The 70,926-nt window shown below is 36.3% G+C and overlaps 1 long non-coding RNA gene across 1 annotated transcript; it reads right to left on the bottom strand.

Moving 5' to 3' along the window:
* Positions 1-32,716: 32,716 nt before the first annotated feature.
* On the bottom strand, positions 32,717-40,610 carry LOC147841385 (uncharacterized). The gene is made up of 3 exons (XR_015504080.1): positions 40,467-40,610; positions 40,005-40,100; positions 32,717-33,350 (listed from the first exon to the last, which is right to left on the bottom strand). It is a non-coding gene; the product is annotated as an uncharacterized LOC147841385 (long non-coding RNA).
* Between the last annotated feature and the right edge of the window lie 30,316 nt (positions 40,611-70,926).

Below are 70,926 nucleotides of genomic sequence, written 5' to 3'. Positions count from 1 at the left end.
GTGTTTTGAGTACAGCGTCAAAATTTGAAAATATTTGTAATTAAAAACTCCCCACATTTGTTTGGCTTTTCTCTGCGTGCTCTGATTTCTCCCACAGTCCAAGGACATGCAGTACAAGTGAAGTGGGTAGACTAAATGGTCCATGTATTAGTCCATGTATGAGTGTGTATGGATGTTTCCCAGAGATAAGATGCAGTTGGAAGGGCATCCACCGCGTAAAATATGTGCTGGATAAGTTGTCCGTTTATCCCGCTGTGGCAACCCTGGATTAAGAAAGGGACTAAGATAAAAAATGAATGAATGAATGAATGAATGAATGAATGAATGAATGAATGAATGAATGAATATAATTAAAAAACAATTATACTATTGTAAAAATGTCATTTCTGAAACCAAATGTTATTTGGATCATTTCACGACCCTGATCAATAAAGAGACAAAACCGAGTTATTTTTTCACACATATCATTGTATGGCTATATGATTTAAATATAGGATTAGCCTATAATTCATGTTATTGTAAGCAGTTTTATGTTCCTTTTACAATATGGAATATTCTCAAAAACATTTCTATAGGAAAGGAAATATTGGATAAAAATAAAATATGATAATGTTGTAACAATGGTAATTATTGTATATGAATAATTACATATTGTTATTATTGTATATGTCACTCCATTTTCCATAACCCCATGTCTGGAGCTGATTAGACAGCACCTGAACGCTTTCACCACCCACATTAAAAAATGCTTCTCTCCCTGTATTCATTGCAAAGTCTTGTTTTGCCCTACGGATACTACTGAGTGGTTTTTTTTATGAATTTTTCTATTATATGTTTATTTATTTATTTTTGTTAAATTTGCCTTTGACTATCTATTGCAAACTTTGACTGTTTTCTTCATTTACCTGTTTGCTGCCTGCCGTTGGACCTTGCCTCAACCTGACCACAATTGTTTTCTTCCTGCCCATGACCACAGCCTATCTCTTCACTACTGCTACCAGCCATCTACCCATGACCTTGTTCTGTATTGACATTTCTGTATTTCTGAGGAAAATACTGATGATAGTTTGATGAATAAATTTATCTCACTTTGTGGGCCTGGGTTTTCATGTTGTGTGACTTCGTCAGCTACATACTAATGTGTTACCTGGTTTAAATTACAAGTCTGATGAACCCTCATTACAGTATATCATTAATAATTATTGTACAAGTGTATTGCATATCAATAATTACATATTATTAGTGGATATTATTGTATTTTTATCCAACATTTACTGTCTTATAATTTTGCTTGTTGATTTATTCAATACATACCGTATTTATATTAAATAAAAAAATTATGGAAAGTTCATAAATAAAGCATCTGTTGGATTTTCTCTAGAGAAGTTACTTCACCTTGTGGGGCGTCATTATGGAAGTTTTGCTATTAAGATCAGACTATAGCTCTCTGACATAGTTTGGGAAACCCTTGTCACTGTCACTTATTTCTTGAACGATACATAGTACTATGGTAGTTGAGCTGTAAGGTATGTCATTGTTTGGGGAATTCACCCTTTATTGAGATACCCTAAAACCACATCACACATATATTGTGCAGTTTAGTTTGGGTGGCATGGTGGCTCAGTGGTTAGCAAGTCACAGCAAGAAGGTCGCTGGTTCAAATCCCAGCTGGGCCATGTTCTCCTTGGGTTAACATGAGTTTCCTCCGGGTGCTCCGGTTTCCCCCACAGTCCAAAGACATGCTCTATAGGTAAATTACAGTAGGTAAACAAAATTGGCTGTTGGCTGTGATTTAAATAAGGAATTGAGCAGAAGGAAAATGACGACTGAAAGTTTGTTTCATTACAGTAATCTTTGATAAAGAAAAAGTCTGAAAAACATTTAAAAAGTGTGTCATACATTGATATTGACTCTCTCGCATCAGTTTATTCCAAAAGTAATCACAACTCTCACAGCATAAATTGATTTTTACTATAGCTTAGGCAAAGAATGGAAGTCAGCTGGAATTGAAAGTGAAGGGTGGTCCCTATTATCTAAAGCAACAATGCTGAAGTGTCATAAAGCTTGATTTAATCTTTATTTCCACTACAAAACAACAGTTCCTGGAAACTCTGAAGCATTCTCTCACAATGGTCTGCCATTCGTTCTGTGTGCTGAGACATACAGAAACAATCCTTAGTTCATCTTATCACATTGTGGTTATTGATGGCAGAGAATGATGTAAGCACTCACAGTACCCAGTGTGCCCAACGCAAGAGTTTTTTAAACCCTTTGAAATTCGTATCAAAGAGGCAATCTTAAAAAAACTCCAGTGTTGTGAAAAACTTTCATGTTTGCTTGACTTTGATCTCTCTGTTCATGTGACACAAGTACTGCACCTCTCATGTCTCAACCTCATAAAACCAGCAGTTTGTGAAGTGAGCACTTATTACAGGATGAGTCCAAAACACAATCACAAGACTGTGACTGAGATTTCCTGTGTAAGGAACTTTTTGTGATTTTTTTGTTTATTTGTTTGCAGAGCCATGTTCAGTAAGTCACATCTAGGTACACAACTTGGAAAGCATAAACCACGTAGTTTATTAGGTTAGGGCAATATTAGAGCCACACTGTTAAAATAATGTTAATTAACTTTTTGTAACTTGATCTTATCTTCGACAACTTTTGATGTTGATGTTGAAGATTGAAAAAGTTACTTTTATTGACATTTTATCAGTTTGCTTTGGTTAAATTACAGTGCAATAATCAATATATTATGTATCATAGTATATATTGTTTCAAACTACTAAAATACCAATAAAAGTTACTGTTAAACCGCAGTGTTGAAAATTTAAAGGGCACTTATGATGAAAATAATCGTTTGTAAGCTGTTTAGACAGAACTGTGTGTAGGAGTGATATTAAGATAATGTCTCTTTTTTAACTTCTGACATTAAAATAGAATCCAAATTTCTGGCATTTTGAGGCACACTGCAACATGATGTAGAAGTGCGGTTTCACCTGTCCACCGAATTGATGGAAAGCTGCATATTAACATCTTCATAGTAACATGAATAATCATATCAACAAGACAGGACATGCTCAAAGCAACTGGAAGTAAAAGATCTGTTCAGCTGTCTGTGATCATCAATTATCATCAAATGTGATCAAGAATGAGTTTTACAAGTTTAAAACATTTTTAAAACAGTGCATGTTATAATGAATTAAAGCAATTTTAGTGTCTTTACTTTATATACACAGTCTTGTGTGAGTACAATGATAAAAGAAGACATTTCAAACCTGGTTCATGGATGTTATATCAGGTTTATTTTGTACAATAACATAACAGATATCCATACAGCAATCTATATTAACGTGTATCCTGTTGCATTTGTAGCAAAACAGTTAAACAGCAGTAAACCGCATATGCTGTGTGTGTACACTTGTGTGAACTTTTTAACAACAATGTAGTGGGTTGCAACACCACAACAAATACATCAAATAATCATTGGGAAAGTTCTTACTGTTGTATTTCTCACAAACGTTATGTGAAATCTGCCTCCTTCATGTCTGTCACTGTGCTGTTTATCTGATGCAGCCAGAAATGAGGACACTCTGACAGGCACGTGGAAACGGTGGGTGGGTAGAACTAGCATTAAAGGCACAGGCCACAAAAACAGCTACATATTGCTCATTGCAGAAAATTCCTAATCTGATGGGTGTTTTGAGAGAAGAGATCAATGGCCGATAATGCAGTTCATAATAGTATATAAACTGAAAAACCTGTAAAACCCAAATACAGAATGAGTGAAAAAGAAATACAGAAACTGTTAATTACCAGATATGTTCTACAGTGTAGAGGTGTAGTGTAAAAAGTGAAGTTAGTAAACCTCTTGCCTTATAATTAAGTAAATGAACTTCATATTCTATGTCCATGACTATAAAATTAAGGTCAATTTAGCAGTTCCAAATTACAATGTGTGGTTTATTACCCTGTCATACATCAAGAATATTATGTCTAAGGACAGTGCATTATGTCTCTACTCTGTCACAATGAAACATTCATTAAGCACAGTTTTTTTTAAATCATATAAAATTTAGTAGGGTGGCATGGTGGCTCAGTGGTTAGCACTGTCACATCATACTGGTTCAAGTCCCAGCTGGGCCAACTGGCATTTCTGTGTGGAGTTTGCATGTTCTCCCTGTGTTGGCATGGGTTTCCACCAAAGTCCAAAAACATGCGGTATAGGTGAACTGAATAAAACTAAATTGGCTGTAATGTATGAGTGCATGTGTGAATGCAAGAGTGTATGAATGGTTGCAACAATGGCTCATTCTGAAAACGTAGTCCTATATATATTTTTGAAGAATGCAAATTATGTAGCCAGAAGTACGTATGGCTGCATTTTGTCTTTAAAATAAATGCTACGAGGCAGTATGATGGTGTTCCTTTTCACCCTAGCAGCTAACCACTGACCACTTACCACCATATGGAAGGCTTTCCCGCTGTTGCCAGTTTGTCCAGTGGCTCAGAACATAGAAATAGAGGAGTTGACTGTAATGACATGGTTTGAGTCTGATGAAGAATTGTTTCAGAAAGAAGGTAAAGGTGGCTTTTCTTTTTCTGGATTGGTTTACAAAATCATGTTGGTTGGGTTTAGGGAAGTGGGTAGGCGCTAGTCAACCAATGCTTTTTAAAACACTATTGGTTGGGTTTAGGAAAGAGGGTTGGTGGGGGGGGGTGGGTCAGTCGGTTGGTCAGTCAGTCAGTTGACAGCGGCTTCTGGTGGATATACGAGAGAGGAGCAGACATGAATGGCATTCACAAGAGATATTTGAGATCCCAAAAAGCGTACACAGCATCCTCTGGTGGATTCCCGAAAATAGATACTACAATAAAAGATACCTCATGGGATGTATTTGGAGTTCTCCAGAAATGTATTTTGGGCTACATTTTCATGAACCTTAGTTGGGTGTTTCCTAGTACTGGGTTGCAGCTGGAAGGGCATCCCCTACAAAAAACATATGCTGGAATAGTTGGCAGTTAATTTTGCTGTGGCGACCCCTGATGAATAAAGCACTAAGCCAAAGGAAAATGAAGGAATTAATACGATTTTGTAAATGTTAAAGACCACAAACCTGAGGACAAAAAAAATCCAAGATGTCACCACTTTGCTCTTATGGTCCCCAAACACCAACAGATTTTGAAACACAGCTCTAAATGTGAACACAAAAAATCTCGCAAAATCCCTTAAGACTTGACAATAACCTTGGTGGATAAATAAATAAATAAATATTATGCTCTAAATCGACACGCTGATCCTTCATCTCTCCTGTTCAAATTGATTCACTTTGTGCTGTGCCATGACTGTGTTTGTTATGCTTCTGTCTTGTGTCAACTTGTTTTTTGATTGGATTCTGTTACATTTTACATCATAATCTTCCACATACACATTTGTCCTCTGGGTTTCTTCCATATATCAGGATTTCATGTTGTATATTTACCATTCGATTGGAGTGAATCGAATTCATTATCCTGTGCTGTATATACCTCAATAGCACAATCGACACAGCATACTCTTAAACAACAGTCTATGGGTATTTCAGGAGGTTATATTTAGTACAGGTTATCATAGATCAAAACAAATAATGATAACAATATTTAAAACTTGAAAATTTAAGGTCTACTTACACTGGACATTCTGGTGTTGGCCTCATTGCTATTTATATCTCTGCTAATGCACTCATATAGCAGCCTGGTTAACCAGATTTGGGTGAGTAATGGCAAAGCACACATGACATTGTACCTAAAGTGTCCTGAAGATGGCATTGCTTCTTCTGTGGAAGAAACTAAATGCAGAATTGTTTTTTCATAAATTGCATTGTTGTATTTGACACAGAGACAATAACAATTAAAAAAAGAATAGTGAATGGCATAAGATTTCAATTTAACTGAACACATTGTTTTGTAAATGTACTCCTAGTCTGCCACCACAAGTAGAAGGTCCACAGCAAACATTTTTTTGCTTTTAAAGATGTCTAATAAATGTCTAATAGACATTAAAACATAGTCGTCTTGGCTAGAACAAGGCTAAATTTGGGCTGTCAGAGAAAATCTAATAGACATCTAAAAATAGGCTAAAACTAGACTAGTCATCAAGTAAACAGAAATGAATGACTACACATATAAAGTCAGTCTAATCTCTCTATTTGGCGACTAGTCTGATTTTGGCCTAGATTTAGAGATTTGGATTTAGATTTGGCTTAGATTTTCACTGACAGCCCAAGTTTAGCCTTGTTTTAGCCAAGCCAAGTCTAGATTTAGATGTCTATCAGACATCTATTAAACACAAAATGGTTTGCTGGATCAGATAGTGGGATCAGTGTTTGGGCTGTATTGTTAGGTCTATATTTTAAAATTGCATTTTAGCCTTAATGTTTATGAGAGAAGTTGGTGCAGTTTTTAGGAAATTTTCTTCCCTATTTTCTTTCCGAATAACTTTTTGGAACATTTTAATTGCAAATTTAGTATTTTCTGTTTAAATAACATCACCCTGGATGCCAGAATTGCTGTTTCCATGTTTCATAGTCTGTATTTTAGATGTTTACTTAATTATTATCTTTATTTTAAGTATTTAATTCATATTTAGAGCAATGAGTTAAGGGAGATGGTAATTCTGCTTCCATTATTTCACTATACCTTGAACATATGAATTGTCTGCGTGTACCATAAACGCAATTCAATGTGCTTTGGATAACAGTGTCTGCTATAAATAAAAATGTAATTTATAGTATAGTACAGAGTGTGCTTGTTTGTGGATTTCCTTTATTTTTCTTCCTCTGCACCATATTGCCTGGAGGAGACTTGTTTGTAAAAGAGTTGAATTCTTATTACAAAGGCTTCATTGAAATAGATGATTAAGACAGCGTGTGTTTCTATAGCTCAGTCCATCCCCTGCAGTAAGCCCACGAATGCCTCATTATCACTCCTTCTTTATTGATCTTCTTTCTCTTTCCTGCATGTACCCTCAGGTCTTGTACGTATATGTGTGCGTGTGTGTGTGTGTCTGTGTCTGTGTTTGCATACACATTTAATTATAATGTCATGGCAATGCACCCATACATCTGTAATTCTCAAGACTCAAAATGTGTTTTGGAAAGTTTTTTTACTGCCTGTGGCTTATGTACACAGCTGGACTGAAATATGTAATCCATGCATCCTAATAGGACTACTGTTTGACCCACATAAATGACGCTCAATCCCCCCTGAAGGATGTCAAAACAAGATGTGTGTGTATGCAAGTGGGTTGGGGAATGGGGTCCTGCCCTTTAAATACTGAAAAATGGTTCACACTGATCTGCATCTTAAATAATAATAGCCCATTAACGGTAAAAATAAAATGAATGATATAAAATAATAATATAAAAATATATTTGACTCATAATGGTACATAACATGGTACATGCATGATTGCACCAATAGGCAGAAAAATATTCAGTTGGCAATCTGAATTTTAGCAGATCCATTTATTAATAGACTCCGTAAATGTCTGTAAAGCCTAAAAGTAACACATGCTCATTCTGAAATGTACCCCTACTGTATATACATTTCTGGAGAATTATGTAGCCAGAGCTGTGTATGACTGTATTTCATCTTTTAAACAAATATAGGGTCAATCAGTGTTTTTAAAACACTATTGGTTGGGTTAGGGGAGGGTGGGGGTATCAGTCGGTTGTTCAATCAGTCAGTCAGTCAGTCGACAGCAGCCTCTGGTGGATTTACGTGAGAACAGCAGGTGCAAATGGCACTGGCGAGAGAAATTTGAGATCTGAAAAAGTGGACACAGTGACCTTTGGTGGATTCGTAAAAAACAAAACTGCAAAAAAACATGCCTTCTGAGGCATATTTTGCGCTCTCCAGAAATGTATAGGGGTATATAATCAAAATTACACCCAGCAAGTGTACTTTACTTAGTAGTTAAAAAAAAAAACTTTGTTTTTACTTGAGTATATTTAGATCAGTACTTTTTTCAGCACCATGTTTCTTTCTTTTTTCTTGTCTATGGTAGTTGACTAGTGGAACAATTTGTCCTGTGATTCCTGTACTATCCAATCAAGCACAGAAAAATCGATTTTGATAGACCAATCTCAAGACACAGACACAATATGAATCAAGCAATCAAGCAATGGCGGGCGTCCAGAGAAGACCAAACATCCTTCAACAATATCTAAATTCACTACAGAATGTTACGTTTTCAAACTGCATGAGCTGCATTGTTTTGCAGCATCAACTGCTGTAGCTTGTTAGTCAGGGTTCGAAATGCACAACCTAAGCGTTAGCATGTTGTCACGGCTAGGTTTTTGTCCCTATATTTTCTCATGTTAAATGAATCTCACATTTTACAATTATAATCCATGAATGGCAAATAATTCAAATATAATATAATATAATATAATATAATATAATATAATATAATATAATATAATATAATATAATATAATATAATATATATTTGCATGCTCTCCCCATGTTCATGTAGGTTTTCTCCAGGTGCTCCAGTTTCAAAATTGCCTGTATATGAGTGTGTGAATGTGAGAGTATATGGGTGTTTCCCAATACTGGGTTGTTGCTGAAAGAAAATCAGACGCGTAAAACATAAGCCGGAATAGTTGGCAGTTCATTCCGCTATGATTCCAGATAAGAGACTAAGTTAAAGAACATTGAATAATATAATATAATATAATATAATATAATATAATATAATATAATATAATATAATATAATATAATATAATATAATATAATATAATATAATATAATTTAACATAATATGATATAATGTATTCTAATCTAATGTCATATAATATAATATAATAATTAAACCTCATAATATGGATTCAGTATTCCATGTATGTACCGATATGTTTTGCAGTTGTGCAGTCATAGGGATTTTAGTTTTGGAGTAAGAGTTTTATCTTTAGACAATAAAGATATCTTTGCTTTCAGACTGAAGACATCTCTCAGTTCCTGTATGATGGCTTTTAGCCTCCCAACAACAACAATCTTCATCCCACTTGATATATTTCAAGGATCGACCAGTCAAACCCTGCAAGTATTGCTTTCAATCCTTTTTCCACAGTGCAATATATGTGAATATTTCAAGCAAGCTGCTGTCAGGCTGTGTGCTATCAGCATATCAATGTACAGTAGATGTCACTCATTAGTTTTATTATTATTATTTTGTAGTAATTGATGCTTTGTAAAAAACAGTGATTATGTTGATGTTGATGTTTGATTGGTTGACTGGGTTAATCCCCCACTTGCTCTGCTTTCATGTTACCTCTCTGTTTTTTATGTGTGACATTTGGTTGAATCTGCAGTCTCCCCCGGGTGTCTGTGTTCATCTGCAGACATGAGCAACAGCCGCACGTGCCCTCGCTCTACCTCCCCCCTCCTTCCCTTTTAGAGTCTTTTCAAGTCAGACTTCTTCTGTGCTTCGTGCCTTCCACCAACTTCGTGTCCTCCTTTCTGCGTCTCAATTTCCGATTCTCTTTTTCCTCTAGATCCAAACTACTTTTTCTTTTCAGTTTTCTTTATTCTTTAGTCCTCACTGCTGTCTGTATTTCTCATTCTCTTTCTTTTTTCTTTTCCGTTTACTTCACTTATTTTTATTTATTTCATTTTATTTATTTATTTATCTTTTAAGATTTAAGAGGTTTAGTGTGTTTAACCCATAAGAACCCACTGTGACGCGGGTGTCACAAACAATTGTGATCATCTGAAAAGGTCTTTTAAAAGCATTATTCCTCATTTTTAACTCGGGAAGTCTCAAAGTGACGTATAAGTAACATCCAGGTTCAGTCACGTGAGAATGTGTGCATTTTTGTTGTCATGGCAACATGTCCAAAATAGTGGACTGTGTAGGGGGCACATGTTGCAGTGTCAGCAATTTTTTAAGATATCTGTTTTTATTAATAAAGGTATGTTTTGACCCATTTAACTATTCTAAAGTTTTAATAACACATCCTAGATGTGTTAACAAACTGCTCAATTAATTTAGCTGATTAAATTATTTTAGTGTTCAATATTTTCTACTGCTCATTGCAAAGCATATGTTAACAAAAAATTAATAATGTCACATTAATTATATCGTTAATGAAATTTATTTTGAAACTATTTTATAACTATAAGCTGTAACAAGATATTTATATCATATGTTGGTCTTATTTTAAGGTTGTAAAATTGAAGTGAGAATAACATGATTAGATTCCGGGAACAATTTGATGTTTAGAATGCACTAAAGTTTATCCACAGAGATGACAGTGAGTATGAGGTATGTGACAGTGACTCGAATAAAGACATTGATGATCCTGATTACACTTTAAGTAAAAAAGACATGGAGGATGGTGAATCAAGTGGATCTGATTTAGACATTAGCAGATCAAGTGATCTAGATTCAGAAGCTGCACAGCCAAACATAAACTCTGGAATTGGAATTATTGGAATTATTTTGGTGATAACTAAATTTTCTCTTGTAGAAAGTTGAAACCCCCGAGTGCACATTCAAATGACTAAGTGCCAAAACTCTAGACTATCTTCACACACCACTGGAGTATTTCAGAAAGTTAATAACAGTAGAAATGTTCGCGTTGCTGAAGGAACAAACGCATTTGTACAGTGTGCAACAATCTGGAACTCAAAAAATTGTTAACTCCACTGTTAAAGAATCGTAAATACTGGTTGGGAGCTATCTGCGTATTGGTCTAAGACAAAATGCCAGGAAATCGTGCATACTGAGAAAATGACACAAGGTGTTCCATGGTGGCTGACAACATGTGCAGGTTTAACATGTTAACCTTCAGTTTGAGGTGGTTCATTCATTCATTCATTTTATTTTGGCTTAGTCCCTTTATTAATCAAGGGTTACCACAGTGGAATGAACCGCTAACTTATCCAGCATATGTTTTACTTAGCTGATGACCTTCCAGCCACAACCCAGCTCTGGGAAACACCCATACACACTTGCATTCATACACTCATACACTAAGGCCAATTTAGCTTATTCAATTCACCTTTCCCACATGTCTTTGGACTGTGGGGGAAACCGGAGCACCTGGAAGAAACCACTGCGAACATGGGTAGAACATGCAAACTCCCCACAGAAATGTCAACTGACTCAGCCAGGACTCAAACCGGTGACCTTCTTGCTGTGAGGCAAACTGTGTCGCTGTGAGGTAGTTATTTATTTTTATTTAGTTCATACATTTTCAAGTTGTGAAAAAACAATACACAAAAAAACATATATACCAAAAAAGGTCGAATTTTGATGTTTCGAAAGAATTGTATTGGTCACAGTTATGGGGCTTTAAAACATGTTAGGGAAAAGCAAATAAACTGAAAAAAAATGTTATGTAGCAGATAAAACTGACAAAATGTATTTTTTCAATTGTGAAATAAATGCCCAATGTGACATATATGTAACATGAAAAATGTATTATAAACGCCCAATGTGACATATATGTAACATTGCAGATCTTTCACAAAGAGGGGTTGCATTTCAAAAACAACTGCAGAAACATGTTATTAGTGGTCCATTTGGTCTGTATTATATGCCCCATAATTTTCCTATAAGGAAAAATCGGTCCGGGGTCTTATGAACTTGGATCTTACACTGAATAAATGAAGCAGATGACTGATTTTTATTTGGGGAAAAAGAAAATTGATATTTAAAGTGTTTTCTCGCATCCTCTTACCACAGGTTTTAAGACAGATAAATGATAAAAGAATAGACATATTTGTTTTTGTTGTTTCGTATGTTTTGTTATGTGGGTAAAAGATGAAAGAAGTGTTTTAAGCATCAAAAGAAGTGTAATACAGGATTAATTGTATTTTTAATATTTGTCCATTTTCCTTTATTTTTTGAGCCAAAAATATTAAAGAGCCCCTATTATACAATAAAAAGGGTCATATTTTTGTTTTAAGGGTCTCCAACAACAGGCTAGTATGCATGCAAGGTCAAAAAACACTTTCATTGTCTCATAATATGCATTTTAATTTTACCTAATTATCCCGATTCGTTTGTCCCTCCTTCCCCCTGGTCCTCAGCATTTTGGTAGGGTCTTTAAAACCTATGGGTTGCCAACAATGGGATTCGAATGTAGCGGCCACCTGAAACACGCTTCATAATAGTTAACTTACTAATACTACAGTACACAGTACCCGGTTGCTCCATTCCTAACAATGACACACATTCAGTATTAATTCACACAGTGGCAAAAGCTGAACTATTTTGAAACTTGACCGCCACACGTATGTAGGAACAGCCGACGTTGGCCAAAGCAACGACAAACGGCAGTGGAACGCGAGTTCACAAACGCATTTAAATCCATAAACAAAGCAGCACGCGTCAAGTTTTCAACGTGGCATTAGATGCGATATGAGAATATAAAGAGGTTACCAGATACAGTACAAGCCACATGGAGTGGTTACACGTAACAAAACACAATTAAATACATAATTTGCAAGCTAGAGAAAACAAAGAGGGAAACATTTTAATCCCACTTACTTACACTTATGAAATGGAAGAAGAAATTAACTGCAGACTAATAAAGTTCCTGTCAAGCTCTGACAAAGTCCCACACATCAATAGTCTTTTGTGATCCTTTCTTTAACAAATGGCCGACGAATCCCCTGTTGTAAGCTTGTAGATTCCAAAAGCAATCGTCAGAAAAATGACGGAAACACCACAAGGCTGGGCTACGAAGCTGAGGTATTTTTGTAAAAATAAACCCCAACCACTGACTCTTTACATTTTCTCTTTACATTCCCTTCACTCTTCCAATAATATCTAAGAATGGCTGACATAAAACTGACGTTTCCACACAGTGTCGAGATCCCGAAGCGCGAGTGTTTCCAAACACTGCACCAAAGCATGATCCGAAACACCCAAGTCACGTGACTAAAGAGTTTCGAAACACCTGGTCACGTGACTAAAGGGATTTAAAGCATCGATCAGTTAAGAAGCATTTCGAGACCTAACAAATCTGGATCTAACTGTCAGGGTCAGTAGTAACTCCTGTTTCATATGGCCCAGTGGACTGTGTGTGTACATGCTGTTATAATGCTTCCAATGACTTTTGGGTTCGAATCCCGACTTGTACAAATACTCCAAAATCATTGTTTTATGTATTTTAATCATGTTTCTGTTTTATGGTGTAGCCTAAATAGGATACAGCTGCGGATACGCCATCAATATAGCATCATTTTTATAACACTGTAAAACAATAATAAATATTTTTACAGTACTGTGATGGTTGGGTTTGGGTAGACGTTAATGAAATACAATAAATGGGAAATATAATGAATAATATAAATAGTTCTTGATAACTTCTGGCCACAACTGTGTCTGATCTAACAACAACCCTGTTTTAAGACCAAAAAGAAGACATATTTATTCACAAAGTGTTTATTTGGATGTCAGACCAATGTTGTAACAAAACGATACAAGAACAAAGCATTACCAACTGGTATTAAAGAGCCCATATTATACATGAAATAGGGTCATATCTTGGTTGTAAGGGTCTCCAACAACAGTTTAATATGCATGCAAGGTCAAAAAACACTTTCGTGGTCTTATAATCTGCATTTATTTTTACCTAATTATCCCAGCGACTCCTGTATGAATCGTCCAGTGATTCATCTGTTCCCAAACCCCTCCTTAGCGCGAAGCTAATCTGCGCTGATTGGACCAATGACAGTCTGTTGCGATTGGTCGACTGCCTTCAGTCAGAGAGTGAAATGCCAAACAGCTAATCAGCAATATAAAAGTAATCACAGTTCATACACGCTCGATAGTGTAGGCGTGGATTTTAGCTGCCAGTGGGTCAATGTAAATACAGACTATGGACTTGAAAATACAGACAACTAACTATTTTGTTGAGCAAAAACTCCAAAAACAGTTGAGGAGATCTCCTAGCTTCTCACTCTGCTCTTTTCACAAACACACACACACGCATATTGCGCACACACACACACGCACTTAACCCTGCTCCGGACGACAACGCGCGCGCGCACACACACACACAAACACACACACCTCCGGACGACAGCGCGCGCACACGCACACGCACACACAGGCACGCACACTATTCCTCGTCCACGGAGCTCCGTTAACAAAGCAGCACGCGTTGTGTTTTTAACGTGACTTTGCACGCGATAAGAGAATATAGCCAGTTAACCTGATACAGTACACGCGGTTACAAGTAACAAATCACAACTAAATACATTTGCAAGCTAGAGTCAACGAGGCAACTTTAATCGCACGTACTTACACTTGAGAAATGGAGGAAGAAAAATCCATCCTGACGTCCAGCATTAAGTTACTCTTTACTGATCCATCCTTTAACAAACGCTGATGAAGTATTCTTTGTAGCATGTAGTTTCCAGAAGTTTCCAGTAGTTTCCAACTGCTTGGCTATAATGCTGAGATTTCATCTTTGGGTAGAGACTCAATATATCCATCTGCAGTGTGACTTCAATCGACCGGCATGTTTGTGTGTGTGTGTGTGTGTGTCTGGGTTTCTGCGTCAGAGGGCGGGGCCTCAGGTTTGAAATCTCCCGGGTTTGCGCGTGCACGTGAATAACTTGGTTTTGTTCGTACGTCATGGCGAAACACCTAATGACTCAGTATCAAGGCGACTCGTTTGAAGCACTATTAGTCGACTCTTTAGATGAATCAACAGTTTTAAACACTGTACACTAACAGATTTAAGCCTTAGCTGGATACTTCACTTCACTTAGAGCTGTGTTACACACTACATGGAGGGGAATTTTCAAAAACCCATAATATGGGCTCTTTAAGGCATTTCAGAACAGTTGTATCAGCCTGGATTTGAACCCACTAACCCCGCATGGAAGTCAGAAACCTTAACCGCTCCACTAAATCTCTTGAAGGTGCATATTTACAAAGTGGGTTTTAATACCTCAATTTGCTAAAATGTTCTTGCTGAATCTGTTTCAGTGCAATACATAAAAAACGAACACTAGGTGTCTCAGTGTTTCATGAAGTCTCGTTTTTCCCACCACCAATAATATCCAGCTGAGCACAGCATCTACATGTCTTGATTCAGCTGGGATCTGCTATGGTGTTTGTGGGCAGGGCTGCATGTTTCAATTTTGCTAGGTTTGCACACGCAACAATTGAGCGGGCTTAAGTTTTGTATCGACGTCACGCAGAATCAGCTAAAGACTTGTTGTCAAGACAATTAATTTGAAGCACTATAAGTCAACTCTTTTATAAATCAATCAATAGTTTTAAACACTGTGCACTTTAAGATTTAAATCGTGTTAGACACTACATGGCAGGTCATTTTCAAAAAGTCATAATAGGGTCTCTTTCAATATTATCTTTTCCTCTATGATTTACAGAAGACACTTACTAAAATATCATTCAGTGTCACAGTTGTTTATATGAAAAACTTTTCAGTCATTTTTATTTCAATAATAATTTGGTAACATGTTAAAGATAATCAACAAACATTAATCTTGCATATTCACTGATGTAGTGAATTTCTGCATAATTAATTACAAAAATGCAATAATATTGTGTTTTTGTTTTTTTGTTTTGTGTAAGCATTGTGCATCAATGATCAATGCATTTGAATAAAAAAAAAAAAAAAAAAAATATATATATATATATATATATATATATATATATATATATATATATATATATATATATATATATATATATATATATATATATATAAATATAAATATATATTCATAAAGACTATATTTATAAATTTTCTAAACCTTTGTTAAATACATGATTGAGCCACGTTTACATGATAGCTTTTATTTTCGACCAAGTTTAATTCAGTTTTAACATATATACAAATTTTCATTCATTTCAATTCAAACTTTTTTGTTTTCTTTTAAGATTTCTTAATTTCTTAATGGATGTTTACAAAATGTTTATGGCAGGAACTTGGATCTTACACTGATGAAATGTAGTATGACTGATTTTCATCCGGCAGAACAAGACATTTAATATTTAAAGTGTTTTCTCGCATTTTCTTACCACAGTTTTTTCAAAACACATTAATTACAAAAGAATACTCATATTATGTTTTTGTTGTTTTGTTTGTTTTGGTATGTCTGTAAAAGATTTCAAAAATGTTTTTAAGCATTAAAAGAATATAAGTGTAATACAGGTTTAACTGTATTTTTAAAAACTGTCCATTTTCATCTTTTCCCCCATAAATAAAAAAAGACCCTTACTAAACTATCATTCAATATCACAGATGTTTATATATAAAAAGCTTTTCAGCCATTTTTGGCACAAAAATAATTTGGTAACATATTAATCACAAAAATATCACAGTGTTGTCCCAAAATACCAATTGTTCTTCACCAATGACTTTCAAATGAGTAGTTTTTTCCCCATTTTTCCGGAATTTATTATTTTTAAAATATATAATAAGATTTAGTAGAAAAGAGTGGCAGTACGTTCTACTGTGGCACCCCCTGATAAATCAAGGATTAAGCCAAAAGAAATGATGAAACAGAGCCATTATTTGTTTTTTTACAATTTTTCTGTTACACTTAATGATGTTGAAATAATGAACATTTTGTTTTGACATTTTTTGAATACATTCTTTATTTGTGCTTATTATGCTTTTTATGCATGAAAAATTGCTATTTGCACAGATTATTTGAGGAGCTTGAAGTGCCACATTTGTCCAGTTGGCTGTAGACTTTAAGATCTTGGTTGCTGACCCTTGCAGTACAATCCTATTTGTGTGACACAAGCAGCCTCTTTGAGCTCTCTTCATGTCCAGTGTTTGTTTATACCCAAAGGAGAAAGAGCGACTGGACCATGTCTCATTTTGAAATCTCAAAACTGGAGTTCTCCAGAGAAGTGGAGAGTCTACAGTTCAGCATCAGTGGAGCTTTTATTACTGATGTGAGCTCTTTTCGCCTGTAGGGAGAGACCAGCGACACCTGACGTCTGAAATGTGACACCTGACCTGAAATGTGACTATGCCTCAGATGTAAACTGCGTGTGAACAAAACACTGCAAACTATGAGGATAGTTAATATAGTTGCTTTATATGTTGTGCAACTAACAATAGTAAAACCCTACTTGAAGCAGTCTTGAATAATAGTTAAACTTAGATTTTTTTTTTTTTAAATTTAACAGTAATCAAAAAGGTTGGCCAACAGGGGCTTGTACAAAAAAAATTGGCCTAGTTTTCATTCATTTATTCATTTTCTTTTCAGCTTGGTCCCTTTATTATTCTGGGGTCGCCACCGCAGAATGAACCACCCAGCCTACTATGAGTTTCTCATAATAATCTTGCATATTCACTTATGTATTTAATGTCTGCACAATTACATAAAAATGCAATAATAATGTGTTCTTGTTTTGTACAGCATCTAAATGACTTCTTGGTCTGCCAGTGATAACAATAACTAGTGTACCAGTAATTATAGTAAATAAGTATAATATTAGTAATTTAGTGACAAAAAAAATAAATAAATAATATTTATTTATTTGTTTATTTATTTAATTATTAGTTAATTATTTTATGTATTTATTTATTTATTTATTCATTTATTTATTTATTTTTTTTTAGTTAATTATTTTATGTATTTATTTATTTATTTATTTATATATACATTCATTAGTACTTAATAATAATTAAATTCTTTAAACCTTTGTTAAATACATGATTGAGCGCCATGCTTACATGACAGCTGTTATTTTTGACCATGTTGAATACAGTTTTAACATAGATACAAATGTTCATAGTTTCCAACAAATATATTTATGTTTAAACAAATATTTTATAAATAAAGACAGACACACACACATATTTAAAAGTAATTCAAGTGTGATGAGCCACTGCATTTGACTTGGCTACTGGGTGACCCCAAAAATGGCCAAACATGTACTACAAATAGGCCTCACAGCACGAAGGTCTCTGGTTCAAGTCCCGGCTGGGTCAGTTGGCCTTTCAGTGTGGAGTTTGCATGTTCATGTGGGTTTCCTCCAGGTGCTCTGGTTTCCCCCACAGTCCAAAGACATGCGCTAGGTGAATTGTACAAACTAAATTGGCCAGAGTGTATGTGTGTGAATGAGAGTGTATGTTTTCCAGTACTGGGTTGCAGCTGGAAGGGCATCCGCTGTGTAAAACATGTGCTAGATAAGTTGGCAGTTCATTCCACTGTGATGTATAAAGAGACTAAGCCTAAATGAATGAATGATAAATAAAATGAATGAATGATTTACAAAAAGAAAAACTACCTTTTTGACAACATCAATAATAAGAGGAAAGTGGTAATGTTCTACGCTGTAAAAAGTGATTTATTTTGCTTAAAAAAGTAAATTACTGTGTTGCCTTAAAAGTTAGCTTTACGTACAGTAAAAGGAATAATGTTAAGCTTAATTTTAATATCTATCCACATAGTTCACTCACTCAATAACTTTCCTTTGGCTTATTCCCTGCTTTATCAGGGATCACAACAGTGGAATGAACTGCCAATTTCTCTTGAAATTGTTTTACAGATACCCTTCCGTCCATAACCCAGCAGTGAGAGTTCCCAGACACTATAACTCATTCACACACTATGGCAAAATTTAGTTAATCCAATTTATCTATGTATAGCGCATGTCTTTGGACTGTGGGGGAAACTGGAGCACCTTAAGGAAACACAAACACAGGGAAAAGCCAGGACTGAAACCAGCAACCTTCTTGCTTTGAGGCAACCATGCTAACCACATAGCCACCATTCTGCTATGCACATAGTTCATTTGTTTAATAATTAAATCGGAAGCTATGATGACAATGATCGTTTGTAAGCTGTTTGGACAGAACTGTGTGTAGGTATAGTGTGTCCACAGTCATATTCTGATGATATAAAGACAATATGTTTCTTTTTTATTTAATTTCCTGACGTTAGGATCCAAATTCCTACATTTTTAAAGCCCACCACCCACCAAATTGATCGACAGCCACATATTAACATGTCTCCGTAGTAACAAGTATAATCATCCACAAGACAGGACATGTGCAAAGCAACTGGAATAAAAGGAGCAAAAAATTCCAACATTCTGAAAAATATAATAAATAATCTGATGGCTGTTTTGAGCTGAAACTTTACATATTCTGGAGACACCAAAGACTTCTCTTAAATTTTGAAAAAAATGTAAAATAGGTGCCCTTTAAGGCAACACGTTTACTCACTTATTTTAAGTAAACTTAACTAATTGCTTTTAACAGTGTAAAAAACATTAGAAAATATGGTGAAGAGCTGAAGTTTAAAAATAGACCAAAGAAAGATGTCAGCATAAACTTCTAGAGATACAGAGCAAGAAGGAATACTATTCTCATCTATGTACTGATCTGTACTTCCATATTAAGAGCTTGAGACCATCATCTGGAAATATATGAACCAAGAGATAACCCTCACCTTGTTTTATCTCATGATCAGCTGTTAAAAGCACAACACTCGTTTTGAAGAGAATTCAGCAGAGTAAATGTTTCTTTTCACTAAGTATACAGTAGGTTGGGGAAAGCCTGAAACAAGAGGTGAGACCTTTTTCCATTTTGTAAATTCCATGAGGAGCTTCTCTTCTTCACAACACACTCATATATAAGCACATGTCTTTCATCACACACACAGACATAAACATGAGCATAGATAGAGAGGCGTTTACTCAAAGTGATGAATTCACAGACTGTGCTGTCACTTGCATGCTTTAATACAAGCACATATGAACACTGAACAGAGAAGCTTCATACTGTACTTACACGTGCTGTTATTTTTACTTGGAGGACCACATAAAACTTTATTCTTTTGTACAATATATTGGTCTTGGCTTTTTTACCCAGCAGCTTTATTACAAAGCAATCCAATTTTTTTGTTTCACAAAATGTCACACGCAGTTTCATATTCACTACACTCTGTTACTTAAACAGAAATAAAAAATGTGCTTGAGCATATGTTGCTTGAAAATTCTGGGTAAAAAGAATGTTACAATGTTGCCCTTCTAACATTTGCAAATTATTGACAAATAAAGGGTTGGCTTAATGTGGTTCTTTGTGCAGAACCCAAATAAATAAAACAAAAGAAACTTAAACTCATCTATGTTTCATAATCTAATTCGCCTTGATCGCTCATTTCAAAATGGACAGCTTTTTCAGAGCAGTCAGTTTGCTCAGTAGCTCTCCTTGTATGATGTTGACCAGCAAAGGATGTTCCAGAAACCATTAAAAACAGCGTTGTGAAATTGTGGTAAAGAACATGCAGCCACAATGTGCATTTCTCTTCTTGTTTGCTTTTGAAAACGTTAACAGTTAGGTTTATTGAAAGGTGTGAGTCATTCAATTGCATGGCCAAATGTGCACAACAAGTCAGCTGGCTTCTCACGGACGTGCACAAGAAGGACGAGTAAATGGCACAAACAGGTATGAAGAAATGTAGCCCAGTAATGCATTTTAGAGTCACAATAATGTAGACAGAGGCTTCTGGTGGATTTTACAACACAAGCTCCAAAGAAACATCACCTAAACAACGTATATCGCCCTGGGCACATATTGCAAATGAGCATACACTACCTGACAAAAGTCTTGTCATCGATCCCAGTTGTAAGAGTAACAAATATTGATGACTTCTAGTTGATTATTTAGAAAAGTGGCAGAAGGTAGATTTTTTATGATTAACCATCTGTCGAACTGCATCACAATCATCACAAATACTGGGGAAGATCTATGATTTTTTACTGAAATCATTCAGGTTTGGTGAAAAAAAGAATGATGGTTTGGGGTTACATTCAGTATGAGGCCATGCGAGAGATCTGCAGAGTGGATGGCAATATCAACAGCCTGAGGTATCAAGACATTTGTGCTGCCCATTACATTACAAACCACAAGAGAGGGCAAATTCTTCAGCAGGATAGCGCTCCTCATACTTCAGCCTCCACATTATAGTTCTTGAAAGCAAAGAAGGTCAAGGTGCTCCAGGATTGGCCAGCCCAGTCACCAGACATAAAACCCATTGAGCATGTCTGGAGTAAGATGAAGGAGGAGGTCCTGCAAAAAGGCTTTCTTTGCTATTTTAGATAACTTTATTAATAAGTTTTTGGAGTTACTGCAGATTTGTATGGATGGAATCGTCCAAGCTCATAGGAGTCATACACAATATTAATTTTTTTTTTCCACTGCAACGTGACTTTATATTCTATACTGAACATTAATTCTGTTTAGTGACAAGACTCTTGTCTCAGCAAGGTCAGACCTTACTGCCCTATTTAAATAAATGAAAATCAAGCCATGATCGTAGTTTATTTTGGTAAAATAAACATAATCTAGAGGTCTTTGCCTTTTACATCAGCCACTTCTGATATCAATTGATCAACTAGAAGACAAGTTATTTATATGTCATCATATTGATTGACAGCTTTTTAAAAGCCCGAACCCATTTACTGCATGCAAACTTTCCCACACCTCAGACTTTGCTATAATTGCCGATGCAACCAAAACATAATCGCCATCACATAATCCTTTCCATCCATTTTTGCATCTTACTCACTCTAAAGGCTCGTACACACCGGGACGCTTTTTGTTTGTGTTTATCGTCAGCATTTCAAGAGTTCACACTTAGCTGATGATTAATTATAAGCTTGTTTGGCATGCTGTCCCGGGAGAGAGCCCTGAGCTCATGAGATCCTCGAGCCCAGGACTCCCCCCCGTTGCAAAGCGGGAGGGGAGTTTGAGCTCAGGTAGATCTCGGGAACTCCCCTGCTGTAGCAAGTGAATGCTCTTGAAACTAATTACTAACTAGGAGCGTGTCTATGTTGACAATTTGGCTTGTTCAATTGGCTTAATTGCATGTTTTTGGGTGGTGGGAGGAAACCGGGGAACCCGGGGGAAACCCACGTGAGCACGGGGAGAAGTGCAAAACTCCGCACAGAAATGTCTGCTAGTTTTGGTAGAGCCAGGAACCAGAGACATTCTTGCTGTGAGGCGACAGTGCTAGGCACTGGGCCACCGTGTCACCCGTCTAAGAAGGAGGCGTAGGGGAGGAAGGGGGGACTCTTCAAAACGAAGATAGCAATGGAATAAACCCCAGGGTATTTATAGTAGTTTAGGAGTCATCTGATTGGATAGTAGTGAATTGGATAATGCGGGTCAGCTGCTAGCAATCATAAGCACGTGATCCTCTCGAAATTTGTTTATACATAAACTTCACTTCAAGAGTTCACACTTAGCTGATGATTAATTATAAGCTTGTTTGGCATGCTGTCCCGGGAGAGAGCCCTGAGCTCATGAGATCCTCGAGCCCAGGACTCCCTCCCGTTGCAAAGCGGGAGGGGAGTTTGAGCTCAGGTAGATCTCGGGAACTCCCCAAAAATGCCTTTGAATAGCTCGGGACAGCAGCCGCGTATTGAAGAGCCCCCCAAAAAGCAGGTGTAACAAGCCATATCCGGCTGCTGGATATAGCGTTGATAGCTTAGGAAGAGAAGCTTCTAAGGGAGCAGAGCAAAGTAGGCTGCTAGAGCTTAGGCGGGGTGGGGGCAGGGCTGGATAGACTCCGCGGGAGTCAAGGCTCAAATATATACACCCCTGCGGGGGTGGGAGCTGGGGTTAGTTTGCTCAAGCAAGAGTCGGGAAGATTTGGGCGGTGGAGACTCTTGCATGAGAGGGTGGGAGGTGGCCAGGGCCTGAACTCCGGCGGGAGTTGAAGCTCGTTTTAGTCGCCCCTGCGGGGGCTAGAGCTGAGGATTGAGGGCCTATGCGTAAGGAAGAACATAGCGAAAGAGTGACGCTGAAAGAAAGACAGTTAGCGGAGGACTCAACGCTGAAAAAAAGAATTGAGGAAATAGGAGGGTAAGGAGATAAGGGGGAAGATCAGAGAAGGGTAAAAGTAGCGGAAGCACTCACGCTGTAAGGAAGAAAGAAGGGGCAAATAATTGCCAGGCGGAGAATCTCAACGCCAGAAAGAAGAAAAGGAGAATATAGAAGTATATATGCATATATGAACATATATGGTTATTACATGGTAAGGGCCGGGCGTGGGTGGTGATTGACTCTTGCGAGAGTCGAAGCTCGGAGCGACCCCTGCGGGGGTCAGAGCTGCTGTGGGCATTTTCCCCTGCTGAAGTCTGGGAAAGGGAGGGGGTGGTGGAGACTGCAGCAGGGGGTGGCCGGGGCGGGACTCTTGCGAGAGTCGAAGCTCGTTTTAGTCACTCCTGCGGGAGTTAGAGCTGAGGATTGATGGCCTATGAGAAAGGAAGAAAAGAGAGGGCGGAGGAACTCGACGCCAAAGGAAGAAAAGGAGAGAGGGGATAACCTGCGTGCGTGAGCATGCACGTGCGTCTATTCCTGTTTCGGCATGTGCATGCACACGCATCGGAACAGGTATACATCGGATGTATGCGTATAACATGCGCATACATACCATTTCTAATGGCCTGGGTGGGGCGCAAATGGTGACTCTTGCGAGAGTCGAAGCTCAGCGCGACCCCTGCGGGGGTCAGAGCTATGGGGGGGGGGGGGGGGGGGGGGGGGCAGTAAGAGTCGGGAAGAGGGAGGGGGTAGTGCAGGCTCTTACTGGGGGTGGTAGTGAAGGGGTGGCCGGGGATGGGCTAGGGGTGACTCGCGAGAGTCGAATTCGGATTGGACCCCTGCGGGGGTCAGAGCATGGTGAGGGAAGGAGCATAGTAGGTTTGAAAGGAAAGTTAAGAGCATACATGCAACCTGCACAACATGTAGTGCCCCTAGGCTCACATACTCATTGCTTGCACGTACATATGTATACTTAGACGTACGCCTGTACCCATATACATATCTGCGTGCAACATGCATGTATACGTGTGCAAACGCACGCTGTCTTTGCGCGAGCAATCACACACATTCCATGCGCACCCATACGCAAGCACACACACACACGTACTCCAGCCTACTTAGGGTCGAGCTCGTACCCCTAGTTGGAGTTTGGAATTTAGCTGATTAGGGCTAGCTGGGCTGTCTTGAGGTGGAATCGGCTGAGGCGAATGTAAGCTTTGAAGGCATCGGAGGACCAGCGGCCTAGGGTCTGGATTTGGTGTGGGGATAGACCTTTGTGAGCTGCTGTGGTGGCTGCGCCAATTCTAAATGAATGGCTGGAATACAATTCGGGGGAAAAGCCCGAAAGGCGAAGGACTTCTTTCAGATGTTTTTTAAAACCAAAAACGGGTTACTGGACGGTTAGCGTCATCAGTAAAAAGTGGGGCATGTGGGTCGGACTCTTTTGCTCTCCTTGAATGGAGAAAGCTAGGAGAGTTTGGAATGGCTGAGTGGGGGAAAATATGTTAAATATGTAAACAAAATGCCCTTTGCTTATCTGATCTGTTTTGCTTTGCTTAATGAAAAAGGCGAGTGTTTCAGCATTCAGCAGTGTTAGATCAGATATAGTGGGGTGTATTGCGGGATTGAAATTGGATGTGATAGCCATTTCTGAATATAACTCAAGGGTCCTTGCGACAGCGTAAAGGATCAGAGATATGGAAGTTTTATGGCAATATCATTTGTGAATAGAGTGGAACAGGTGTTGGATGCTGGTCTGCTTCCGGTACCAAGAGCCGAAATTTCTGGAAAAGAAAGTGAGAGAGAGAATCAGCAATTTGATTTTTGCAAACTGGAACATGTCTAGCAGTCATAATGAATTGCTTTTGGCTGCCGTCCAAAGGAGGCGTCTTAGTAAGGGCATAATTGGAAGTGCGTGCGAGCGTCCTTTATTAATGCAATAAACGGTGGCTTTGTTGTCGCAATGAACGAGAATGCTAGAGGCGGACCATTCATCTCCCCATAAAAGCGCTGCTGCGACTATGGGGTAGAGTTCGAAAGCGCAGATGATTGCTGATTTCTGGGTAGACGGAGCATCTGCGGGCCACGTTGAAGTAAACCAGTGACCTTGGTAAAAGCCGCCGAACCCGACTGAGGGGGCAGGGTCAGTGAATAAATTAATATCCACCGGGCAAGAAATTAGGTCGCTATAGAAAAGGAACAGCTGTTCCATTGCTTAAGGAAGGAGATCCATAAGCTGAGTTCATTGCGACTGGGTTTAGAAAGATATATGGTATCTTCTAAACCGGGGACCGAGGTGGAGAGCTGAAGGAGGTGAGTAATAAACGGGCGGCCTTGGGGAATTATGCGCATCGCAAAATTGAAGTGCGCGAGAATAGATAGCAGTTCGCGTTTGGTGCATGATGGTTTCTCGAGGAAAATTTGAGATAAAGAGATTATACGGTCAATCTTTTCTTTGGGAAGGGATGCTTGAAATTTATTCAAATCTAAGTTGATGCCCAGAAATTCTATGGAAGTGCTGGGACCGGCTGTTTCTCCTCTGCGAGGGGGATGCCTAGATTTTCGAAAACCTTTGGGTGATCGATAGGTGTTTAGCTGGGGGTGAGAAGGTAGGGAAATAAGGAGAAAATCATTGAGGAGATGGATGATATGCGGGATTTCGTAGTTATTAGATAAAATCCAGCATAATGCTTCTTAAGCATATCGAAAATTTTAGGACTACTTTTGCAGCCGAAAGTTTATCGGACTGCAAAGTAAAATTGTGAGCGCCAATGAATGCCAAAAAGGTGCCAGAAGTCTGGGTGATTTGGCATGATTTTAAAGGCGGATGAAATGTCGATTTTTTGCAAGCCAAGCATTGCGGCCGGCTAAACTGATGAGCGAAATTGCTTGGTCTATATCACGATAATTCAGCGAGTATTCGTCTGATGGAATGGTGCTGTTAATGCTAGGAATATAGAATTGTGAGGAGCGGAGACCAATAATCAAGGGTTTTTGCTAGAGAATTCTCAAGTCGCAAAGTCAATAGGACTAATACACGAACGCTGAACAGTGGGGCAAGAATAGTACTATCATGAGTTTATTATCGATTCTTTTTGATTAACGAATTCACTGTTGCAGGTTCGGTAGTCGCAGATTGTAGATTGGAGCAGAATAAGGTTAAGGAAGGGAGAGCTGGAACGCCCGGGTTAGATCCTTGGGTTAGATCTGAAATCAGAAATCAGAAGTTAGTATCAGGGTGACAATGCAATTCAAGCAATTTGAGAAATATGGCATCGTGGATGTGAGCTATGTGAGTGTAAATGCATCCTTTATGTAGAGTGTGATTGTATTTGAAGAGCATATAAAATGTAATGGGTTGGATGAGGGTCAGGTTCTGCAGCCAAATGTCATGGTCTTTTTATTAATGCATGGTCTGATAGCTTGATGTCGCTACGTGCAAGGATGGTAGAGGTGAGCATTCATCCCCCCACAGAATGGCAACTGGATGGAGAGCTGAGGATATGGGGTATAGTTTGTCTGGTGGTCCTGGAAGTGTTTATTGAAGATCCGTTGTCAGAAATGTCCTCCTATTCATAGCAGCCAATCAGGAAGTTGTTTGTTGCTGTTTCACATCCAACTGACTTGCCATTATAAGCTTACATAAGACACTAGTGTATGAATAAATGAGTCACTGGTGTAAGGTCCACCCAGTTGGCCCAATGCCGGTGTCCACTGGTGGATGAAGGTTCACTGCATGTTCGGTCTTTCCAGTGCACAATGTTGATTTATATTAAACTTAACTCATATCTGACTCCAATTTTAATATGAGATGGTTTAGAATATTAATATATTTATCCTCGTTTTATCTGACTCCAATCATAAAACATTAAGAAGATTATATCAATATGCAATTTAGATAAATGTTTGAACCTTTTGTCTTCACTAGTAACTATTACATCCGTTCATTCGGGTGCTCATGTCGCTCAGAGAAATCGCCTCGGCCGAAGGCGTCCCTCACGGTCACACTCCGGTCAGTCTTGAATATTAAACAGAGGTAAATTGACTAATACTTTAGATGGCCGCTACCAGCGCGCTCGTTCTAAAATACTTTAGTTAGTCCCGCTTAGATGTACACCTTTGAGTTAAGACAATCATCATTTCTAATTAGAGGTTAGGGCATTAATATAAATGTACCCGACTACTGGACTCTATAGTAACTTTGGTTTTCACCAAGCCCATGGTTTCCCATATGAACTTAATTTAGAATAATATTACCTTCAAACAAAGGTCGGGTACCCAATCTAGGTTAGTCGTGCAACACCTTGTTGACCTAGACGGAAGTTATCGCCCTTTCCACCTAAGTACACATGAATCAATATCAAGAGTCAGCCGGATCGCTAAAACACAATTAGTGTGCCAATGCTCCATCTCAATTGGATTTTAGTCCGTCTACTGACCTGACGCAAGACGTGCGGAAACAAGGATACAGCGTAATCTACTTGAATTAATAATTACAGAGTGAGCAAAATATGGTCAAACATTACAATTTATTAGTCAGGTAAATGTATTATGCCAATTCAATCAGTCAATTCATAAATGATCAATACAAAACATCAAATTATCAAAGATAAATCCAAGATGAAAAAGATGCATTCCTGACTTTGAAATATACATAACATGGGGCAGACCCCATGTTATGGGCTGATCTGGTTAGGCAGAATCGCCCTGAGCTTTTCTTAGTCCTTACCTTAAATAATCCAAGAATTTCCTCAAGGAAGGGGGTGTGAATGTATAACAAAAGGCATTCACACTTAGTGTCACACCCCTCACAGTGGATCAAAAGATGCCTGAAGTTATATATTTATTGTTCTGATTATGTCTATTTCTGAGAGAATGAGACCATTGTACCAATCGCACTGAGACATTTCAAATGATATCAAACATGATAGTTAAAGTCAGTTTGGTTAATTCTAGAACATTCAAACATTGAAATGACCATATGTGTGAGTTAGGGGGATGAAGCAGACTCAGATGCAAATGCAGCAGGAACTGGTTTTTCCCGCATTCCCCTTGCTGAGTTGTGAAGTTACCAGTCTCTGTTTTCAGCTCATGTTTTGAATTGTCAAAGATATCAGAATATTTGCAATATTTCAATTCTTACAGATAACCCCCATTTGATCCCGTGGGTCAGATATAAATGTGTCCATGGGGTCACTATGTATCCTTGTTGAGGTCGTTTAGGGGCAATTCAAGACAGTCTCTGCAGCATTTTCAGTTGTTAGTCGTGTTCAGCAGGTGGCTAAACAGGTCCAGGCTCGTTTTCACCTCTTTTGAGGAGCCTGATTCGAATGCACAGTTCATTCAGTCCATACAGGCCTTCATAGCCTCCACTGTGTCCTTCCCCTGGCAAAAGTGTCCACGTCGTGTGGGCTTCTCATAGTCTGCTTCTTCTGATGAATCTGGTCACCTCCAGACATGCAGACATCGGCATGTGGGGGTCTACAGTGTGTATACACTGCCTTCTCCCGGACACCTAAATAGCAACTTGATGGCTCAGCGATTGAACAATTATGAACTTGTGTCATTCTGCATTGGAGAAAGTCATGAGGTTAAGCATAAAATATATGATCAAAACATAAAAGTCAGCAAGTGCGAGTTGTACAACTGGTCTCAGGTCTCTTTCAATCTGTTTAAATGGTCCAATCAAAAACAGATAAGTCTTTGTCACCACTGAGATAGGGTATAATGATAGGGAGAATATTAAATATTCTTGGTTTGAATTACTCAAGGTAAAGCTATCAAAAGGTCAGTGCAACTTATTAAAACAGTATAACAGGCAGTATGCATCATAAAACATATCATCATGACAATACATTCAAATAAATGACATTCATTTTCAAAATGAAAAAACGTGAAGATATTTGTCATACATGATAGTAATCACATTATTTAACCATAATTATGAAGGTATATCTATAATAGTGTGTGTGTGTGTGTGTGTGTGTGTGTGTGTGTGTGTGTGTGTGTGTGTGTGTGTGTGTATGTGTGTGTGTGTGTGTTTGTGTGTGTGCGTGTGTGTGTGTTTATGTGTGTGTGGGGGGCTTGAACACAATTGATGGTATTTGTCAAATTTAAAATGTCCTAGTGATTATTAGAAGTGTCCTCACTTCGGTTTAATTTAAATCACTTTAGCACTTATACCTGTTATTGGTGATAGATTGGAAAACCAGGGGCCCTCTGGTTTGTCAACCATCCCCACAACAGTCAGTGTATCTATGGCAAGTTCGCCTCTATTGAAGTTTTATACCATCAATTTGTTGTCAAAGCCATGCAAATGTGTAATTTCTTTTCAGCTGACAGAGGGTGTCAGAGGGTGTTTGTTGTCTCGTCTGTCATCAGATTAATTATTCTGTTCTATGTGTGTGAGGCTAATGTGTTTTGTTTGTATAAACATGGACAAACGATAGATTTGACTCCTGGGTCTTTGAAGACTGAGGTGTTATCTATGTGCCTGGGTTTACCTGTGGCTATGTGTCAGTGTAATGCTCCGAACAATGGTAATCAACTTTTATAATTGTGTTGCAAAATTTTAGTCCTGTTTAACAGGGAGCCAGCATAAGAATGTGAGCATGAGGTGTGTTCCGGCTCAAATTGATTCCATATAATATCTTTTACGGAGCATGTTAAGGTGCAATGTTCAAAGCTGGATCCTGTAAAAAATGCATTTTCATGGTTAATTTAATTATCACACTCTATACTCCTGTTTGTAGTTCAAACTGCAGCTATACAGGGGATAGCAGAGTTTTCTACTTTTGGAGATCAAAGAAACAGATATCATGAATTTCAACATAGTTAATTCCATTTTCATACAGGACATGTGGTTTAACATGTGTATAGTATAAAAACAAATTTAAAAATGCCACCAGGATTCGTGACAATAGAGTCTGTTGCTATTGGTCTTTGCAGGAACAATGCAGTAAAGTTCTTTATCGCCTCTAGGTAACCAGGCTTTTAGTCCCATTGCTATTAAACAATTTGGGAAGATTTTAACTATGAGATCTTTTTGTGTCTCTGTTTCATTTAACATGTAAATTTACATCTTTGTTGAAGAAAGATGTTTTGTGAAATCACATAGCCTCCTAGAATGCTGAATCCATTGATAAGATCAGCTGTGGATAATTGTTATTCTGATGACTGATCAAAGACTTTTTCAGAAGACTCACTGCAGGAGGTGAGGGATTTGCCTCACAGGGGTTCTTGCTTTGAGATGCAAGATGGGAGACTTTTGGCCTCTCAGGTTATGGCCTAACCTTTTGTCGCCCTCATTTGTATTTGTTTGATGTGGACTGGATCTTGAGTGTTCTTTGTTATTTGTCCGCCTAAGGTGAGAACAAAAGCAGAGAAGAACCATAGTTATTTTAGAATTTTCATCAGTTTCAAATTCAATCATGTGGAATTAATGTTAATGCATCATTTTGCAATATTAATTCTGCAAGCCACATGATGTTGCTGGTCAGATGTGAATTGCTGTTGTTGATTTCAGCATATTGTGAGTGTGTAACACCTGTTTACACAGTCTGCTGTATTCTGAGCATTATCTCCCAGTTCCGCTGGGGACATTTTCTGAATCAATCAATGATTTTTCATTAATTTCAGTTCACAATCTAATGGGCCGATACCCATAGTTCATCTTTTGCTCTCATTAACAGTCAGATCTGTTGGCAGAAATCATTTCACCCTTTTGGTGTTCTCTGCTTAACGGTTGTCATTTTATGGTGTGACTCACAGATTCTTAGATCTTTTGACCCATAAAAACTTTGGTAACTCTGAATGTTATCATATCCATCCCCCTTTCATTATTTTTCTGGTGAGTTTAACTCTCTGATCAAATTTTAATTGTAGGTGGTGTTTTTTCAGCGAGGATTATATTGGTTTACAATCAGTTATTCTATAGTAGTTCTGTCAGTGTTTTCATTAAGCATAAAGAAAGCAAACCTCCTCAAAGTGAATGTTTCATCTCTAGTCTTTAGTGCCATGATTGGCGATTATAATATAATGTACATTATTGTTTATTCCTAATGTAATTATATTATATTAAAATAGTATGTATTAAATATAATTATATCTGGTCTCTGGAGAGTGTTTTAGAACACAGTGCATTATGCAATTACAGCAAACACATTCTGAGCATCTTATTATCACTGAGGTGAGACTTCTTTGCTCTCTGTCAGGCCATTTGAATATGAAAAGGTTTGAGCAATCAGGAGGTCTAAGGGCTTATTTAAAGCTAAAATCTTTTATATTTAGTCTGTTTCGAGATTAAATTAAAGTATAGTGGATATTTTAATTGATCAGCATCATATTTGAATTTATCCCCATTAAATTTAAATGGCAAATTTCTCATTTGTAAAAGCAGAGTTTTCATTAGAGCTTATTTGTCTTTTTTGCAATCAAATCATTCTGTTCTGCTCACCTTTATTTTTCACATGCAAATGCCTTAAACAGACTGTTGTTATTAATCCAATTTAAAAGTTTACAATTGTTTTTAAATCTTAAACCATTTTTTCCTGTTTTCCTTTTTTCCATTTTTCTCTTTTTTATAAAACAGTAGATTTAAAAACAATGGATATTTTTGATTCAAACTTTTAGGATCTAATTTATGACTCTCCACTGAGTTCCAGAATATAATTTGGATGATGTTATTCCAATTTTAAGCTTCAACTCTTGCTGCCTAGCAGACAAAGAGATTTCAGAGCAAGGGATGGCATTTATCTATACTGCTGCTATCATGTCCCTGATAATCAAAGTGGTTTTGTCTAATTCTCAACCCCACCGGATAACGCATTCCGGTCTAACATTTTTGAGCATTTCCGACTCATTCTATCAATGTGTTTATATAGGGTGCGTCCAGCTTTCCCTCAACATTTCTAATAGGCAAAGAAGAATTGACTTACCACAGCAGCTGAAGATAGAATAGAAGATCCAAACCTCTTGGTTGATATAAATCCATTTTGTGCTGGAAAGACGTAACTCGCCTGAGTTGGGAGATCACGGAGATGGGTCACCATTTTGTAAGGTCCACCCAGTTGGCCCAATGCCGGTGTCCACTGGTGGATGAAGGTTCACTGCATGTTCGGTCTTTCCAGTGCACAATGTTGATTTATATTAAACTTAACTCATATCTGACTCCAATTTTAATATGAGATGGTTTAGAATATTAATATATTTATCCTCGTTTTATCTGACTCCAATCATAAAACATTAAGAAGATTATATCAATATGCAATTTAGATAAATGTTTGAACCTTTTGTCTTCACTAGTAACTATTACATCCGTTCATTCGGGTGCTCATGTCGCTCAGAGAAATCGCCTCGGCCGAAGGCGTCCCTCACGGTCACACTCCGGTCAGTCTTGAATATTAAACAGAGGTAAATTGACTAATACTTTAGATGGCCGCTACCAGCGCGCTCGTTCTAAAATACTTTAGTTAGTCCCGCTTAGATGTACACCTTTGAGTTAAGACAATCATCATTTCTAATTAGAGGTTAGGGCATTAATATAAATGTACCCGACTACTGGACTCTATAGTAACTTTGGTTTTCACCAAGCCCATGGTTTCCCATATGAACTTAATTTAGAATAATATTACCTTCAAACAAAGGTCGGGTACCCAATCTAGGTTAATCGTGCAACACCTTGTTGACCTAGACGGAAGTTATCGCCCTTTCCACCTAAGTACACATGAATCAATATCAAGAGTCAGCCGGATCGCTAAAACACAATTAGTGTGCCAATGCTCCATCTCAATTGGATTTTAGTCCGTCTACTGACCTGACGCAAGACGTGCGGAAACAAGGATACAGCGTAATCTACTTGAATTAATAATTACAGAGTGAGCAAAATATGGTCAAACATTACAATTTATTAGTCAGGTAAATGTATTATGCCAATTCAATCAGTCAATTCATAAATGATCAATACAAAACATCAAATTATCAAAGATAAATCCAAGATGAAAAAGATGCATTCCTGACTTTGAAATATACATAACATGGGGCAGACCCCATGTTATGGGCTGATCTGGTTAGGCAGAATCGCCCTGAGCTTTTCTTAGTCCTTACCTTAAATAATCCAAGAATTTCCTCAAGGAAGGGGGTGTGAATGTATAACAAAAGGCATTCACACTTAGTGTCACACCCCTCACAGTGGATCAAAAGATGCCTGAAGTTATATATTTATTGTTCTGATTATGTCTATTTCTGAGAGAATGAGACCATTGTACCAATCGCACTGAGACATTTCAAATGATATCAAACATGATAGTTAAAGTCAGTTTGGTTAATTCTAGAACATTCAAACATTGAAATGACCATATGTGTGAGTTAGGGGGATGAAGCAGACTCAGATGCAAATGCAGCAGGAACTGGTTTTTCCCGCATTCCCCTTGCTGAGTTGTGAAGTTACCAGTCTCTGTTTTCAGCTCATGTTTTGAATTGTCAAAGATATCAGAATATTTGCAATATTTCAATTCTTACACTGGTCTAGTGTAATTGGACCCCAGTGCTCTGTGTATAATTTATTTATTTATTTATTTATTTTATTTTATTATTATTATTATTTTTTTAAATTGCTAACATCAAACTCTGAACTCTATAAGACTTCAAGGGCGATGTCACCACTTAGTAAAACTGTGAATGGAATGTTAGTAATTGGCTTTACTTTAATCCATGAATAACATTTGTTGGTATCTTAACTTCATTCATAAGCTTGTCTGGTCCAAATTCATTCATAAGACTTGCAACAGAGTCAAGAGAGAGGGCAGGACCTTCTCCAGAGAGCTTATTGGGTGGTGACGCTTCTCCTTACAGCTATTGGCTTAAGGAGAGCCAGTCAAGCGTGCCAAAGGTGAAAAAGCCCGGCGGCCATTTTGTTGATCAAGTTCACCATTGTTTATGACTTGAGCTGTTGCTTGCTGAACATTCCAGCAAACAAGCTGTTAGATGTTATGGATCAGTGGACGGGCAAGAGGCGAGTATCTTTAGTTAAAATCATTGTTTACACTAGTCTTGTTATTCAAAAGATTTATAAATGTTTTAGTCTAAATGTTTGGTAAGGTTATTTTGCAAAGCTTCCCTTCATGTGCATAGCATGTGCACCGCTAGGAAAAAGGTAATGGTTCAGTTTCATTGCAATGGCTTTGGAGTTTTTGGCTGTCATTTGCTGGAGAATAGGGTTGAAGACACAGCAGATGCGTTGAAGTGGAAGGTTTGATGTTTGTTGAAGTCGTTGATGCAATTGTTGGAGTTGTTTTGAAGTAGCAGTTGTTGTTGCTGCAGTTGTTGTTGCTGCAGTTGTTGTTGCTGCAGTTGTTGTTGTTGCTGCAGTTGTTGTTGTTGCTGCAGTTGTTGTTGTTGCTGCAGTTGTTGTTGTTGCTGCAGTTGTTGTTGTTGCAGTTGTTGTTGTTGGTGTTGCTGCAGTTGTTGTTGCTGCAGTTGTTGTTGCTGCAGTTGTTGTTGCTGCAGTTGTTGTTGCTGCAGTTGTTGTTGCTGCTGTAGATTGTAGCTTGTAAATTATAGCTAGTAGCTTGTAGATTATAGCTGGTAATTTGTAGATGGTAGCTGGTAGATTGTAGCTGGTAGGTGATAGCTGGTAGGTGATAGCTTGTAGATGCTTTGGTTGTCCATGCTGGTATAGAGTAGGTTCTTCAACGGAGCTAGCTACGGTGAAGCTGCCTCTTCAAAACGAAGATAGCAATGGAATAAACCCCAGGGTATTTATAGTAGTTTAGGAGTCATCTGATTGGATAGTAGTGAATTGGATAATGCGGGTCAGCTGCTAGCAATCATAAGCACGTGATCCTCTCGAAATTTGTTTATACATAAACTTCACTTAACGAGCCGTTTTTCCGGTTTCAAACCTAAGCGATTTTCACTGGCAGAAGAGTCAAGCAGAAGAGTATGCAAAATCCCTCTTTGACATTAGATGGCGCTACACAGCTTTAAGCTTCTGACACTCGCTTATAACACAGAAGAAGTGGAAGAGAGGAAATTCACACGCTTGTTGTTAAAGTTACTGGCGACTCGAACAAACATGGATGGTTCAAGTAGCAGTTCCAGCTCTAGCGATTAAAAAAATAATTATTGTACACAGAGCAATAAGCAGCTCCACGTTCATATCGCCTCTTAGCATCTTCTACAATTTGCGCTCGCTTTGACAATTTTGCACTTGAGCACCTCCAAGTGCTGTTTACTGTTACTTTAGCAGCTCCGTGCACGTGAACAAAAGTGCCAATCTAATTGGTGGAGAAGGTTAAGATGCGGCGCGTCAAAACAAAAAAACAAGCATGAGGCGTTTTTTTTTTCTTCACAAGGCGTTAAACGTTGATGGAAAACGCAAGCAAAAAACGTCTCTGTGTGCACAGGCCTTAATGCATCACATGACAGCTCATCAGGGTCCTGTCGGGTCTGTTTCAGTTTGGGCAAAGCTCAAAGTCAACTCTGGTTGAGTTTACATAAAATCAGCCACTGCCTACCGTTCGTTCGTTCGTTCGTTCGTTCGTTCGTTCGTTCGTTCGTTCGTTCGTTCGTTCGTTCGTTCGTTCGTTCGTTCGTTCGTTCGTTCGTTCGTTCGTTCGTTCGTTCGTTCGTTCGTTCGTTCGTTCGTTCGTTCGTTCGTTCGTTCGTTCGTTCGTTCGTTCGTTCGTTCGTTCGTTCGTTCGTTCGTTCGTTCGTTCGTTCGTTCGTTCGTTCGTTCGTTCGTTCGTTCGTTCGTTCGTTTCTTTAATGTGGCTGCTCCTAATCATGATCAGCGTTCAGACACAGCCTCTATTAAACCCATGGTCTTCCACTGGCAGGAAAGCCATAGTTCGTTCATATGTTAAAGCTCCAGTGACAGGATTCAGATGGCCTCTGGTGTCCGTTAATTACATTAGCCTGCTCCCTGAAGCGCCGTCCTGCTCCAGCTCTCCTCCAGAGAATGTTTGTCCATGCTTGTGGGTTGGCATCCTCACGCATGGCCAGACAAGACACTTAGTTTATCATACAAGGTTGTGTTTGTTGAGGGCTTAGCTTGCTAGCGGATGGCAGGAGGTAATGCCATGCTATGCTGCAGCATGCTAATTGCCGCTAAACATGCTAAACCAAACACCCTGGACAGTGGATGCATCACAACGTGGCACTAAGCCTAAACCCGTCTCTTCTCTTTATCTCTGTCTTCTTGTGTTCTCGCCTCTGTTCATTCAGCATGAGCTTGGCGAGGATTTCACACTTTATCACCTCGTCTAACGCACCGGAGAGCACTGGAAATCGCTGTCTGCAGTCGAGTGATCCCGTAGTAATGAGATTTGAGGTACATCAAAGTACCGTGGCTTTGTGGGAGAAAAACAGATCAGGATAGGACTGAAATGCAAATGCCTCACCAAAATGACCACAAGTTATATATACCCAGAGAACACATTATATGAAAGGATTTGAAGACAGATGGCCAGAAGTGAGTAAAGTCGCATCTTACATGAATGAGCCTTCAAGACAATTGGTTTGTTTGCTGAGTTGTGGTATAGAAACAGTGAGGGGGAGGGTTGTTGTCAAATGGGTAGAAAAATGGGTCAGATGCAAAGCCGTGAAACGTCACTTATAGGAGGAAATGAGGGATTGAGTCATTGTGCTTGAAACCAATCAGTGACCTGGATCTGAAACACATCTGCATGCGAGTTGCGCCCATGTTTTATACACACATTTTAAGATCAAAGAAGAGTTTCTACATGGATCTGGCAGCTGTGGGAAAGAAGAAATTATTTCTGGCAAGCAGTTTTTACATTTAATAATTAAAACAACTAGCATCTATTTTTGTTACACTTTATTTTAATAAACGATTTTTGCTATAAATAAATAACTTTTGTCTCAATAAACTCCTAATTTTCTGCTTATTATTAGTTATTTAGGTAATTGGATTTAGTTGTTGGGCAGAATTAAGAATTTAGAATAAAATAATGCAGAACATTTCCCAGTGATGGGTTGCAGCTGGAAGGGCATCAGCTGCGTAAAACATGCTGGATAAGTTGGTAGTTCATTCATTCCGCTGTGGTGACCCCAGATTAATAAAGGGACTAAGCTGAAAAGAAAATAAATGAATGAATAATGCAGAACATGTATATTATAAGTACTTATAAACAGCCAATATCCTAATAATTTGGCAGATAATAAGCCACTAGTTAATAGTGTGTATTAGTACTTAAGGGAAAGTGTTATCAGTTTATTATGTGATATTATGTGTTGAGCATATCAGTATTTTTGGTTACACTTAACTTTGAGGTGTCATTAAGTGTATTCTATTATTATGTATTGACTGTCTATTACTTGTCTATAGTTTATTTTTCATTAAATTCTACTATTTATAATTTATTTACAAGGTTCTCTTATAGCACTTTGACTACTTGAGGAACATGCTTATTATACCTTTTTTTTTAAAGATACTACACTACCTGACAAAAGTCTCATCACTTATCCAAATTTTTAGGAACAGCAAATAATAACTTGACTTCTAGTTGATCATTTGGTATCAGAAGTGGCTTATATGTAAGGCAAAGGCCTCTAGATTAGGTTTATTTTACCAAAATGAACTAAGATATCTTGATTTAATTTAATTATTTAATTATGACAGTAAGTTCTGACTTTGCTTAGACAAAAGTCTAGTCACTTAACAGAAATAATGTACAGTATAGAAAATCATATAGCAGTGGAAAAAGAACCAATATTGTGTTTGACTCCCATGAGCTATGAGGACTGCATTCATACATCTCTGCTATGAATCAAACAACTTATTAATAAAGTCATCTGAAATGGCAAAGAAACTGTTCTTGCAGGACTCCCATGCAGAGTTCATCAAGATTCTTTGGATTCATCTTCAATGCCTCCTCCATCTTACTCCAGACATGCTTAATACTCTTCATGTCTGGTGACTGGGCTGGCCAATCATGGAGAACCTTGACCTTTTATTTTTTCAGGAACTTTGATGTAGAAGCTGAAGTATGAGGAGTGCTATCCTGTTGAGGAACTTGATCTCTCCTGTGGTTTGTAATGTAATGAACAGCACACATGTCTTGATACCTCAGGCTATTGATGTTGCCCTCCACTCTGCAGATCTCTTGCATACCCCAATACTGAATACATCTCCAAACCACGATTTTTCTTTACCAAACTTGACTAATTTCTGTAAGAATCTTCGGTCCATGCGGGTTTCACATAAGTCTTTTGTAGTGTTTGTGATGATTAATGTGATGATTGAGATGAGGTTCAATAGATGATTCATCAGAAAAAATCTACCTTCTGCTACTTTTCGAAATGATCAACAAGAAGTCAAGTTATTATTTATTGCTCTTACAACTGGGATCGATGACATATATAATTTATGATATATAATTTGATATATAATTTATTTATAGATAATAGTACTGTATCTTTTCAGAATATTACTGATAAGATTTTAGCTGACCATCGCTGTCCAATCTAACTTTAGCCAAATCGCAGTACAAATAAAGGAGCTGTTGTCACTAGTGATATACAAATTGTTGCTAGTAATGATTATTTATTTAATAATAATTAATTATTGAAAAATAAAACAGAGTCTTAAGTATGAGCCCCTAACGAATAACTACTAATATATTTTGACAACCAATAAACATGTAGCGTTTACTATATAACAAATAGTATGTAATAATAAATAATAAAAAATAACTGTAGTATCTATATATAATAGATATGAGTACAATAAAACTTCACTTAATAAATTAATATTAATACAAAAGGAGAATATCAAATGTTTAAAAAAAAAAAATAGAATCATGAAAATGTTTAAATGGCTTGCCATAGAAACTAATGCAGGAACATGATTCGTGATTTGTAGTTATGACGGCTTGATCAGAATGCCTGTTGGAAAAGAACACAGGACAGAAGCTGACACTTGTTCTCGTACAGAGCTATTTTGAAACATAAACATGTTATGCACAGAATGTCATTGCTGTCTTGCTTTCAAATGGAAATGAGGCAGGTTTATTTACTGGTGGCTCAGAGAGGGCCTTTGTAGCCGTATTTGCTTATAATATGATTTCAGCAACCACATCTGGACGAACATATACAGCATTTATAGTGTAATGTACAGTCAGCCTGTCATTGCTGCAAATAGTTGCTGTTCGTAATACTTGTCTAAATGCATACCTCATTAAATCCAGACCAAGTAGACCCAAACAATTATTAACTTAAAAAATGGTTAAAACTCTCACTGATGCACCAGGAGGAAACACGATTAAGAAGCTAGGGGGTGAAGGTGTTTGGAATTTAAAGATTAAGGTAAATTGTACATAATTTGTCTTCTGGGAATCATGCAAGTATCTTATTTACAAAATTAAGCAGCATTAATAAAAAAAAAACATATTTTAACAAAATAAAAAAAAAATATTGACTACTTTATAAAGTATTCAACCCCCCCCCCTCCCCGTTTATAATTGTAGCTTGGACTCCATCCATATTCTTAGTCCACGAGGACATTTTTTCATTCATTCATTTTCTTGTCGGCTTAGTCCCTTTATTAATCTGGGGTCACCACAGCAGAATGAACCGCCAACTTATCCAGCAAGTTTTTACACAGCGGATGCCCTTCCAGCCACTGTTTCTCTCTGGAAAACATCCACACACAGTCATTCACACACACACACACACACTATGGACAATTTAGCCTACCCATTTTACCTTTACCGCATGTCTTTGGACTGTGGGGAACAACTGGAGCACCCGGAGGAAACCCATGCGAACGCAGGGAGAACATGCAAACTCCACACAGAAACGCCATCTGAGCCGAGGCTCGAACCAGCGACCCAGCGACCTTCTTGCTGTGAGGCGAACATGCTACCCACTGCGCCACTGCGTCGCCTTTTCAAGGACATCATAAAAATAAAATCTTCAAAATAGACACCCAAAGTTACTACTTCCTCATCATATTTGTCAGGGCCGCCTTCAACTGCCATGGCATCGCTATATTCTTCACCCTGAATTCCTTTGCTTTTTCTTTCTTTTTTTTTTTGTTTTTGACACCTTTGAGTGACATTTTACTTCCCTATACTTTTATATTAGTGTTTCTTGACTTTAAATACTAATCTAGGGTGCATTTCCCTAACCATGACATTACGCATGGCTGAACTATCATAGTATTAAAAAAAAAGTCCAATATTTGTGTAGGTAAAAAAAACATGCACTTGTTTTCTATATTAACTCAAATATATGTAAACAGCACATACTGTATATGTCATGATTTCACTATTTACTATAGAGATGAACTGGAACTATCAAAAGACATTTATTAACAAAGACATTTACTACAGGCACTGGTCATCTATACACACAGTGAGAACTTCACAGGAATAACATTTAAGCCCAGCCAAAAGATTTTCTAAACACAGGAGCTAAAATACACTGGACAAAACTGAACTAATTACACACTGGGGTGAGACACAGGTGAAACTCATGAAACGTACTAGTGGCGGGGAAACAGAACAAAGGAGCCTGTGATAATCACAGGAGCACATGGAATAACACAGGAGCACATGGAACAACACACTGAAAAGTCACATGGCACAACAAACACAGGAACCTGACAATATACAGCCAATGTTTCCTTTACAAATATTATTGAGAATATTCCATATTCTATATGCTAAAACATAAAACCACTAAATAACACGTATTGTAATCTCATATAAATCATATAAACTGTTAATGGTTTTAATTTACAGTAGCCAATTTATTAAGAACATTTATAACAATAATGATAATAATAATAATAATCATTATCATCATCATCATTATTATTATTACGTAGGATGTTGTTTATTTATTTGTTAATCATTTTTTTCATTTTTTGAAAAGTCTATTTTTACAACTTTGACACATTCAAACAATTGTAGACATGTTCTAACCAGCAGGCCCATGCCATATACAGTAGGCTACAGATCCATTTCTTAATAAAAATCTACTATGAATAAAAAGCATTAATCTATGTTATATATTTTTATTTTCACAAGCTTTGAAGACGTAACGTAAATTCCACTTTTAAATAATAAATTCACCTATAGCTTTCGTCATGAGCCATGGCAGCATTCAAAATGGCATAAATGTTTTCAAAGTGCACTGCGAAGGGAACGCAATATGTAATATGAAGATCGCTAAAGCTGAACTGTAAAAAATACCTTAAAAGCAAATTACACCTATGAGAGATGACCTTAATGCTTTTTTATTATTATTCAAGTTTAAATGTTGGAACGTTCCTAAGGAATTGAGCATAGGGGGATAACTTGGAATAGAACACAACTAGGAATTTTTTTAACTACAGCACCAGAGGTGTAGTAGCATGCTTACAAATTTGCAGTGCAGTTTGCGAATGTTCATTATAACAATGAATTTGGAAAGTGACAAATCAACAAACTGTTTTTAATGACGGAACTTGCAACCTTAGTTGGCTGGCGATTTTTTTTAAATGCACCTCAGGTTGGTATTGTACGATTAAACACAAAGTAGCAGCAGAGCTGAAAAGTTGCGACCTCTTAGCACCTTGCCATAACCGGTTTCATAATGCATTGTGTTTACTTCTGGAGCATCGGTGAGTGTTTGAATCTTTTTAAATAGTTATGAGTCCCTCAGTTGTCCACATTTTTTAAATATGTAAAAGATATTGCTCAGGACAATAAAATAGCACACATTTTGATTGATTTCCCTTATTTTGTTCACATTTTCACTGATCCTGCAGGGGGTTCACAAACTTTCAAGCAACAGCGCATATCATATTTTATTTTGAAGTGTGAACTTAAAAAGTGTGTTAACAGTTAAGGGTTTAAAGTAAATAACTAGATTCAGGAAAGAAGGGTTACCTTCTGTACACATGATGCTCTCGGGGGATAAACTTGATCATAAGCCGTCTCGTCAAATCTGCCTCCCTTTTGTTAGCAATGGCCAACTTCCAATAATTCAACCAATTACAGATGAGGGAAATTTAATTCACTCCCTACATTATTTTCTCATTCCAGAAGCTCTTTTACTCAGATGTGTTACAACAAAGAAAGAAAATACTATTGCGACTCCTGAAATTCAGCTAATGAGTGTTTTTTTTTCTACAACAGGCGCTGTAAGCAGTAGACCAGTAGGACAAAATGAACCAAATTGCACTATTTAAAACTGAGTGTAGATTCATGAAAATAAGGGTATTATAAAGATTTTAAAAATGATAAAAACTCTTTAAAAAATAGGCTGATGTACAGTTGAAGACCGAATTATTAGCCCTCCTGAATTATTAGCCCTCCTGAATTATTAGCTCTCCTGTATATTCTCTTCCCCAATTTCTGTTTAACAGAAATAAGATTTTTTTTCAACATATTTCTAAACATAATAGTTTTCTTATAACTGATTTTTTTTGCCATGATGACAGTACAAACTATTTTACTAGATATTTTTAAGATACTAGTATTCTGCTTAAAGGGACATTTAAAGGCCTAATTGGGCAAGTTAGAATAATTAGGCAAGTCATTATTATGGTGGTTTGTTCTGTAGATCAAAAAAAAAAAAAAAAAAGCTTAAGGGGGCAAATAATATTGACATTAAAATGTTTTTTTAAGAATAATGAGGGCTGATAATTTTGACTTTAGCTGTATATTTTGGAAATTAAAGTGTTTTTTAACCTTGGATTCATGCAACAGGATAGGAGACCTCTAAAATAAAATTAGGAGAGTTTACACTAAGGCACTTTAAGAAAATGAATATTTCACTACGACATATAAGAAGACAAGGGAATTTAGTGTCACACAGTACATTACAGGAGACGTTCCAGCTCTGAAGCACATGTGCAGTATTGTGCGCAGTAATTCACACCCTGATCTATGAGCTGGAAAGTGTGTGTAATGGAGCACTGTGCACTATCTGCAGCGGGCCTGCGGATTGATTTGTTTTAGAAGAATAGAGAGACATCCAGCTGGACGAGAGCCAGTGTGTACTGCTGAGGGCCGATGTCTCAGGTGTCACTGCAGGGACGTTACGCCTCTCAAACGCCCCTCCAGCGCCTGCCTTTACACGGCCTATTCAGTCCTGGGACTCAATGCATGTCGGAGGGATGGCTGGGATAACCTCCAAATCACAACCTACTGTTAGAAAAGCATGGCTCAGGTTCAATTTTCAGAGAAGCCCAGAGCATATAATGAGACGAGCACTAAATGAGCCTTTGAGGAAAGTGCTTTTGATGCATTATGGTAATGCTTTTTTTTCCTCTGGTCCTCATGATTTGTTTTTAAAGAGAAGTTCAGAGTGACTCCTGGAGTGAAGGACAGTGGTAGCTTGCAGATTTAGAAGGGGGGAACTGAGCCACACAAAGAGCTTGGAGGGAAATCAACAACATTTTTGAAGAAGTAATATGACCTTGGCTTTTTTTTTTAATTGACATAAAAGAAAAACAGCAGAATGTATTCTTTCAAATGAAACATCTCTCCTGAGAAAGTACTTGAATATTTTTGGTTGTCAAATTTTCTAAATCTAATTATTGACCATTACCGAAGAAACTGTCACCCACTCAGGCCCCGTTTACACTAGTACGCTTTAGTTTTAAAATGACGTTATAGAATGAAAGCGATCCACGTCCACACTAGCGTTTCACCCAGCATTTCTGAACAAATCTGCGTCTACATTACACTGCTGAAAACGCACATTACGTGACCACACACACACACTCTGGCTTGCGCTGCAGCATATCTACCTAGATAAGAGCTGTGCTCATTGGACTGTTCATCAAGGATCTACCGCTGGATCTAAATTCACTATATTTGTTAAACGTGAGATTTAATTCATCTTGTTGTCTATATCTAAAGACATATTCCCCGATTATGGTCTTTTGAATCTATTACTTATAAATCTATTATAAAGATAAGTTTATAATTAATGTAACCATGTACATTCTGTATATTGACTGATTGCTTACCTTTATTGATTATTAAAACTGATATTCAGCAAAAGACAGAGTATGTTTATTTTCAATGAAAATGAAAGGAGGCAGTAATATTATAGACTCTGTTTTGTTTTATATATATATATATATATATATATATATATATATATATATATATATATATATATATATATATATATATATATATACTGTATATATATATATATATATATATATATATATATATATATATGCACACAGTGAAGATGATGCTCATATAAATATGCGGCTACACGACACCTCAACATTTTTGCTGTTAAGTTGCAAATATCAAAATGAAAATAGGCAGGTCCTTAAATCATGTTGCCATTTTATTGTTAAGTGAAACAACGTGGCCAGGATAATGTGAATGAGGTTATAAAGTATCCTATTCCCTTTGAGGATTTACCCAACGTGTCCTCGGTAGTTTGTTTTCCATATCAAGCTTGCTGAACTTACAAGGAGAGTATGCAAGACTGAACAGTGTGTAGTCTACTTGATATTGAAGAAAAAGCGGCAATCAGATAAACAAATGCCTGAAGCCCCGCCTTCATTTTCAGATGTCTCTATTTTCCCCCATCGACACTGACATGAAGCAGCAGCATTTTCGAATGAAAACGGCCTCTCCAATGTTTTCAAAATGCTCTGTTTTCGGCACTCAAAAACTTCGGCGTAGTGTGGACGGATGGCATAACCGTAGCAAAACTTATGTGTTTTAAAACTAAATTGTATTAGTGTAAACGGGGCCTCAGAGACGGGATAACAGTGATTCATGAACAAGTTGATTCTTGAACAAGTTAAAAAGATCTGTTTGCATCAGTTAAAGAGTCAACAAAAGTACTGGTTTAATGATCCACTCACAAGAAGTTAACTCCCTGATTCAAATTATTTAGTCAGAGCAAGTCTGCAGTTAATGAATCAAATAATCTGTTCAGAGTGAGTCTGTAGTAAACAACTACATACAACCACAGAGGGATCTGGATGCAGATCTGGTCATAGACTACAGAAAACACAAGACAAGTCACTTGTAGTTTTAAACAGGGAAAAGTGTAACAGTCATCATGGTAAATGAAGCCCTGCCTACTAGTACAGTAGCCAATCACTGATCCTTATAGACTGACGTTCTTCTGGGGGAGATGCTCAGACCAGAAATGTGCTTTTACAAAAGGTTTTGTGGTCAACAAGCCCACTGGAATTCCAGGAAATACTTGCTTCACAGACATAAGTAGTATATCCAAATAAAGCTTGAAATTTGAGCTTTTTTAAATTAATCAAGTGCAATCAAGTGAAAACTATGTTTTTTTAAATGTTTTTTTGGTTTTATAATCTGTATGAATTAGCACAAGTTGCAGTCCATCCTGTCAAATGCACATCACATGACAACTACTTAAACACCCACAAACTTGTAAACAAAAATCTGTGTCATTTCTTGAAGAGATTTGCCATCAAAACTTGTTTTGAAGAATTTGATGTTACCCCATTTAGACAGAATGCTCAAGCATACGTATCAAAGATAGCCGGCAAGTGAAATTTTGAAATTGAAATTGAAGTTTTTTTCGTTTTTGTGTTCATAAGAGAAGAGAAGTGAGATAAGTGATTCAGTCTGTAAGTGAACTGTTCTTGTAAATGAATCGTTGTAGTTGTTCACCCCTGAATCGTCACAGAAAAAAACACAGAGAGAAAAAAACGGAGCAAATAAATCTACAGAAAATCAAAAGGCAGTCATGGTCATTCTTCAAGGGGGCAACATTAACAAGTAGCTGATTCAAATGATCTGTTCAGAGTAAGTCTGCAGTTAATAACTCACTAGTTCAAATGATCCAGTTAGAATGCGTCTGCATTTAATGACTCATTGATTCAAATGTTTTAATCAAAGTGAGATTGTATATTGCACTGATTCGAATGATCTGACCAGAATGGGTCTGCAGTTAACCATTTACTGATTCAACTGATCAGTTCAAAGTGAATCTCCAGTTAGCCATACACAAATTCAAATGATGTGTTCAGAGCGAATATGCCTTCAACAACTCACTGATTCGTTTGTCCCAGTCAGATAAGACCAAGTTTAGAATTAAAAACTGACTGATTGAAATTATCCAGTCAGAGTCAGTCTCCAGAAAATGAGTCATTGAACTGAATCATTCAAAATTAGTGTAAAACGTTAATAATAAGCTAAGAATTCTTCATTAATTATTAGTAGCTGTCAGTGGATGAAATAAACGTTCAAAATAAACATTGTTTATAGACTTCAGTAGATTAAAACTCAAGTGCTTTTGCACTATATATTAAAATAGTTGTATTTTTACTCAAGTGCTTGATTCGTGTACATTTTTGTTCACCATAGCAAAGAGGAAAAACTGAATGGCTTTTTAATAACAAATGATAATCAACAAGACACTAAAAGTAAAGAATTTGGATGTGATGATTTTTTAAGTCATGTGAAAGCCTGAATAACAATCCAAATAATCTGTTTAGAATAGAGCATTTGATTTTGTCTTCAAATGTTTAGGTTCACACTGTAAAATTGAATTATATATTTTTCTTGTATTTACAATTATCCTATAATGCGCTATAGCTTTCAGGAAATACGTCTTAGCAACTGATAAAAACTTTATTATCCTAAAGTATAGTCTTACTTAAAGCTATTACCTCCTGGTAAGAGCATCTGCAAACACAGGTCTGGCTCCAGTTTCTCAGTGCATATTAAGGACATCTGTAGGCGTCTGGCCTTTCTGAAACCTCACAGCACTTACAGTACAGGAAGTTCCTTATAGAGGATACACATAATGGCTCTCATTCACTAACACCATGGACACATTGGTGAGTAAAACCCCTGTATGAACACAATACGCAAAAATCATGGTTTCTCAGTACATTTACAATTAAGATTTTTCTGAAATCTCTGATTTATTAACCTGATGCTGGGAAGTCAGTTGTACACAATGCACTAAATCTTGTATAGGATTATGTTTGTTCATTTTTTAGCCAATTACATATATGATATAAGATTTTTAGTCTTAGGCATCACTTCTGACTCTCATTGTGAACATTCAGAGACATGGGTTTAAAGTGTTTGTTTTTGTTAATACACAACATAAAAATCTTGTTTGGATTTGTAAGGAGCATTTTTTTGTACCGGACCGATTGGAGAGTTTGAAATTGGAAGCCAGGTTTGCTGATTTCCTGTTTAATAAAAAAATAAATTTTTCCAAATGCAATTGATTTTACCATCTGTACAAAAGTGGTGCATGCTAAAATGTTATTTTGTGTTTACAGATGGTTGAGTGAACCATAAGGTATCTGTCAATGACGCATGTTTTTAAAGATGCAACAACAAAAAAGAAGTAAATATCAAAAAGTGGTCTATTGTGATTTTGAGGAACATCTTTTGTACTGTTTATGTATAAATAACATTATTTATTTGCATTATTCCTTTACAACAAGGGTCACCAATTTCGGTCCTGGAGGGCCGGTGTCCCTGCATGGTTTAGCTTCAAGTATACCTACCAAGACCTTGATTAGCTTGATTAGCATCTGCAAGGGGGCGGGGCATGTCAGATACTAGACACTATTTGATTGGTCACAGTTTAATAAGAAACTACATAACACTTTATAATAACTACATACTATGAATCAATTATCAAGCATTAGCAAATAGTGAACTCATTATCTGTTAAGCATTAACTCTACAATAACAGACAATAGTAAGTAGTTTAAAAAATACAGCTTTTATAATGTGCTTAATGATTGTATTTTCATAATGATCATACTTTGTTAATTATTATTTTTTAATTACTAAATTAAGCATTGCATCATTTACAAACTAGTTATTTAAAAGATATTGCTATTTTTTTTACACAAAAAGTGATGACTTTTAAAGTGATGACTATTTATGCTTTATAAATCCTTTATAAATGACAAATAAAGGCTCAGAAACAAAAGAACAATAATCTTTGCAATCTTATCTAAAAAGTGATTACTGTTAAGTTTAAACATTGCCAAATAACAGGAGTGTCAAAATACGACATAAAACTGGATAAAACAACAACAACAACAATATAATAATTTAACAACATAATAAGATGCAATGTTTAAACTCTACAGGGATTTTATTTTAGATTAGGTTGCAAAGATTTATTTTTTATTTGAAGTACAGTTTCATTTGTGTATCTTTAGATGAATAGGAATGAATAATGTCATTTTTCCTTCTTAGAATTTAACTGAGCCTTTTTGTCATTTATAAGGGATTTATAAAGCATAAATAGTCCTCACTTTAGATTAGGTCACAAAACTGAATGAATTCAAGTTAATAAAGCATGTGTTAATATACATAGTAATCATTAATATATGCCTGAATAATAAGACATATAAATGTTGATTTCAATAGTTTATTAATCATTTGCTAACTCATTCTGAATGATCCTGAAAACAAATACAAATGGTTTGTAAATAATACGATACTTAATTTAGTAATGAAAAATAAATCATTAACAAAGTATGAAAGTACAATTATTAAGCACATTTTAAATAGGTTCGTAAGTCAAGAGTAGAGCATTTGTGGCTGCAGTTATAAACTGCTTACTAAAGCTTATTAATGTAGAGTTAATGCTTAACAGATAATGAATTCACTTTTTGCTAATGCTTAATAAATTATTTATAGCGTGTAGTTATTATAAAGTGTTACCCTTAATCAGTAACAATGAAAATACAATTATTACGCACATTATAAATGTACTTTTAAGTCATGAATACAAAATTTGTATCTGCGGTTATAAACTGCTTACTAGCGTCTATTAATGCTTAATAAAATAATGAATTCACTATTTACTAATGCTTAAATTATTAGCATAGTTATTATTTATAGTATGTAGTTATTATAAATTCTTATCGAAACGGCAGTATGAGGTGACGAAAAAAAAATCTTGATATATTTAGGCAGAAGTGACAAATTCCAAGTCTTACATGTTTATATCAGTTTTATATTTTCTAAATATGGATTTGGAGCACCAGCTTTGGAGCAAACTAGCTCACAGATATCCTTTATACTTATTTTAATGTGACTTTTGAATGTTTATGTTTACAATTAAATTATGGAAGTTCATTCACAGAAAAAGATTTGTTTTAGTAATCTTTGATCAAAATCTGACCATTTGCTTGCATGTTGGTCCTTCTTTGTTGACGTCAGTTTGAAGGCTTCAGCCAAATATTCTTAACAACATCTTTCTTACCATTAGTTTTCTATGAGGGAATGATGCACAAAAAGAAAGTGCTGCCCCCTGCTCAATATATCATTTCAGTGGAAAGTGCATCAACATAAAATAAAAGTCTCAGCAACATCCGGTTCACGTGAACTTTAAATAAAAATAATGTTCCATCAACATTCATAACAGATGTTGTAAAATGTCATACATGGTCACTTTTGCTCATGCCATTTCACTTCAATACACACACACACACACACACACACACACACACACACACACACACACACACACACACACACACACACACACACACACACACCCAACAGAATGATGTATGCTGTATTTACATTCCTTTTTTTCCTGATTTTCATTTTCTTCTCTCGAAGGAAACCCATTGTTTTCTTTCCTCACTCTCATTGTTCAGCGCTCCTTTCTGTCACTTGTTTTATTGATCGATTGGCTGGGAACGACTAAGAGTAAATCAATCTGGCCCTTTATAAAATTTGGAGGGCCGCCCAGAAAGGACATTGAAATGTTTTACAAGGCTGTGCAATAGCTGATGGCAACATGTCCTCTCATGGACCTTTTTCAGTCTTTCCCGGGCTTCTGCTATAACTATGCCTTGGGCGTATTTATAGTCCCTGTGACACACAGACATACATTTAGTGTGCCTCTCAACAGTATGGAGATTTTTCCAAATCCTCTTTGAGGTGCACTGGCTTGTTGCATTTTAATGTGGTTTTTTCAAGTTGTAGCTCCAGCAGCACTGAAGTAAACTCACGTCTAGCCGATGTTATGTGACAGCTTGTGCACAGACTCAATTATTCTGGGAAGGAATGCAAGTAAATGAGTGAGTCTGTCTGAGGACTCGGGGATATTTGAGAACTGTAGGTAGAGCTCGAAACAGGACCTAAAAAATCAGCAAGCCAAAGGCAAATAAAAATAGTCATTGGCAAGCATAAGAAAAAGTTTTGTCAGCTAACTTTTAAATTAATGCTACAGCATAAAAATGCTGAGAAATTTCAAGCTAATTTTGGGTCAAATATGTACTAACGCTACTTGTGTTGTGTTATTTTAACAGCAATATTACTACATTAATAATACAATTTTACATATCATTTATATTATTCATTCAATAATTTTGCTTCGGTTTAGTCCTTTATGGATCAGGAGTCGCAACACCAGACTGAATCTATTCCAGCACATGTTCATGCAGTGGATGCCTTTCCAGCTGCAACCCAGTACTGGAAAACACTCATAGACTCAGGTTCACACACACGCTTGCAACACCTCCTCTCCTTGAATTGGTATTACTCTGAAGGGGTTCTACAGAAATTTGGCTGACTGAATAAACACTCTTGAAACAAATTATAGCAATTGAAACTCTCTTTTTATTTTACCCACGTGTTGTTTTATCAAAAAAAAAAAAAAAAGACATTTTTCAATTTTTTAATATCAATAGTCTTTCTAAATAAAGTCAGTGATCACTTGTCATTGAAAGCACTTGAGAGCGATGCAATGATTGCCGTCGTGGTCCGATCACTTTTTAGGAAAGCGACCGTTGTTATATATAGGAAAGCAGTCAAGTTGCCCTCTGTTGAGTGAGATAATGTTGCTCCCCGAAAAGTTGGATAAGCTTAGTAATGCTTAAACTCTCAGTGAAAACAGCAAGCTAACAGACGCATAAGGATAGCAAAAAAAACAGTCCTTTAATTGAGCGATAACTGCAACAGTTCTCAAAATTGGACTGAATGCGAAGGCCGGTAGTGAAAGTGATACATGCGTTGTACACTCTACCAAACACTCATTCTTACTCTATGGTAAGTTACTCTTTATAGAGACGCAAATCAACCTAGCTTCCCGGAAGCAATGTTACCATACTTGTCAACATACTGATTTTAACATGCCCAATAATACACAATACAAAAAAAATGTAAAAAAATCAGAAAATGATAATTGTAACAATATCTTACTGTTACACGCTCATACACTATGAACAATTTTGCTTATTCAATTCAATTATACCCAGCTACTTAACCAATAAGCGATGGCAATGGGGAATTAGGGGCCCCGATCAATGCCAAGAAGTGTATATTAATCATATAGCTCTTTTATACAGTTTCTATCATAAATTTAAAAATCTGTCTTTAACTGTTAAGATTTTAATGTTATTACTTCTTTTCAAAACCAGGGGTCCACATGAATAATAGAACATTCCTTCCGTACTGCACATACGTGAGGTGTGAGTGCTTCAATCAAGACACTGCCTGCCAGTGTTGCCAACTTAGTGACTTTTCAGACTCCCCTAGCGTCAAATTTTTAAAAAAGCAACTCACGAATGTTAAGGGTATTACTGGAGATTTTTAGAGACTCTCATGTGTCCATGCTGTACCATTCTTAATGTTAAGGCTGATTTATACTTCTGCGTCAAACGCCGGCGTATGCTACAGTGCTGACGCATAGCCCTTCGCCGTGGCCGTCGGCATCACTGACATGCACCTCTCAAAAAATTTAACTACACGTTTCTACGATGTGTAGAGCAAGCTCTGTGATTGGTTGGCTTGGTAGCGCTGACGAGTCTGGGCGGGACCGAGAGCCGCGCGAGCGGCGCTAGCCCAATGGAGCGATTCTTTACAAGTGTGGAGTCCCGCGAAGGAGCTCCTGATGAAAAGTTTTGTTTCATGTTTACCTCCTAGTTAAAGTTGTTGCACGTCCGTCGGTTCCTGCCTCAAAATGAGCGAGTTTGAGCCACTTGTACATCCCTGAAGCGTTCAGAAAGAACAAAACAGCAGCGAAGAAACTCGATACAAAGACACATTAACACCTCACTGCCCACTAACGTTTTGGAAGTGTTAATGCAGACCAACAGAGACAGCGTGCAGAAGTATAAATGCACAGCTACGCGCGTTGCATGCGCCGTGGGTTACGCCGGTCGATTGACGCAGAAGTATAAACCAGGTTTTAGTCTTCGCAACAAGATGCGGGTGATGTCGCCTTTCTCTCCCCTGCCTCAGAGCACTCAAAGGCGGCAAAGTGCTACACAGCTATACAGCTTTTCGCAGCGCCGTACAACAGAATTTCGCAAGTTCAAACTCTAGTGTGACTGCAGCCTAAGTCAGATTAGAGAGGGACCAAATACTATTTAAAATGAGTAAATTTTACTGCTGTATGTAAAAAAAAAATATATATACAGTAAATTTGGATCATCGGATGATGCTAGATAATAGTTTAAGGTTCTGCTGTAAAAAAAATGATCATGGTTTTAATGGTAAAATCTGTAAAAAATGCTACAGTAAACACATCTGTAAATTGGCTGTCTTTACCAGAGTTCCCTGCATGACACTTGTTGACATTACTTTGTTTTTTTCCACCATCAGTACTGTAAAAACACTATAAATAAATGAAATACAATAGGTTACCATAACAATATTATGTATTAATATGGTTTGTACCATTCTAATACTGGAAAATACTAAATTTTGTAAAACATTGGCAACCACAGCTGCTGTTTTTTTACCGTAAATTGAACTTTTTTACAAAAACACATTTAAAAGGTTATTTCAACCATACTAAAATTCCTGCCACAATTTACCCAGACTTGTGTCATTGTAAACTTTGGAACATAAACAATAATTTTTCATTAATATTTTAATTAAATCTGAAGGATTTCTGTCCCTACAATGAAAAAAAAAATATTCAAAGATGATTCCTTGGATTTACTAAATATTTTTAAGTTAAGTGCTTGTAAAAAAATTTCTTTGGGCTGAGTTTAAACAAGCAAATTAAGTTTAACATCACTGAATTTAATTGTTTGTTTAAATTCAGCACATATAAATTTTTGCAACACTTCTTTTGCAGACATTCTTTTTGTTCACTGTATATTGTTAGTTGAACCACTGAATAATCAAAACATTAAAGACATTAAGAAATAAATCCATATGAAATCCCGAAGAGATACAATTGCTTTATAACAGTGGTGATCAACCCTGTTCCTGGAGATCGACCAGGTGTGTTTGATATGGGTTGCAACTGAAATCTGCAGGAAGGTACATCTCCTGGAACAGGGTTGGTCAGGCATGCTTTATAGGATGAACATGTTTAAATTAGAATTGTGTAATCTTTCGAACGCTCGGATGAAAGTGCTGTAATGGTAAGGATTTATTTCTTGACCTTTACAGACATTTTGATGTGTCAGAGTTTTGTCTGAACAAATCTTTAATGGACAAGATAAATCTCTCATATTTTATTAAAAGATCTCTATATGACACACGGGTGAGCAACAACCGAATTTAATGGCAGAATTTAAAGATGAACTAAGACAATGATCTCAAACTCAGTTCTGGAGGGCCACAGTTCTGCACAGTTTAGCTCCAAACCCCTCCAACTCACACCTGCTTAATGGTCTCTAGTAGACTTGAACCCCTTGATTAGCTGGATCAGTTATGCTTGATTAGGGTTGGAGCAAAATTGTGCAGAGCTGCGGCCCTCCAGGACCTATGCTTTAAGGCCTGCAATTTCTCTGTGTGGATGTGCAGACGTGTTCAACCAGATAAATGCATACTGACGCACAGTCATGCCCAGATAAGAGCAAGAACATGAACATGCGATAACATACAAAGATAAAGGCATTCGCTAAAACCACAGGCTGTAAACGTATAAATCAACAAGCCTTAAGATAGATGTCTGGTCACTTATCTGCCTCTAAACAGCAGTGTTTCCTTGCTAATGCAAAAAGATGAAGTTAGATAACCTTGCTTTTGTTCAGGGCACATGCTGTTCTGTTTCTCACATCTCCTCACAGACAGCAAAGCTGAAAAAAATGGATGCCATTGGTTCATATGACTGACACTGGCCACATAATCCAGTGGATTTCCACAGACGTGACATATGGATGCACATAAACTGGCACTGAGAATAGACTGAGAGCAACCACAAATCTAGAATGTGTGTTGGCCTCAGGGATAAAATGAGTATGTATAGCTGCGCTCAGAAGAATGAAGGGGCACACTTGAAAAAGTGCCCAGTCTGGATTAGGAGCTTGACTGATGATTGTTTCACTAGTCTCAGCCCACATTTGCTATGGAAGTTAATTTCGATCTTTAAAAAAATAAATAAATAAGTAAATAAATAAATAAATGAAAAGGAAAATAAAGGGAAAAAAACAACATCAAACTATTTTTTACCGTTAACATGAAGTATTTAACCCAGGCTCATTCTGAAAACGTAACTCTATATACATTTCTGGAAGCCGTCAAATACCAAATGTTTGCAGTTTTTGTTTTCGCATATCTTGTTTATCCACTATATATCCACTATATATCTTGTATATCCACTATAGACTGCTGTCGACTGACTGCTTGACTGACTAACTGACCATCTGACCGACTGACTGACCCACCCTCCACCTTCCTTAAACCCAACCAATAGTGTTTTAAAAAGCACTGATTGACCAGCCTGAACCCAAATCACTAATTTAAAAAGCAATCCAGAAAAAGAAAAGCCCTCACCTGATTTTTACCATGTTTTCACATTTTACCACATTCTCACCATGTTATTTACTCGTTTATTTTATTTTTTGGATTCTTACCTGCTTTCTGGAAGCATTCTTCACTAGACTTAAACCCCGTCATCATGCCCATCTTCTCTCTGCATCTAAAGTCCATCCACGTACATGACGAGCTAACTGCACAAACTGGTAACAGCCAGAAAGCTGTCCATACTGAGGTAAGTGGTCATCTGGTAAGGGCAAAAAGGAACGGGGTCATACCGTTTTGTAGCATTCCTTTAGAAACTAAATGCAGCCATACACACTACTGGCGTTTATTAGATTGCAATATTAGATATGTCACTCAGAGAAAACAATCTCAGAATAGCACAGGCTCATCTAGGTACTTTAAATCATCATGACTGTCAGTGAATGCATTCACAAATGTTTTTGCTTGTCTGTTTTTACTTGTTTTTGACTGTTTGGTGTTGTCCTGTGACTGAATAAATCACATTTACCTTCTTAGACAATTTTTTTCAGAGTAATTAGCAGTTCATTCTGCTGTGGTGACCCGTGGTGAAAAAGCAGGGAATAAGGCCCTGTTTACACAAATAGGTTTTAGTTTTAAAATGGCATTTTAGAATAAAAACAGTCCATGTCCACACATTTCACTCAGCATTCCTGAAATGATCTCTGTCCACACTACACCGCTGAAAAGGCACATCATGTGACCACACACAAACTCTGTCAAACGCTGCAGCACATGCGGGCGTCAGAACTCCAGGCAGTCAGTGGGTGCTTTAAGCACACCTCCCCAGGTGAGAGCAGCGCAAGTCCGACAGTTCATCAAGGACATACCACTGGATCTAATCTCACTATAGTTGTTAAACCTAATATTTGATAAATCTTGTCTAACTACTCTTTGGTCTTTTAAATCTATTACTTGATCTCAGGTAACCGCAAAGATGAGTTCATATATTAATTAATGTAACCACGAACATTGTTTGTGCACATTAGACTGACTGCTTGCTTTTATATCCAATATTGTATAAACTGTTTATACTTTACTAAACAGTCAGATCTTTATACCATGTTTACATTTTATTGTTAAGAGTGAAACAATGTAGCCAGAGTGATGTGAATGACGTTATAAAGTTCACTGTTTTCTTTGAAGATTTACCCAACATGTTGTAACGACGGGGAAGTGACACATACAACTGGAGGTTGGATCCACAATGCAGGTTTATCCGTTGTTATGCAAGCGGTAGTCAATACAGGTGCAAACGGGTATGTGTAGGCAATCCAGAATCATAAACAGTAAACAGGCGATAGGTCTAAAGGCAGGCGGCAGGCAGGGAGAACTGGTTAAACAGACTGGGTCAAAACACTGGAAAACAAGACAAGGAAAACGCGTTGTAATGTCATCACAGGATAAGTGTGATGGACAGATAGTGTGGCTTAAGTAGTGTCTGCAATCAGTCTATATGACAATCCTCTGGTGGTGCGAGTAATCAGTCTGGATGAGGAAGCATGTATGAGTGTGACCGGAGTGCATGTATGAATATGTAATCCATCAAAGGCGAAAGTGTAGTCCATGGTTGTTGTGAGAACCAGCGATCTTATGGAATACCATCGCTGGTAATCGTGACACGTGTCCTCAGTAGTTTGTTTTCCATATAACTTACAAGGCAAGGATGCAAGACTGAACTTTGTTCATCTAATATTGAGAAAAAGCTCCAAACAGTTGAATGTCTGCAGTCTGCATCCACACCTCAGTTTTTAAATGTCTTCGTTTTCCCCCATCTACTCTGACACAGAGCAGCAGTATTTTAAAACCAAAATGCCCTCTTCAGCATTTTTTTAATTCTCTGTTTTCAGGGCTCGAAAGCTCCAGGGTAGTGTGGACGGAATGCATAACCTTAGCCAAACGTATGCGTTTTAAAATTAAAACATATTTTGGTACATATACGTAAAATTAAAGAAAAAGAGTGAGTGGGTGAGTAAAGAATTAATAAATTATTACTTAGAATCCTATTTGTGGCAAGAAGCAGTGTCATACTCAACACCAAGGCGGTTGACTTTGCAAAATTAAGCCTTTTAGTCTTAAACAATATCGTTCTAATTCGAATTTTGTTGCCGATAAGCCTGTCAGGCGTTATTCTGTGATAACAACTGCCTGAATTTACTTTATCCCTTACTTTACACAGTGGCAAACACTTTAATACTAATAGCACAAATTAACAAGTTTAAAATATGAATAACATGTTGTGAGATTGTTTGGCATAAGTTAGCATGTTTTTATCATGAAAAAGCATATTTGGAGTATGAATTAACATATTTCTAACAATTAGCATGCTGTGGGTATGTTTCTAACATGAAACAACATTATGTCACTGAAAGTCTCTGTTGCCTTTGCAGGAGAATGATCCTAAAGGCTATGACAAACAGAATGCAGAGGCTATCCAAAGTTAAGCAGCAGGTAAGAGAGTCTGGTAACAGTGCTACTGTACGTTACCTTGAAATGCTGGTGAATGGGAATGGAGGTGAAGGATTGAGGGTGCGTGTAGTGCTTCGGTAATCAGGTGAGTAAAATCTTGTAGTTGGTGGGTCAGTTGAGGCTGTTTTACCTGATGTATTTAATATTTAAATATGTAATGAATTGTTTGTATCACTCTTGTTGTTTTGAGTGTTCAGAGATGAGACTAAAGCGCAGAATTTACTTTCCATTTCATTACATTCCATGATATTTGAGGAATTCTGAGAACTGCCTCCAAAAATAGTGAACAATTTCAAATGGTGCTGAACAGAGAAGAGCGTGGATGTGGATGTTTTTTTAATGGTGCATGTTCCACTTCCACTCATGCAGATTCCATGAAGGCAAGCGGATGACGACTAAACTACTGAAGCATTCACAGATGCTGGATGACTAATCAAAGCAAGCTTGCTTGCAAGAGAAAATCATCCAATGTCAGTCAGCATAGTGAAGGCCAAATGATTTTCATGCTGAATGCTTCACTCGCTCACATAAAACAGTATATGATGCACTTCACTCTCTTCATTGTTTTATTCAACTACTGCCAGCTAGATTCTTCAGAAATGCATACACAACCATGTCCTTAAAAATACTACAGGCAGGATTTTTCAAGTGTCATCTTGGACTAAAGCCAGTCTTCATATTCATAGAAAATTTTAACTGATTGACAGTTGTGTTATTTTTACCAAGGAAGGCTGTTTGCATATTCTCCACATGCCACAAGCTCCAGAAGAGGGCAACAAGCTCTGCGGGAATGTCATGCTAACATTTTTTTGAGTCATATGATTGCATGGCAAATTTGACTTGACAGACTTTGATTTTGGCTTAACAAACCTGCTTAATTTACCATTATTCTAAAGCATCAATTAGCATGATGTTATTAGATTTGCATTAACATTTTAATGTTATGATAGGCATGCTGTCATAAATAGGCTTATTTTAGCATGTTTTAGCATGCTGGTATAGCATGAACCAGGGTTTTTCTAACAATTTTCTAACTAGTGTGTTGCTATCTTCTCACTCCTTTGAAATAAATGCATGTGGAACCAAGGTTCAGTGGAGAACTGGCCATCTAGAGCCAAAGATATGTAAAAATATATGTATATATGTAGGATTTACCTATAGTGGTCAGTATGCAAATATTTTTTTCAATTACGAAAATGATAATTTTACATCACTTTTCTACATCGATAGATAAGTGATCGCATGGGCATTGCCGACAAAGAGCATATGCTTGTGTGCAAGAAAATGTATGAAATCTCTGTGCGGAAACTAGTGCGGTTGAATGACTTTTGTCCAGGGAGCACTGTACAAATGTAGCAGCGTTATTAATGCATCTCAGGCTCCTAGTGTATATACCTATGTGATTCTACTGTAAGTTTGTATGTTTTTATGTTTCTAATGTGAATTGCTATGTTGTTAAAATGTCAGTATTGCCAGCATGTTTTTGAATGAATTATCAAGTTGTTAACAAAATTAACATAATTATTACTAGCATGTTTATAGAATGAACTTGCATGTTTTTAGGAAAAAAAACAGTTTCTAGCATTAATGGATTTAGCCTGTTCTAGGCTAGATGTTTAGCTTTACTAGGGATAGACAGAGGGAGGAAAGTCTAAAGGTTGAGATAAATGGTTGGTTGTAGGTAGAAATTTCGCCACAAGCTCCATAAGAGAGTGACAAGCAGGAACATCATGCTCAGGCTCATAATTTTGTCAGTCTTATGACTGCACGGCAATTTGGAATCTCCTTATAAAACACCCTTTGGTGGTATCAGGTGATCTGCTGTTATTGAATCTGAACAATATTAGACTTAATTAAGGTACATCTAGTCTGATGAGTTCATAGATGTAATAAAATCAGCCTCTGGACTGTGAATCACATGTTCCAGGCCAAATCTGTGGCACTTTAATGGCCTTCAAGAGTCATAAAATTAGTGAAGTAAAAAATGAATTTGATTCTCATACGCTGTTATCCTAATAGGGAAAGAATGAGAAGTAGATTTGGTGCTGTATTCAGGAATTCACGGTTGTCAATAATGCAGGTCAGGAGAGACTGAAATCAGAAGAGCAGCAGATAAACTTAAAGGTTTAATTCAAGGAGTCTATCAATTCAAGCCTTGTAATTTAAAATGTGTTTTGGCAGTCACTATATTGATGCTCCAAACCCTGCTTGCTTTATTTGACAGAACATAGAGATATTCTGAATAACTTGGCTGAAGCCTTCACCCATCAAGGCACCTGAAAAGAATCGTACAACTTTCTAGCTCTTATCACTTTCTTAGGGAATGTAATAGCTTTGCATGATTCACTGATAATATTGTCACGATCACACAAAGATGACAAGAATGGTTCTCTTTTCATCAATTTATGTAAACACAATGGGTTGTTCAACAGGAGAAGCAGGTAAGTGACATTCTTGGGTGGAAAGCAGACTAGCATGTAAACAAGGATCTTCATTCAACCATCAGTGTATGAAGTCACTTCCCTTAATCACAGCATGTGCATACACTGGTTAGGAGAAACATCCACAGAAGAAGACGAGCCAGGGAGAAGGTGAGGTGAACCATCTGACTTTAATTCCAGCCATTGTGTGACTGGAAACGGTGAGTCTTTATAGGGGTCTGGTGATTGCTGGTGCAGGTGTGTCTTGTTAGTATTCGGGTGATTGTGCATGGGTGTGGTGAGAGGTTGCTGGTGAAGCAGACCGAAGATTGGAGCTTAGTGAATGAGATGGTAAGGGAGAATGGTAATCAGAGCAGCAGGAATGAGAATTAGTAAGCTGTTAAATGTCCTATATTTTATCTTATTTTTCTCTCTGTCCTACTTGGAAATTGCTGACATGAAAAGTCCATTTTGTGCTGCAGAATACACCTCCAAACCGTGACACTTGACCTCCATCTTTCACTTATTTCTTTAACCACTTTGGGTTCAGTCTTACTCCAATATGAAGCCAAACATAATGTTTTCTGCCAAACCCAAATAAATCGGGGTGGTCTATTAGGATATAATATTTGAATCTTTAGTTGATGTGTAATGTGTGAACATAATCACAGCACATTATGTTAGTTGACCAATCAGAGCCTCTTGAGGGCCTTTCAGAGGAATTTGGATATATGACTGCGGTTTTCATCTTAGCTGAGTAGCTGTATATAATCAAAGTAAGATATATGAAAAAATAACTATAAATAAAAAGAATTAAATAAAAATAATTTTTCTACAAATAACGCATGAGCACATATTACTTTGCATCTTATAAACACAACCAAGCCTTAAAAATACACTCTGGACCAGCCCTTTAAACTTGCTTTCATTACCAAAGTGAACGTTTGACCAGTTCCCTGTGGCACAAATGATAGCAAAGGTTAGTGTAGCCTTTTGTTTTTATCTGCTTGGGGGAGCTTTGGTCACTGTAGAGAATGCTTTAGGTCCAAAAACAGTTTATTCACAGCAACGATTTGTAAACAAAGCAAGTATTCACAATTCAACAGATAAGCACCAATAGTGGTAACAGGTAAAATGGTTATTGAAAGTCAGTGATATTTAATAAAGAAGGAATACTGTCCTTTTGTTGTAAATGAGGAGATTGTGAATGCTGAAGGGAATCCAGGAAGGCACAGATAATCCTGATGATAGCTGTAGTGGGTGTGTTGCTTATGTAAGACAAGACGAGAAGTGAAGGTAAGGTGTGGCAATGTGTAGAGCAGTAATGATAAAGAAAACAGGCGTGTACAAATTGTAATCAGGATTGTGGTATTTGTGAGATTGTGATACTTTAGTCCTGGTGGTTCTGTAACCCTTTCTTGTCCTGTTCAGTGCTGAACTGAAGAGGAAGTTTTGAATTGAGTGCCCACAGATATTTTCTGTTTTATTTTGTCGCATCATGCATTTGTATTTTATGGACAAACAGCTGGGAACTTGAATGCATTAATGACCTTGTAAGGATTGAATATTCTAGAAAACAAAGGAAACCACTTGGCTTTCATTTTGACAACCTGCTGTCAGAGAGTTTCAGTCAATCAGAGGAGCTCACCATCTTCACTGTAAAACATTCTTGGTGCCAAAAATTTTGTAGTTAAATCAAAAGAACTTTTTTAGTCTTATGAAGTTAAACTTTGCAAAATAAATTACCTGATTAACTTACTAAATGTGTTTAAAGTATCATTTTTACAGTGTTGCAAGGTCTGTGTAAAGTGGAAAGTTAGACCACCAGTTAAAACCAGTAAAAATGTCAAGCGCAGAACTGCATACAAACAAAATATGAAAGGTAACGATGGATGGATGGATGGATGGATGGATGGATGGATGGATGGATGGATGGATGGATGGATAGATAAATAGATAGATAGATACAGTAGATAGATAGATAGATAGATAGATAGATAGATAGATAGATAGATAGATAGATAGATAGATAGATAGATAGATAGATAGATAGATAGATAGATAGAAACTATAAAATACAATCTTTTTTGCTGACATTTAAATAAAGAGGATTCCTCCCTGACAGAAGTTCTCTATCTTTCTTCTGAATCAATGAGTTTCAGTTTCATCTTCAGTCTTGTGGTTAGAGTTTTAGAGTAAACTGACAGATCCAAAACTTCATGTTCAAACATGATCTAGTTTTCACTGAATAAATGAGCTAGCAATCCAAAACAATCAAATCTAGCTTGGACTTTCACTGTATCTAACACTATTTGCCCAGGTTTTTGAAAAGCTCCAGAACCCCAGTATTGGACTTACATAGACACTTAAAACGTTTATAAACAACTTCTTAATGTTGAGCAAGTATATCATTTTAAAAATAAATAAATATAGACGCTCTATTTGTTTTGGGGACATAAAAGTGTGTTTCATTAAATTTTATGTTGGAGAATACAAATGTAGATTCAGAGAAGTGTTTATTCTTTCCTGGCTGCAAATCCTTTCCAATTTTAAATAAGTTAAAATCTCAGCTGCTCCGAGTTGTTTAGTTTATTTGGAGTGATAAGATCAGTAGGGTGAGAGAACATTGAAACGTCCCATCAGGAATTGCCCTCCAATTATATGATTGAAAAAATGTATTCTAACTATCATCCAAGGGACATAAACACCATTTATCTAGGCTGCAAGGAGATGTGAAGTGCAAAGCAACAAATGGCACAAGATGACAGAATCAGATGTAAATTTTACACAATCAGGATTACACATTTTCTGTCGTGTTTTCATTCATTGTTTACAACTAAATAAACACTTGCAGTAAAAAAATTCTGTTGGAATTTCTAGGAAAGACCTACAGTTTATAATGAAAAACTACCAACTAACTTAGAATTTACTAAAAGCTAATTCTGCTCATTTGAAAAGAATTTTGAACTATTTTTAACTGTTAAAGTTGAGGTAAAATAAATACCTCATTACTTATTTCTAACCTAAATGAAGTAAGTTCACAGTACTCATAGATTAATTTTTTTTTTAACTCAAATAGTTTGTAGCAATTGGTTTACTCTAACAGTTTGGCTTGTCCTCACTTATTGGGTTTTAGAGCACTCAGTTTGGGTTCTCGTCATTTATTTGGTTTTACTCTGCTCAAATTGCTTCGTTTATTCAAATGGATTAAGTTCCCAGCACTTTTTTTACTTAAATGGTTTGTTGCAATCGGTTTCCTCAAATGGGTTAAGTTACCTGAACTTTTTGGGTTTTACAGTGTTTAATATTTATTTCTGACTGTGTTGGTTAAGTTTTAAAAGTAATAAATTTCTAGTTCAATAATTAAAAATATATTTAAATACATTTTAAATACTATGTCTGAAAAATTATTTAATTACCCAAAAAGTAACTGAATTTCTTGACCCAGCACTACTTAAAATCTTCATAAATCTCAGAGCATACAATTGAAATTGTACAATGACAATAATCTTTTAATTCTTTAAATTTGAGCCAAACAGGATATTTAGAGTTGTTAAATAAATACTGGTACATTGGTCATCAATAAATAAAAGATTTGAACAGTTATGTGGAAAACTTAAAACTATTCCTCTCAAAAGCTAGATTGCAGACTAATGCAATAAATGAATGCTAGCTTCAGCAAAGTCCTGCAATTATTCAGGAGCAGCTAGACAAAGCACTGGTGTTTTATCAGATTTCGGCTATAATGCTTGCTTCCTGGGCTTTCCTTTTTCCATTTGCTAGATTAACCCCTATTTACTTACAGTCTTTTGAATGAATGCAAAGCGGAAAGTTAACGGGAACATGAGGCATAATTAACTGTGGCACCACAAACACAGCAGGCAATCTACTTTTTATATGCTTCGACTTTTTATACAAGGATGTACTGTAGTGGCATAAACAGCCTGTTAAATGATTTGTTTCCCTTCTTTCATGCCATCTTCAGCTGTTCTCCATGCATTCGATTTGTCAGAGCCATGATAATGGTGACTTTGTTGGTTCTTGGATATCTTGTAAGCAATGCAGAGAGAGAAAAAAAAACGTTTTTTGTTTTTTTTACTCAACCCAAGAATCAATCTACCAACCAACTACCAACAAGTTAAAACACTGTGATAGAATTGTAAATGTGTTTTTGTATATTTTATGTAGCCTACAGTATTTGTTTATTAAAGTTATATACATATACACAGTACACATGTAATATGTGAGCACAAACTTTTATCTTGGATGTAATTACTACGTTGTTACAATGTAACTACATTCAAGATTTACAAACGGGTTTGTATATTTCATGTACAGTCTGTATTTATAGTTATATACATAAATATGCACTGTACACATGTATGTAATATGTAATTACAAACTTTAATCTTGTATGTAATTATTGTGTCGTTACATTGTAATTACACTGTAGTTATATCCAAGATAATATTTATAAATGTAAATATTTCTTTGTATATTGCATGTACACTATTTGGTTGTTTATAGTTGTATACGTAAATATACAGAGAACACTTGTAAATACATTTTTTTTTAACTTAAATGATTCTTTGTATATTTCATGTACAATGTAGTTACATTGGTATAACATTCTTATTACTATGCAATATATTTAATGTACAGAATTTATAAATATAGTTATATACATAAATATACAAAGTACACATGTAACAAGTAATTACAAAATTTTATTTTGGATGTACTTATTAAGTCGTTACATTGTAAATACATTGTAGTTACATCCAAGATAATATTCATAAATGTAAATATTTCTTTGTATATTGCATGTACAGTATTTGGTTATTTCTAGTTGTATTTGTAAATATACACTTTTTAACATAAATGTTTCTTTGTATATTTCATGTACTGTATTTGTGTATTTATATGTAAATGTATGCTGTACATATGTCGTTACAAACTTATTTTGGATGTAATTGTTCATTACGTTATAATTCCTTAGTAATAGCATTGTAATATCATTGTAATTACATTGCTATAACTATGTAATAACATTATAATTACATTGTTACAACATAATTGGTTTGTTAAAAGCTATAATTAAATTGTTAAAACATTATAATTACATCTATGATAGTATTGTAATTGTGTTTTGTATATTTCATGTACAGTATCTGTGTATTAAAGTTATATACATAATCACAGTATACATGTGATATGTAATTACAAACTTTTATCTTGGATGCAGTAATGTGGTTACATTGATACTGCTACGTTATTACATGTACTTGGTAAGTGCATCCAATATAATATTTATAAATGTGAATATTTCTTTGTATATTGCATGTATATTAAATACATTTTATATTTCTTTGTATATTGTATTTGGTTATTCATAGTTGTATACATAAATATGCACAGTACACTTGAATTTACAATGTTTTACCCAAATGTTTCTTTGTGTATTTCAATATTTGTGTATTTATATGTAAATATATGCAGTACAGATGTAGTTACAATCTTTTATTAGCATGTAATTACTATGTCATTAAATTACAATTACTATGTAATAACATTGTCGTTACATTGCAATAACATCCTTTACACTATGCATCAACATAGTAGTTACATATTATAACGCTGTAATTACTTCTTTGTAAGTATTGTTATTTTGTAAATTTCATGTACAGTATTTGTTTATTAAAGGAATTTACAAAGTACACATGTAATATGTAAGCACAAACTTTTATTTTGGATGTAATTTCTACGTCGTTACAATGTAACTAAATTCAAGATATTTAAACGGGTTCGTAAATTTCATGTACAGTGTTTATTTATAGTTATATACATAAAAATGCACTGTATACATGTATGTAATATGAAATTACAAACTTTAATCTTGTATGTAATTATTGCGTCATTACATTGTAATTACGCGGTAGTTACATCGAAGATAATATTTATAAATGTAAATATTTCTTTGTATATTGCATGTGCACTATTTGGTTTTTTATAGTTGTATACATAAATATACAGAGAACACTTGTAAATACAAATTTTTTAACTTAAATGATTCTTTGTATATTTCATGTACAGTATTTGTGTATTTATATGTAAATACATGTAGTACATACGTAAATACAAACTTTTGTTGTTTTGATGTAATTACTATGTCATTACAATATAAATACTATGTAATAACATTGTAGTTACATTGTTATAACATTCTTATTACTATGTAATATATTTACTGTACAGAATTTATAAATATAGTTATATACATAAATATACAAAGTACACATGTAAAATGTAATTACAAAATTTTATTTTGAATGTACTTACTAAGTCTTTACATTGTAAATACATTGTAGTTACATCCAAGATAATATTTATAAATGTAAATATTTCTTTGTATATTGCATGTACAGTATTTGGTTATTTATAGTTGTATATGTAAATATACACTTTTTAGCTCAAATGTTTCTTTGTATATTTCATGTACTGTATTTGTGTATTTATGTGTAAATATATGCTGTACATATGTCGTTACAAACTTTTATTTTGGATGTAATTACTTGTTTATTATGTTATAATTCCTATGTAAAAGCATTGTAATATCATTGTAATTACATTGCTATAACTATGTAATAACATTATAATTACATTGTTATAACATAATTGCGCTGTTAAAAGTTATAATTACATTGTTCAAACATTGTAATTACATCTAAGATGGTATTGTAATTGTGTTTTGTATATTTCATGTACAGTATCTGTGTATTAAAGTTATATACATAATCACAGTATACATGTGATATGTAATTACAAACTTTTATCTTGGATGCAGTTATGTGGTTACATTGATACTGCTACGTTATTACATGTACATGGTAAGTACATCCAATATAATATTTATAAATGTGAATATTTCTTTGTATATTGTATGCATATTATATACATTGTATATTTCTTTGTATATTGTATTTGGTTATTCATAGTTGTATACGTAAATATGCACAGTACATTTGTATTTACAATGTTTTACTCAAATGTTTTTGTGTATTTCATGTACAGTATTTGTGTATTTATATGTAAATGCATGTAATTACTATGTCATTACATTATAATTACTATGCATTAACATTGTATATACATTGCTTTAACATTCTTATTACTATGCATCAACATAGTAGTTACATTATTACAACACTGTAATTCTTTGATTGTATTGTAATTGTGTTTTTGTATATTTTGTATATTTGTAAATTTCATGTTCAGTGTATATTTATAGTTATACATTTAAATATGCACAGTACACATGTTATCTGTAATTGCAAATTTAATCTTGATATATAATCACCTTTGTACGTTTGCGTTTCTTTGTGTACTTCATGTATAGTGTGTATTTATAGTTTATACTTAAACGTACAAAGTACATATGTATGAATTATGTATTTACAAACTTTAAACTTGTAAGTAGTTGCTGTCTTGTTACATTGCAATTACTCTGTTTTTACCTCTAATATAATATATACAAATTTAAATGTGTTTTTGTATATTTCATGTACAGAATTTGTAAATTATAGTTATTTACATAAATATACACAGAATACATGCAATATGTAATTACAAACTTTTTCTTGGATGTAACTACTATGTCTTTACATTGTATTTACATTGTAGTTGCATCCAATATAATAAAAAATTATAAATATTTCTTTGTATATTGCATGTACAGTATTTGGTTATTTATAGTTGTATATGTAACTATACACAGTACACATGTAATTACAAACTTTTTAACTTAAATGTTTCTTTGTATATTTTATGTACCGTATTTGTATATTTATATGGAAATATATGCCGTACACGTAATTATGAAATTTTATTTTGTATGTAATTACTTGTATGTCATTACATTATAAATAATATGTAATAATAATATGTAATAACATTGTAATAATAATAATACAATTACATTGCTTTTACTATATATTAATGGTGTCGTTGCACTGTTATAGCATTGTAATTACATCTATGATAGTATTGTAATTGTGTTTTTGTATATTATGTACAGTATCTGTGTATTAACATTATATACATAATCACAGTACACGTGGTATGTAATTACAAACTTATATCTTTGATAAAACATGCACATGTACAGTATTTGTGTATTTATATTTAAATATTTGCAGTACATATTTAGTTACAAACTTTTGATATGGATGTAATTACTTGTTCATTACATTATGATTCCTATGTAATGACCAAAGATGGGTAGTAACGAGTTAGATTTACTTCATTACATTTACTTCGTTACATTTACTTGAGAAAGATTATTGGGTAACTTGTACTTTTTGAGTACATTTAAATATGTGTACTTTTACTCTTGCTCAAGTAAATTATTAGAAAAAAATCTTTACTCTTTGCTACATTTGGCGGCACTCATCCGTTACTGTCAAATGATAACAAATATAATTCATCTCCCGCTTTCCCTTTTTTGCGCGCAGAAAAACATGCCTATGTTCGAATATTGGCTCAAGAATGGTTTCATAATGCGATGCACCCTGCACATCGAACTGACATGGCAACATATACATGAATGAACGCTCCAACATGAAAAAACACATAGTGGTAAGTGTCAATATTGTCCCAATTTGAACCTTATTAATAATAACTATAGGTAACTAAAGAAACTGCTGTTTATTTGAATAACTGATTACAAATATTAGTCTTTCACACACACACACACACACTCACACTCAGGTATGTATATATATATATATATATATATATATATATATATATATATATATATATATATATATATATATATATATATATTTGAAATGATGACAGTAAATATTGCTTAAGGGTGTTAATAATAGTGGCTGTAAAACGAGTTTAAAATAAGTACATTTACATTTACATTTACATTTAGTCATTTAGCAGACGCTTTTATCCAAAGCGACTTACAAATGAGGACAAGGAAGCAATTTACACAACTAAGAGCAACAATGAATAAGTACTAAAGGCAAGTTTCAGGTCTGTAAAGTCTAAGAAGGGAAGTGTTAGTAGTTTTTTTTTTTTTTTTTTTTTTTTTTTTTTTTTTTTTTTGTACAGTTAGTGTGATATTCAAAGAGGCAATTGCAGATTAGGAAGTGAAGTGGAGACTAAATAGTTGAGTTTTTAGTCGTTTCTTGAAAATAGCGAGTGACTCTGCTGTTCTGATGCAGTTAGGGAGTTCATTCCACCAACTGGGCAGATTGAGCGTGAGCGTTCGCGAAAGTGATTTTTTCCCTCTTTGGGATGGAACCACGAGGCGACGTTCATTCACAGAACGCAAGTTTCTGGAGGGCACATAGATCTGCAGAAGTGAGAGCAGATAAGAAGGTGCTAGGCCAGAAGTCACTTTGTAGGCAAACATCAGAGTTTTGAATTTGATGCGAGCAGCAACTGGCAGCCAGTGCAAACGGACTAGCAGCGGAGTGACATGTGCTCGTTTAGGTTCATTGAAGACAACTCATGCTGCTGCATTCTGGAGCAGTTGAAGAGGCTTGATAGAGTTAGCTGGAAGCCCAGCTAGTAGAGAGTTGCAGTAATCCAGTTTGGAGAGAACAAGAGCTTGAACAAGGAGTTGAGCTGCATGTTCAGATAAGAAGGGTCGGATCTTTCTGATGTTATAGAGTGCAAATCTGCACGATCGAGCAGTTCTAGAAATGTGGTCAGAGAAGTTTAGTTGGTCATCAATCGTTACTCCAAGGCTTTTCACCATTTTGGATGCAGTAATGGTTGCCCCATCCATCTGGATTGAAAAGTTATGGTGTAGAGTCGGGTTGGCAGAAACTACAAGCATTTCCGTTTTTGCGAGGTTCAGCTGAAGATGATGATCTTTCATCCAGTGTGAAATATCCAACAGGCAGGCTGAGATACGAGCTGGAACCGAGGGATCATCAGGATGAAAAGAGAGGTATAGCTGGGTATCATCAGCATAGCAGTGGTAGGAGAATCCATGTCTCTGGATGACTGGTCCTAGAGATGATGTGTAGATGGAGAAGAGAAGTGGCCCAAGAACAGAGCCTTGAGGTACCCCAGTGTTTAGATGCTGTAGGTTGGACACCTCTCCCCTCCAAGACACCCTGAATGACCTGTCAGAGAGGTAAGATCTGAACCATTGTATAACAGTGCCCGCAACGCCCAGTGACTCAAGCGTAGATAGCAGGATCTGGTGGTTGACAGTGTCAAAAGCAGCTGACAAGTCCAGCAAAATGAGGACTGATGATTTAGAGTCTGCTTTAGCCAGTCTGAGATCCTCCACGACCGAGAGCAGGGCAGTCTCAGTTGAGTGGCCTTTCTTAAAGCCGGATTGCTTGTTGTCCATGAGATTGTTTTGAGTAAGAAAGTCCAGGACTTGATTGAACACTACTTTCTCCAGAATCTTGGCCATGAATGGAAGCAGGGATACTGGTCTGTAGTTTTCAAGTAGCGTATGGTCCAGGTTGGGTTTCTTTAGCAGTGGGGTTACCCTAGCCTGCTTAAATGTAGTGGGGAATAAACCAGAGTCAAGAGATGTGTTAATTATGTGAGTCAGTGTTGGTATGACTGCAGGAGAGATGGCTTGCAAGAGATGAGAGGGAATGGGATCGAGTGGACAGGTGGTTGCATGGCTAGATAGCACAAGTTTGGACACCTCAGACTCAGAGAGCTGAGAAAAAGAGGTGAGTGTGTGTGGTGTTGGTGTTGTATCTTGCGTGTTTGTTGTAGGTGCAGTAAATTGAGCACTGATTTTTGCAGTTTTGGTGCAGAAGAATGTAGCAAAGTCATCAGTAGTAAGTGTGGAGGATGCGGGTGGAGGAGGAGGATAGAGGAGGGAGGAAAATGTTTTAAAAAGTAGGCGAGGATTAGTGGCATTGTTGATTTTCAGACGGTAATACGTCTGCTTTGCAGAAGTAACCTCAGCTGAGAAAGAGGACAGAAGAGTTTGGTATGTTAAGAGATGTGCAGGATTTTTAGTTTTCCGCCAAATTCTCTCCGCAGCCCGAAGTTTTGAGCGATGCTCACGGAGAGCATCCGAGAGCCAGGGTGCAGGAGGACTGGCACGGGCTGGCCTGGATGCAAGAGGACATAATCGGTCTAGACATGATGCTAGTGTGGAGCAGAGTGTATTAGTGGCACTGTTCGAATCAAGTGCAGTGAGTTTGCGAGATGGAGGAAGAGAGTCTGAAACAATGGTGGATAGTCTATTGGGTGAGAGAGATCGTAGGTTTCTGCGAAAGGTAACCAGTGTTGGAGTGTGTGGCGGCTCAGGAGTAATGTGGATGTTGAGAGACAGAAGGAAATGATCAGATATTTGTAGTGGAGTTACTATTGTTTGATCAGTGAAGCAGTGTCGTGTGTAAATAAGGTCTAGCTGATTACCTGATTTGTGGGTAGCAGAAGTAGGTGCTCTTTTTAGGTCAAAAGAGGCAAGCAAAGTCTGAAAGTCTGCAGCTTGCGG

Source organism: Danio rerio, chromosome 12 (genome assembly GCF_052040795.2).
Source record: "Danio rerio strain M-AB ecotype USA chromosome 12, GRCz13ab, whole genome shotgun sequence".
Taxonomy (NCBI): domain Eukaryota; kingdom Metazoa; phylum Chordata; class Actinopteri; order Cypriniformes; family Danionidae; genus Danio; species Danio rerio.
Note: the sequence above shows the minus strand (reverse complement) of the source record. Positions and strands in the feature narration are given on the sequence as shown.